At 28.9% G+C, this 72,089-nt stretch overlaps 3 protein-coding genes across 4 annotated transcripts in view; 2 read left to right on the top strand and 1 right to left on the bottom strand.

The window, feature by feature from the left end:
* Nucleotides 1-10,521, top strand: part of Cul4 (cullin 4) — a 10,957-nt gene extending 436 nt beyond the window's left edge. The window contains exon 2 of the mRNA XM_016060972.4: nucleotides 5,111-10,521. Within this exon, the coding sequence (XP_015916458.1) occupies nucleotides 5,158-7,404 (2,247 nt within the window). The 5' untranslated portion in view covers nucleotides 5,111-5,157 and the 3' untranslated portion in view covers nucleotides 7,405-10,521. The remainder of the gene's footprint in view (nucleotides 1-5,110) is intronic.
* Nucleotides 10,522-15,236: 4,715 nt separating this feature from the next.
* On the bottom strand, nucleotides 15,237-56,305 carry LOC107446358 (testis-expressed protein 10). Its single transcript, XM_071177856.2, has 15 exons — nucleotides 56,176-56,305; nucleotides 52,996-53,160; nucleotides 49,830-50,604; nucleotides 48,534-48,631; nucleotides 47,330-47,440; nucleotides 37,976-38,180; nucleotides 36,408-36,564; nucleotides 32,946-33,103; nucleotides 31,018-31,189; nucleotides 30,109-30,179; nucleotides 27,758-27,960; nucleotides 23,337-23,417; nucleotides 22,274-22,559; nucleotides 19,219-19,340; nucleotides 15,237-16,911 (listed from the first exon to the last, which is right to left on the bottom strand). Exons 2-15 carry the CDS (start codon nucleotides 53,152-53,154, stop codon nucleotides 16,834-16,836), a joined length of 2,676 nt encoding a protein of 891 aa, XP_071033957.1. The 5' UTR covers nucleotides 53,155-53,160; nucleotides 56,176-56,305; the 3' UTR covers nucleotides 15,237-16,833.
* Nucleotides 56,306-56,332: 27 nt separating this feature from the next.
* On the top strand, nucleotides 56,333-68,361 carry LOC107446359 (uncharacterized). Of its 2 annotated transcripts, none has more exons than XM_016060980.5 (5): nucleotides 56,333-56,656; nucleotides 60,672-60,901; nucleotides 62,552-62,781; nucleotides 63,836-64,002; nucleotides 67,240-68,361. In XM_016060980.5, the coding sequence occupies exons 2-5, from the start codon at nucleotides 60,698-60,700 to the stop codon at nucleotides 67,902-67,904; spliced, it is 1,266 nt and encodes a 421-aa protein (XP_015916466.1). In that variant the 5' UTR covers nucleotides 56,333-56,656; nucleotides 60,672-60,697; the 3' UTR covers nucleotides 67,905-68,361. The 2 variants fall into 2 exon arrangements, with proteins under 2 accessions (XP_015916466.1, XP_071033962.1); XM_071177861.2 differs by having other exon boundaries at nucleotides 56,526-56,814.
* The last annotated feature ends 3,728 nt before the right edge of the window (nucleotides 68,362-72,089 follow it).

Here is a 72,089-nt window from a genome sequence, read left to right as displayed (position 1 = left end):
TTACTTCCTGAAAAATAGTTAATACTTAAAAAACTTGCTTTTGTACTTTCAACGCAAATATAAAGAAGCAATCATATTTTTATGTTAAATGCACAACTATCAGAATTACATTACGATATTGATAAATTTTTGTCTTTAAAATTCAGCTGTTATGTACCGGTACTAAATGCATGAAAAAATTCAGTTATTTGCCAATTTAGTGATTTCATTGAATCTCGATATAAAGCATTTTTTCTGTTTCGAATTAAATGTGTAGATTGAAAAATTCAATTGTTTGCCTACTTCACGATTTCATGGAATCTTGATATTAAACTTTATTTTTTGTTTAAAATATATGTATGAATGAAGCATTTTGCCAGCTGTGCGATTTCATTAAATATTAATTACAATATAAAACTTAATTTATGTTTAAAACTAAATGTATGACAACTGTACAGGAACTGTGCAAATAATTTTTTATGTGAAATTTTAAACAGAAAAGCTATGTGTACATTTTTATCTATTAGATTAGCATTAAATTTAATAGGTTAATTTGTGGAATTTTTTGAAAAGGGATACTTCTGTGTGTATATCATGATCTATCGCGATAACTACAATTACCAAGGCGCCGAATGAATTTTGAACTTGAGAATGTTATTTATTTATTTAAAATATAAATAAATAAAACATATACAGTACAGAACCCGTTATCCGGAAATCAGAAAACCGGAAAACCAAAAAACCGGAACGAAATTCGATAAATTTTCGCGCCATTTTTGAAAAAAAAATTTTTTTTCCTCATAAGATTTTAGGATTTTTTTTTCTTTTTTGAAAGATGTTTACCTTACCATCATTTTGGAAATAATCATTAGTGTATTCCTTCATCGTTTTTTCTTCTTTTTAAGATTTTTTCCAAAAAAAAATTTTTTTTGTTGGGTTTAACAATAAACAAACGGCTTTTTGTAGCGATTCAGAAAACCGGAAAAATCAGTTATCCGGAATAGCGATGGTCCCGATCGTTCCGGATAATCGGTTCCCTACTGTACTAGTTTTCCTGTGGGTGGCCGTGAATTGAACCCTTCGAGTTGGTCCCCTTTTGGCATGTTTTTTATTTTTTCACTACCACTGTTTGGAAGTTGCTAATACTTAATGATTAATCTGCTGCAGATCACACTTTAGAAATCTTCCCTTTTAAAGTGTAAATAAGATGTATCTTATATTATTTCTATTTTATTAGATTTCATTGTCGCTACAAATAAAAAACTGAATAGAGTTAAACTAAGCTGAGTTTAAGATGTGACTGAAAGCGTTATTTGCTTAAAGCATCACTCTTATTTATTCTATCATAATGCAAGACTGATATTTAAAAATAGAAAACAACTTTAAATTACAATGTAATGAAATAATTTCTTTCTCATTATAATCACATGTTGGTGTTTTAATTTACCATATTTATGCTGCTCTATACATGGTTGTGTTTTTTATGTCAAAAACCTGTTGAAAAGTGTCAAATACGGTCTTAATGTGTTGAAATCTGATAAAAACCTTTAGAAAGTCTATTATGTCATTGGGGATATATTATTAGAAGTCAATCAATATAACTGTATAAATCATGTCCAGGCCCTCCACACCAAATTACATATGGAAAAAAAAAAATTTTTTATAACATATGCTAGGTATTTTGAACAAATTTACAATACTTTATATTATTAACTTTTAGTCTCTCAATTATATTTTAGTAATTCTTTAATAGTTTAGCTAAATTTAATTTCCTGGATGATGCACTTGGTGAATTCGTGGAAAAGGACACAAGACGCTTAACTTTTTAAAATTAATATGTGATCACTTGTCATATGTCATTTTCTTCGGAAATTTATGACTTTCTTAAATCTTAACAGATTTTTTCCAATTGACTTATTAATTCTCAGGGGTTAAGTCACTTTTACTCTTTATAATTTTACAATACTAAAAATTATTATTTTGTTACATACTGTCATTTGAATAAATTTATTTCCCATATATAATGTATAGATAAACTTTTATCTTTAGAATGTTGATTGCATTAAACTTTCATTTAAGTAATTTTGAAAACACAAAACAAGCCTATTATTTATAGTGATATAGGGAATGTCCTTCCGTTATCAAATATTACCTATACATCCCAACTATTTCACCTATTAGGTTTAGAAATTAATGTTCTTGCTTTCAAAGTCGAATTACTTATAAATTCACTAATTAATAAGAAACGGTTACAATTTTATTTCATTTTTATTTCAGTACCTTTTTAATGGTAATGGAAAGACAGAAAATATGGTAATGGAAAGACATTTATTTATAAACTGATTTAGATCTTAACTTTTAGAATCTTTAAAGTGAAACAAATTAATTTTAAGTTAGTATTCAAATTCATGAAACTTATAACTATTTAATCGGAAGTTTTTTAAAAAAAATTCTTCCAATCAAAATAATGAGATTTGTATAGTTAGAAATTGGGATGTTTGTGAAAATCATTTTGATACAAAATATCTAGATGTTGATGAAAAAAATTTAACATGCTTAAAATAGGAGCAGTAGGTCGCAGAAAATCAAAAATCTGTAACAAAAGGATATAAAGGCTTAATTAAAGAACGTCTTTATTTTCATAAAATGAAAATCTGCACATTTTTATACTAGACTTACATCAAAAGAAAATACAAATTCTTTGAAGAAAGTGAAGAAAAAGCAAATGAAAAATCTGTCGTTGTACAAGTGGAAAATTTTGCAATTAAAATGCTAAATAAGGTCCAAGCTAATTGGCATCATCAGCAAATGCCACTTTTCAAAGGCTACATTTGGTAGGAACAAAAAAAAAAAAAGCGACTGTGTATACGTTTATAAGTGATGAAATGGCTCACGGAAATGTAGCTGTTTTTGCATTCCTTGATGCATTAATTTGTGACTTGTTGATTGCATTTCCTCAATTAAAAAACATATATCCTTTTTAAGTGATGGGGCTGCACGCCAATTTAAAGAAAAATATCTGTTTACTAATTTAACATTCATGTTAGAACAATATGGTGCTATGACAACTTGGAACTTCTTTGCCATAAGCCATGGGAAAAGAGATGTTGGTGGAATTATTTTTTTAAAATAATTATTAAAGGGTATTGTGTAAGAAATCATCTTGGCTGAAAGGTTGGTCACAACTGCAGAGGAATTTTCAAAAGTTGTTACAGAAAATCCCAAAATGTGAGAGTGGCATTTCTTTCAAAAGAAGTGATAAATTAATTCAAAGATCTTACAGAAAGGTGGAATAATATCCATTCTCATCCTGATATGCACTATATGAAACCTGAATTATGTTATTGAATATATTTTTTTTCTTCTGAGTTGAAGAGATTTCATTACAAAAAAGAACAGGCAAAGTTTAATGAATGATGCTACTGGTGATGGTATAGAAGAATCAAATACACCAAGCCATTAGAATAAGCCAAAGGATATATTAACAGTTGGACAATTTCTGATAGTACAGGGTGCATAGCATTTTTAAAAGGTGCTGATTTTCGATTTTTGTTTTTTAAAAAGCCCTTAAAGGTGCTTTTTTCATTGGGTGTTTTTAAAAAGTGCTTCATTTTTCCTTTACCATGTTGATTATTGCTATGAATTATGGAAAAAGATACAGTTCACATTGTTCTAATCAATGTTTTCACATTCAACCCCAATCTATTTCGGCGTGTTGTCAGCCTGTAGCGCCTGGAAACGCCATTTGTTTTACATGATACAAAACTTCACAATTTTTGACGATTGTCAAAAACAATGCCAAAAGTTTTTTTCTTCTTTTTTGACATGACAGTTAAAACAAGATAAAACCGTAAATTGTCAAAAACTTTCGTACTCTGCCTGATTATGATATTTTTTGAAAGTGCTTAAAAATATTCTTTGAGTGCTTGAAAAGTGCTTTTTTTGTTGTTGAATAATTTGGCTACGCACCCTGTAGTAGAGTAGAAAGGAAAAAGATAAAATTTAAAAAAAATGATAAATAACTATGTTGAACAGATACTTTGTATAGAAAATGAATGTATAGAAATATCCTGTTTGAGAAAGCATGATTTTGAAAAAAAGATATATATGTTTCCTGAAAAAGGAGATAAATACTGGTTTGTCTCTGATCAAATTATGCAGAAATTAGAGAATCCTGAAAGTGCAACAAATGACTCTGGTACAAGACTTTGCTGTAGATTTTAATTTCATAATGCCTTAGTAACTGAATGAATTATTGTAAATTGTAGGTTTAAATTTCAGAATGCCTTTTTAGCTAAATAAATTATTGCAAATTGAAGTTTATCATTTTGAACATTTTGTCCTCCTGTTACCATCTTTCTATTACCATTAAAGAGTACCTCATTTCTATAGTTAATATAATTATTTTTCAGAAATACTGTTCCAATTATGATAATAAAACCCTCCTTTATATATTCTTATTTTGTTCGAAATTTTTCTTTTTATGGCTTACCTGAATTTTTATGAAAAATATGTGATAATCATGTCGAAAAATGTCCTTCTGTTACCATTTTTTAAATTAGAATTTTTTAAAAAAAGTTATGAACTGAAAATTCCTAGGTTTGAAATTTTTACTAATTAGTCATAAAGAGTATAAAAGTCTAAATATTTAATTATTGAAAAAATGTTAAGCATTTTTGGTTACAGTCAAAAACACATAGGTTTTGTTGTGCAAACTGTCCTTCCATTACTGCTGGAATTCACTTCTAAACAAGGTTTCAATTAATTTAAAATTTGCTGTTTTCTAAAAAATTATTATTTGATGTAGTAATTAAAAACCATGTAACTGATATTTAGACTCACTTTGAGGGCCCCCAAGTGGCTTTGCACCCAGGGCCTTATAATTTGTAAATCAGGCCCTGATTGGAGGGCCATCCCCAAATTATATGAAAGGTAATAGTTAACTTTTCTATTATTTCCAACATGTTGCACATATATTCAGAATTTGTAACTATTAGTCCTAGGTTTTTGTTTAGTTTATGATGCTTGTCATATCACAAGTTCATCCCTGTACTTCTATTTTTTATATTTTAATCTATATGAATCAACACTAATTTTTCAGTCTTTTAACAGTATTCTCTTTCTTTTTTAGAAAAATCAAGTTCTTTAGTAAAAGACCATCACCTTTCTTCAGCTATCATGGCTCATGTTGCTAGCCCAAAAAGATTTGGTCTAACTTCTGTTACTTATCCATATGCTTCACCTCAGCTTCACAGACCTGGCTCGGCTAAAAAATTAATTATAAAAAATTTCGAAAAACCAAAGCTTCCCGACAATTATAAGCAACAAACATGGGAAAAACTGAAAGCTGCAGTAGTGGCTATTCAAACATCCAAGTCTATAAGCACCTCACAAGAAGAATTATATCAAGCTGTTGAAAATTTATGTTCTAATCGAATGGCAGCTTTTTTATATGAAAATTTACGTGACCTCTGTGAATCCTACATTAAGGAAAATGTTCACCAATTTCTCCCTGAATCCATGGATAGCATATATTTCTTAAAGTTGATGAATGAATTTTGGCAAGATCATTGTAGACAAATGATTATGATCAGAAGCATATTTCTCTTCCTTGATCGTACCTACATCTTGCAAACTCCTGGAATAATTTCACTTTGGGACATGGGTTTGGACATGTTTCGAGTCAACATCCTCTCCAATTCTATCATCCAAACTAGAACAGTGGAAGGGCTTCTGTTGATTATTGGGCAAGAAAGAAATGGACAGACTGTTGACCGAAGTTTACTAAAGAATCTGTTGCGTATGCTTTTAGATTTGCAAATATACCAAGAGGTATTTGAGATTCATTTTCTTAAAACCACCGAAGAACTATATGCAGCAGAAGGGCAACGTTTGATGCAAGAATTAGAGGTTCCCCTTTATTTGAAGCACGTAGATCGAAGGTTGAATGAGGAGTGGGAAAGACTGTTACAATATTTAGATCAGGCAACTAAAAAGCCACTCATTCAATGCGTTGAAAAGCAACTTATTGGTGAACATTTAACAGCCATTTTACAAAAAGGACTAGATCAACTTTTAACAGAACGCAGAATACCCGATTTAAAGCTTATGTACGACTTATTTTCTAGAGTTAAAAATGGCCTGCCCCAGCTTTGCTCCCACTTTAACCAGTATATTAAAAAACAGGGAAAAGTTATTGTCAGCAATCCTGAAAAAGATAAAACTATGGTACAAGAACTATTAGAGTTTAAAGATGAAATGGATGTCATTGTGAATCAATGCTTTCAAAAGAATGAAAAGTTCCTGAATACATTGAAGGAAGCTTTTGAAAACTTTGTGAATCAAAGACCCAATAAGCCAGCTGAGCTTATTGCCAAATTCTTAGACGTGAAACTACGGGCTGGAAATAAGGAATCTACCGAAGAAGAGTTGGAAATGCTTTTAGATAAAATAATGGTATTGTTCAGATATATTCATGGAAAAGATGTTTTTGAAGCTTTTTACAAAAAGGATTTAGCAAAAAGATTGCTGGTCGGAAAGAGTGCTTCGGTGGATGCAGAGAAATCGATGCTCTCCAAGCTTAAACAGGAGTGTGGTGCTGCTTTTACTAGCAAGTTGGAAGGCATGTTTAAAGACATGGAAATTTCAAAAGAACTTATGATTGCCTTCAAGCAACATTTGGTAAATGTAAAAATGCCCGCAAGCATAGACATGACTGTTAATGTACTTACAATGGGATATTGGCCTTCTTACCCACCTATTGAAGTACAAATGCCAACTTACATGATAAAATATCAAGAAGTGTTCAAGAAGTTTTATTTGAACAAGCACAGTGGTCGCAAGTTGTCTTGGCAACCTAGTTTAGGCTACTGTGTTTTAAGAGCTACTTTTCCAAATGGTAATAAGGAGCTACAAGTATCCTTATTTCAAGCATTGGTTTTATTGTTATTCAACAAAAAGGATTCTTATTCTTTTGAAGAAATCAAACAGTCCACTGCCATCGAAGATGGTGAACTGAAGAGGACTTTGCAGTCTCTAGCATGTGGAAAGGCTAGGGTTTTGCATAAAAATCCTCGCGGTAAGGATGTTGAAGACGACGATAAATTTCTGTATAATTCTGATTTCAAAAATAAGCTGTATAGAATAAAGATTAACCAAATTCAAATGAAGGAAACACAGGAAGAACAATCCATAACGCAAGAACGAGTTTTCCAAGATCGTCAATATCAAATCGACGCCGCAATTGTCCGCATCATGAAAACAAGAAAAACTTCGTCACATAATATGCTCATTACGGAGTTGTATGAGCAGCTTAAATTCCCCGTAAAACCTTCTGAATTAAAGAAACGCGTAGAAAGCTTGATAGACCGTGATTATTTGCAACGTGATCAAGAGAACACCAATCAATATCATTATGTTGCTTAAATCTTTTTTTTTCTAACCAATTATAGTTTGAATGCTATTAAAATGAATTTTAAATCACACAAGTTTTATTACATTGACTGTAAAAAAAAAATATTTTCGTTGTAGCTGTTACAAGGTTTTGTATGTAAAGTGTAAATAAACTCTTCTCTAGAACTGATCCTTAGCTTATTTTAAAATGTACTCAAAATTTGTTGTAACATCTATTTTAAGTTCTAATATTACTCAATATTGTGCTGTTTGACTTTTGCTATTTGATTAATTTTAGAAATTTTTTTTATACTTACATTAAATCTTAGTATGGTTTTTCAAAATGTAGTGCTTTGATAAATGTACATTAAAAAAAAGACATGCCACTCTTACTAGTGAAAAATTTTAGAATGTTATTTATGTTAAAAAATTATATATTTGCATTTAATAGGCTTTTTTCTTTCTTTTTTTAGCGCATTATTTTTAACTGAAAATTGGCTGTAGATTTTGCGCAATAAGAGTTTCAAGTTTGATAATTTTAATACATGCGAAATAAAAATGACATTTTGATTTCTATTCTTTTTTTTTTTCAAAAGAAACAGCTTCAAAAATTTAATTTTATTAATGGAAATTTTTTTTATTTTATAATTTCCCTTGTTTCAAATATATAAAAGTTATCTTGAATCAGCAAATTTTATTGCAATATTTTTACTACAAATTTTATTGCAATATTATTACATACTAGCCAAGTAGCAGCTTTATTTAAATGTTAACAAGATCAATTAAGAAATACTCATTGCAACACTCTATATATTTTTTTCAAAATTCCTTGAAGTTACTTTTGCCGACTGATAGTGTGTGATGTCGAAAGACTATAATTCCTTTCGGCTGAGAAAGCCGTTTTCTAGAAAGAAGACAATAATTCTGTATTAACTTGTCTAAAACTACGTTTAGTTGATTCAAAGTATTGAGAGTTCTATTCCCCTACAATATTGAATACTATGATGAAAATTGGTTTTTTATTAAATATTTTATGCATATATAAAATCTATATTTATATTGCTGTTCCTTATTTACTTTGTTTCAATTATATGTACTGTTTTGTGCATTTCTAAAGTCATTTAAGAAAGAGACTAAATTCATTAAAATTTTGTGAATTTTTCTAGTTTATATTCTTGTTGAATAAAACTGAAGTGATAAAAAATATTGATTCAAGTCTAATAAAACTGAATAGAAAAAAATCCTTTGTATACTAGTCTAAAAAAAATTGTCAACTGCAAAGAAACAATTTTTATTTTTGTTTAAAAATTAATTTTAATTCTTGTCTTGATAAAAATATATTGATGCGAAAAAATAATTATATCACTCAACAGTTATTTCCATTTTGCTTTAAACTCTAAAAAATAATATTGTAAAATGAAAATAAGTTGAGACATCAAAAATTCAACTACTAGAATACAGAGTTATTGGATATTACAAAGTAACTTAAGAAAAGTTGTGATAACAGTAGAAAAATTAATGAAATTTCATATAAGAGTTTTGTTTAAAAAAATTTTTTTTTTAAGATGTCAGCTAACATCGTTTTGGTATTACCAAATAAATATTTTAATTAAGTTGTAAATTTTCCTTTTTAAAAAAATCTAGATTTTATGAAAACTGAAAGCTATTACTAGATAATAGAATTATGAGTAATAGCAAAAATAAATAAATTCTAGAAATATCGACAAATGAATTGGAGTTGTTTCGATTGTATGTTATAATTTTTTTTGAATTGTAACTGAAAAAAGTGATGCTAAAAATGTTAAGTCTAATTAAACGACTGATAGGAAACAATATATATTTATAAATGAGTATTTTCATTGACTTGTCCATTTTAAGCTTTTAAAAATTCTATTTTCTCTGTTAATTTCTCGGATTTTTTTAGTTCTCAGGATGTAAATCTAAGAGTTTATTTTAGAAACTGGGGTAAAACTTATTACATACATTTACATTACATTTTAAAGAAACAGAGCCAGTCAACACAGTCTTTTTCTTTTTTACATAAAATGCATATTTTTCTCTCTTTTGAGGCAAAATTATGAACTGAATTCCAATTCAAGAATAATTTTCTTTTAATACAAACAATTTTTATTTAATTTTTTTTAATACAAATACAAAATTAATACAAACTATAATTATAAATGTAACATGATTTACGAAAAATGAAATTTAATTCTGACATAACTTAAAAAATATTTTCTTTTAATTGTAAATCCTGATTGAAAATAATTGTTAGAACACTAGACTTTCTAATTTTAACCATCTATTAAAAATGCTTTGTATGTACAGATACTATAATTAATACAGTTTTATAAAAAGTAAATAAATCTTTCAATATTTTCAAAAATATTTCAGGAAAATTTCTGTGTTTTTCAATCTTGAATAGAGATTAGTATTAGTAATGTGCTAGAAATGATGATGGTGGAAATTTTTTAAAAATTTTTACTTTCTCAACAATATAATTAATTCTTTACAGCTTATAGGCGTGCTTTAATTTTTTTTAAAATTGCTAAAATTAGGCAAAATTATGTTTGTAATTTTTGAAAAAATCCACGAGTATCGACACAGCCAAGCCAGTAACTTGTTATATAAACCCATTGACATATCTGAAAACAAAAAGATTGTTAAGAGGATTAATTGTCAATATGCCCTTTTCATTAAAGATTGTAAAAAATATTTTGTTGCTAACTTACTTCAAATAATTGCTTATTTTTTCTGATTGTCTGTGCTGGTTTATGTTTGATTCCCTGTTGCAAAAAACAAATTTGTTCTGCAAAAAAGCAACTAGCTCACAAAAATTGCTCATTCATTTGTCATATTTTTAAATGTATTCATTAATTTTCTTTCTTTTGTTGGAGTTATCAATTTAGTCAATAAAACTGAAAATTTCATTCTTTTGTAAGATATGTAAAGATGCATTTCTAATCAATTTAATAAAATGAATTCTTTCTCAAATTAAATGAAATGCAAGTGTATCTAAAATTGCAATGTGCTTAGTTGTTATAATAGAGAAGTGTTACATAAAAGAGGATGCGTGTGTTGGTTTTATATATACGTGTTGCATTACTGCACATTTCTGAAACTCGGTTAATAAAAAGTTGTTTAAAAGAGTTTTATTGTAGTGCTATTTCATTTATCTTAATAACAATTTCTTTGACAACACTTTCACAAACATACACCCTCGATAAGTTTTTTTTTTAAAAATAAGTTGTAAGCTTTCCTTTTTAAGTATTATGATTAGATTTCTGTTATCTACGATGCAGTTTTAATGGTTTGATTGCCAAGCCTTAAATATTCTAATTTTTGTAGATTAGGGATGGGCACATAGCGACTTGAAGGCTACATGCAGACCACTAGCAGTTTTTTGTGGCCTGCTAAGGTAGTCCGAAAATTTCCCCTTGAACAGAGGTGTGGTGGCCGATATTTTTGATGAAATTCTATTTTCGCCAAATTTGCAGGTTTTTTATTCCTTATAATTTTTGTTTATTTCTGAAAATTGGTTAAAAAAAACTAAGTTTTGTCTACCTTATCATTTCATACTCCATATACTAAAGCTTATTGTGAAAGGTCTACTTAAAAACAACAAGAGTAAAATTAGACACTTTTCGACAGACATTTGCAAAATCTGATAAGAAATTTCAATCTTAAATGCAATAAATAATATGATAGAGTACATTATATAGTATCATTTAACTGATTTAAATTTATTTGTAGCTATAAGTGCACTATTAGCACTTGAAAAATAAAACTTCCACTAATATTTTTTATTTGTATTAGTTTTTTTATATAGTTTAACCTCTTTATCTCGAAAACCTCTATATTTCGAAATTTCTAAAATTCCATACATTTACTGTCTATAATCCATGTTTATGTCTACTTTTTTTCTTCTCAAAACCTCCGTTTCTCGAATTTCTAATACATAATAGAGTACAAACGTCAAAACTTTCTTTATCAGTACATCTTGCAACAGATATGAATTATGTGAACCCACAGGAAGTAGGGACTTTCTTTAACTAGAAAAGAATACAATGATTCTTGCAGTAAGTGAGGAGTTAATGAGTAGTGACCAGACCACCAGGGTTAGCTTTTCAACATAGATAAGAAAGCTAAGAATAGAAATTCATTTTCACCTCAAAATTGCAGCCAAAGGATAATTAGGAGTTTTAAAGTGAACTATAGAAAACAGTTGGTATGCAAACTTGTAGATGCCATTGATGAAAAAAAGTTCTTCCAAAAACAAATGCTATCAGAATTACTGTTTTGCATGGAGAAATGTGTCTCTAAAAACTATCCAAAATAGTTTTAAAAAACTGGTTTTAAGAATAGCTGTAAAGAATGAACAAGAGGTTGAAGGCATTAATTAGTAAAGAAGAAACTGATGGCACTGAAAATACAGTGCCAGAATGGAATGAAATAAAATCTGGATTTAGTGTTGACATTAATTTTCAAGAATTTTACAAGTGGACAACTGCCTGGCACGAAACATTGACAGATGTGGAAATCATAGATAATGTCAAAGGAATATCAGATGATGAGGAAGAAGCTGAAGATCATATTGATGAGCTAAAAGTGAATGCAATAAAGGTAGAAAAAGCTGTAGAATTCTAATAAACTATTCTTGAATCCCAGGAAAACGATGGCTATGAGGGATTTGCGCTCTTCCTAACCTTTAAAAGAATAATCGAAACAATGTTAAAAATATTTAAAAAATTACTCTCAGTATAAAATGTATGCTAAAAAAATGGTTATGTAAATAGATGTATGTAATATAATTAATTTGAAGAAATGTCTATATTTTTCTTCTAAAAACAATTAAAGCACTTACAATAGAATTTCTTAATTAAATTTTTTTAAAGTATTTGTATAGCTCGAAACCTCTTTATCTCGAATTTTTTTACCTTTCCCGTGAGATTCGAGATAAACAGGTTCAACTGCAGTAGAATTCATACCTTTTCTGAAGAGTAATGTTAACTATTGATTGCGATATGCAATTATTTTAAAAAGTGCAGCACTCCACTAACCTGCTTCCACAAAGTGGTTCTGACCCGAAAGGTGAATTAAATCTGGCAATGATTACAGATTGTTGTTTGTTAAAAACTAGCTACAATAATTTAGTATGTAATAGTATTAACGAGATTTAGTAATCAAAGTTTCATACAATAGTTTGTGAAGGTAGCAACTATATTCTTAAGAAGTATTGGCATTACATAGAAGTGGGAACTTTTTTTTTTAATATAAAGGCACAGTTTGAAATCTTTAAAAATCTTCCTAACATTTGTTAAAAGCATCAGTTGAACTGAAATAATACAGTGTAAGCAAAAAAGAGAAATTTTGTAGTTCACATGAATAACTTAGTTACAAGACTAATATTGCTGTTACAGAGTTGGAAATATTTTCTGAGATTTTGCATTTTTTAATTAACACTTAGAAGTCCTCCTTGAGTAATGGCTTTTTTAAACCTTTTTCTGTTGGTTAGCCGAATCCAAAATGGGCTTATATCTTTATAGAATAGAAAACATTTTAGTCTGGAAATCTGACTATTAATAAACTGAAAAGAATACAATAGAAACTATATCTCGCTTCAACAATGTAATGTATCAAAAAACTGAAATTATTTGATTTCTAGTATGTTGTATGTTAAAGTTTTAAAAAATTTATGACACTAAAACGATTCAGGCCGATTCTTAAGTAAAATGATTTCTTGAATATATTTTCTCTCTCTTCACCTACCATTTTCTGAAAATACCTTCACTTTAAGATAGTTTTAAAACTGCGAATTTAACTTGGAAGGAAGGAAGAAATATATTGTTCTAAGTACAGTACAGAACCCGTTATCCGAAAACCAGAACAAAATTCGATAAATTTCCCCGCCATTTTTAAAAAAAAAATTTTTTTTTTTCCTCATAAGATTTTAGGATTTTTCTTTCTTTTTTGAAAGATGTTCACCTTACCATCATTTTGGAAATAATCATTAGTGTATTACTTCATCGTTTTTTCTTTTTTTAGTTGGGTTTAACAATAAAAAAACGGCTTTTTGTAGCGATTCAGAAAATCGGAAAAATCAGTTATCCGGAATAGCGATGGTCCCGATTGTTCCGGATAAATCGGTTCCCTACTGTATTAAATTCCTTTTAAGAATCAAGGATGTGAAAAGTGGTAAACAAGAAGTGAATTTGTTTCCCATAAGAGGATGCTTACCGTGGGAGAAACGTCATGGCAAATTCACATCCATCAAGAATTTTAAGAAAAGAGAGTTCAGGTGAACTTAAAGAGAACGCCATACTCTTTCACCTCCATTATTAACATAAAATAGAGAAAAAATTAGTTCAGGTAAACCTAGAGTAAGCCATGAAGCTGAAAAAAAAAAAAATGCTAACAAATTATCGGAAGAGAACTTATCCATTGCGTAATCCTTATTGTCTTATAATTTATTTTTATTTAGATATTTTAAAAATTTCTCTTCAGTAATTGAAATTTCATGGCTTACTCTACATTTGTCGGTACTCACTTTTTTTATACATACTTTAAATTTGTCATGGAGGTACGAGAGAATTTGCGACGAAATATTTCTCCCATGGTACGCTCTTAAAGCAGGGCTCCCAACATGTTTCGGTCAAAGAAAATGGGGAGGGGGCATTTAAGAAGAGGACTGCAGACGACCATTTATAAATAAAATAAATTATATTCAGATATCACAACAAATAATTTAGTTAGTGTTTTTAAGATTAACATCAAAAATCAGTTAACGTAATTCATTTAGGCACAGGATTCTGCTAACAAGATAGAAATTTTACAATGAGTTTCTTAACTTATGAATTTTTTTACAAAGAACACTGATTTTTGAACTGCTCTCTTGGTTGGCGATTTACAAAAAAAAAAAAAAAAAAAAAATCTTACAAAAAATAAGAAATTTACTCAATAAAAATTTTATGAATTCTGATCCTTGTGTAAGTTCTCAATACTTAGTTAATATTGCAGATATTTAAGACTTGCAACAGATATTGTGTAATAATTATGAAATAAGTTTCTTAACTTAGTAGTTATTTTTAAAGAACACTAATTTTTGTAACTGCTCACCTGGTTGGCGTTTTACAAATACAAGTATGAAATTTTACAAAAAAATAAGAAACTTAGTTAATAGAATGAATTCCGATCCTTGTGTAAGTTCTCAAAACTTATTAAATATTGCACATATTTAAGACTTGTTACAGATATTGTGTAATAATTATTTTAAAAAAAGAGAAGTTATTATAAGAGTATTTTTTAAAGCTTTTTTTTTTTCAAGAGAATTTACACTTGCAATTTCTATCTTTTATTGATTTCATCACATCTGTACAATTATTGCCTCTCCCAAACACCCATTATGAACAGCTTTTTTTCATTAGATATATTATTTATTGAATTTAACTAAATTGATAGTTGAAATATGTTGTCAATTAAGCAGTTAATAAACACTTAAATAAAATATTACTTATGTAAATTAATGAATGGCCTCAATAAATTTTGGCTAATTGTTGCGAATATTTAATTGGATATAATCATAAAGATTAAAAAGGTAAAAGTTATGAAGCAGTGAAATTTCTTAAAACCTGATTAAAAAATGATATCTCAATTTGTAATATTTTGAATTTTTGATTTATTTTGTAATTTTATTTTTTAAAGCATGTTAAGAAACAATCAAAATTTTTGTGAATTCTCTTGAAAAAAAAAATTAAATTATTGTTGAACCAATATAATATTGCTTATTTGTAGCAAAAAAACGAAAAAAAAGAAAAGCTGAAACTTGTAGAAATTAGAGAAAAACTGCAAAATGAGAAAAAGAACAGATATTACAATCATTTTTAATCATTTTTTCCTACAATTTAAGGGAGCAAATTTTCATGGGCACAAAAATGTCCATATTTATAATTTTTAAGTTAATTAAATTACTCATTTCAAACATCAAGTAATAAATAAAAAACTTTTTTTGAAAATAAAAATTATCAGAATTTCTTTATTTACACATCATTTATAGAAAAAAAGGGACGAAATGGAAGTCAATCAAATGATTTTATACATTGATTTATCAATCTGTAATTTGTGACACAAAAGTCAACTAGCACTATTATTACTTATAGTTGATGAGAATTGAAAATCTCTTTAAGCTTATCATGTTATAGATTAAAATCCATTGAGTTTTCAAAAGTTATCTTTAAACACAATACCAAAATATTTTAAAAAAAAAAAAACAGCAAAACAAACCTTTTCACTAACTCAATATGCATAAGATAAGTTGGAATTAACATCATATTAAATGAATTCAAAAGAAAGATTTTTATAAAGTCAATGCTAATCAAAAGAGAAGTTACCAATAACAGGGTATCTGCTACATTTTAGATTTTCAAATTCATGGCTTTCCATAACTAATTCCAAGAACTTTTCATGACCTAACGAAGTTACTATTTTCTCCAACAAAAACACAACAATAAATTTAAAAAAGCATTATAAGAACATTAATTGAAATGATAGGTATAACCAAAACTGTTATACTGCGCATCTTCATATTTATAGATTTTAAACTTAAAAAACAGAGCCAAGAAAGAGTTGAAGCAATAAAATAACTGAAAAAAAATGCAAAAGCAAATAATTTTTTCTTCTTTTTTTCTGCAGAATTCTATTCTAAAGATACTTTTCTTGTACATCAAAACGAAAGAAATACTCCTGATTTTTCTGTTCTCATTAGGGAATAAAAAAATTCGCCAATGACTGGCTTGCTTCAGCTAGAATTTTAAGTTGCTAAAATAAAAAAAAATAAATAATAGCAAAAATTCTGAAATCACAGAAGTTTAAAAGATAATTCGCTCCAGAAATGTTTTTTCTTTCAGGGACACCATAATTTTTAAAGAACATGATAAAAACATTTTATATATTAATAAATTATGACTGAGTGGGGATTTTGTTACAAATTCAGTCATTCAGAACACCATGAAATAGGAGGAAAGGGTAAATTCCATTTTAAAAATTAGACTAATCCATTATCCTAAATCCATGACTTTCCATGATTTTTCTTAAAAAATAGTTAATCATGACAAATTTTGTTCAATACCGAAATTTATGACTTTCCAGGTACGCAGATACCCTGCAATAATGAAACATAAAATTATTTTTACGATAAACTGGAATTTAGTATTTCAGCAATTATTCTCTTTTTCAAAACAATAATTTAATTTTAATAAAATAATAAAAGCATTTCTTTTTTTCTAAAAATTGAATGACAATTTAAAAAGAAATTTTTTGAAAACTTAAAAACATCAGTATCAAATAAATTTTTTTTCTCAAATTTTATTTCTATAAATAACTATAAAAACGATGATACCATATATACACATAATGAAAAGATGAATGATAATGTTTATAACCAATTGTAGATGGAATACTTTCCAATTACGCACTAGGTACTTGGAGAAGCTCATAAATTTGAGCTAAAACAGCACGCTGTTCACTATCTTCAGCACAATACATCTGAAATAGTAATAAAATTTTCATTTTAACAGATTTTATAAAAAAAATTGAGAGTTTGTTCATGCTAATATTTTGGTTTATTATAAATTATGCATACAAAGAAAAACAAATAAATTATTCGTAACTGATAAGTTCTTGGACTACGAATGAATTGTTATTATTTCATATACAGGGTATCTGACACATTTTAAATTTTCAAATTCATGAGTTTTCATGACTTTCCATGACTAATTCCAAGAATTTTTCATGACTTTACGAAGTTACTATTTTCTCTGACAAAAACACAATAGTATATTTAAAAAAGAATCATAACAACATTAATTGAAATTATAGGTGTAACCAAAACTGTTATACTCTGCATCTTCATAATTATAGATTTTTAATTTAAAAAACAGAGAAAATAAAGATTTGAAGTAATAAAATAGCTCAAAAGTAATTTTTTTCTCTTTTTTCCGCAGAATTAAATTCTAAAGATACTTTTCTTGCTCAAGGGAAAGGAAAGAAATACTTCTGATTTTTCTGTTCTCATTTCGGAATAAAAATAATTTGCCAATCACTGGCTTGCTTCAGCTAGAATTTTAAACTGATAAAATAAAATAATAAAAATTCTGAAATCACAGAAGTTTAAATAATAATTTGCTCTAGAAATGACGTTTTTTTTTTTTTCATTTTTTGAAAGAACACAATTTTTAAAGAACATGATAAAAATATTTTATATTATAATAAAATATGACTGTGAGTGGGGAGTTTGTTACAAATTCAGATATTCGGAACACCAACATATTGGGGGAGGGGTAAATTCCAGTTTAATAATTAGAATTTTTGGCGACCTAAATTCATGACTTTCCATGCCTTTTTTTAAAAAAATAGTCAAAATCATGACAAATTTTGTTCAATACCAAAATTCATGACTTTCCATGATTTTTCATGACTTTCCAGGTGCACGGATACCCTGCATATAATTTTTGTAGGATTAGACCAGCAACTCCAAACAGTTTTTATTTTCATATACTATTAACAAATCCAGATTCAAAAAATTTAATAAACAAACATATTTTTTTCAGATACAAAGAACTAAAAACATTACCTTACATACATTACAAAAAGTATGAGTAAGGCAACCTTACCTTACATACAAGATGTACAGAAAGTATGGGTAAGGCAAAATATCACTAGAAATATGTAATAGTTTAGAAAAATAAGAATACACAAGTGAAATAATTTCTAAGGATGCATTCACTGATACTAAAGTTGGCCTCCCACTTCATCCCCTCAAAGAGGGACAGGGGGCGGTATTGAAATTTTAAATAAAAACCCCAATTTAGAAGACTAGTTTTTGCACTTTGTTTAGCGGATGATGCGATAATTGGAAAAACCAAAATGGGGTACAAATGAGTTAAAATCTGTGGTGAAGTGTATGTCATTATATAATTAGGGTTCGTTGATTTAAATCAACTTGATTGTAATTTATGATGTTTTTGAAAAGAAATCACTGTTTTTAAAACGCAAACTTTTAAACTTATCTTCTAAAGAGAAAATATGTTTTTAAAGAGAAATCATTGATTTAAATCTCTGGAGAAAGACATATCATAATATAATCAGGGTTTGTTGATTGAAATCAACTTGATTGTAATTCATGATGCTTTTGGAAAGAAATCGCTGTTTTAAAGAACTTACAAGGCATTGTAATGTGAGATTATTCAATTTCTTTTTTTCATTTTAATAATTTTTAAACTTATTGTAAATATAATGCTGTTTAATATAAATAATTGCTCTGTCAATCAGCAAAGATATTGATATTTTAAAAAACATACAATTTAAAGAAAAAATTATTTTATATGGAATAAAAAAACCTATTTCAGAAATCTAAAATGATCAATTCCGAGTCCCTTTTCTTAAAGTTTTTTTTTAATTGGTAAGTCATTCTGTTATGAAATATTTCATCAACCCACTATTGAGGCACAAGTCATAATTTATCAATTATCATTTTAAAAAAATCTGCGAAAATGATTTTGTGATTTGTTTATTTTAGCCTGTTTTTCAGTTGTTAACTGTACATTTCCATTATTTTGAGTTTTGCATTTGCATAGTAATACTAATAAACAATTTTAAATGCAGTAGTATAGTTCAAATAAATTGTCATGATTTTACTAATAAATATTTCAATAATAATAATATTTATAAAATTCAACTAACTGTAAAATAAAATTTTTTAAAGTATTTCTTAAAAAAAAATCTGGTTTAAAAAATCACGAATTCTGAATATAATGTGATGTAGAAAACATATAGAATTTTAAATTTACTCACCTCAACAGCTCTAAAAAGTTCATGAAAATCTGGAAGAATCAAAACATTGGAACTGATCTTATTTTTGGTCCTAAGAAACTTGATAATCCTCAGTACATGCAATAATGTTACTTCATCCAAAGCTATCAAATAAAATTAAAGTACCAGCATAAAATTAAATAAGGAAAGATAACAACACGAAATACAATTATTAACACAAGACATAGGCATGAAACAAACACCATAAGAAAAAGAAATCTCACTTAGCTATCTTTGCCCCATACTCTCCAGTTTTAGCCATTTATCTACACATACTATTTTATTATTCAGATTCTATAATTCTATTCAGGCCACTCACTCATTTCACTAAACTCCTTCTCCCATTTCACTAAACTCCTCCTCATTTCACTAAACTCCTTTTAATCTTTCTTTTATATGCTGTTTTAAATGTGTTAAAGGGATCTGCCACATGCTTGGTGTTCCCAGCCTGCCCTCGGATCTGCATGTGCAGTTCTGTTTAGATCACTTCACTCTACTGGTAAAGAAATAATTCTACAATGTAATCTTAGCTATAGTGGGGAAATGAAAATGCAGAGAATTTTGCACAAAAAGCATCTTTCTTAGATGCCCCCCCCCCACAAGTCTAACTGAGAAACATCAAATTGTTAGTAAAACAAAAAAATTGAGTTCAACGAGCAACTTCTTACAGGAAACAAGCTCTTGGTGCTTCTAGGGAGAACCTCTTAGAACAGGGGTGGCGAACCTTTATACACCAACGTACCAATGTTTCTAAAAAATTGTTTAATGAGGTCATAGACGTGCCGTCAAATAATTTTGACTTCGTGATTATTGGGAAAATAATAATACTAAATACTATCAACTCAAAACTCTTTATTTGCATTGAAAAAAAATGCGTTTTGCCATGTCTACATAACAACATAAAGTAACATCAGTGTGGCTTCTGTTGTTGCAGATTAGATGACAAATAACTTATATTAGGTTGTAAGGTGTTAGTTTAAGCAGGACTGTTATTTTTTTTGCTAGTTATTTATTGTTAGCTTGTTTTTTATGGTTATTAATTGTTTTTTTTAGCATTAATAGTTAATTTTTTTATTAATAATTGTTTATTATTTTGCTTATTTTTTTAAATTTTAATTTAGCTGTTACATATGCTTCATAGTGTAATAACATTTGTGATCGGTGGCGTGCCCAAAATATTGTGTTTCGTGCCATAAATGGCACGCGTGCCATTGGTTCGCCATCCCTGTCTTAGAACATCCTGTGTTCCTAGGGCCAATGGCATGAAGACTTTCTACAGGCATATTTACACCATATTGGGCTTTCTGACTCTCCTGGCGGCATTTTGTGTGGAAAATTTATTAGCATAAATAGCAAACATTTCTGGAACTGTTCTACCCACCAAGAAGCCCACACTTTTTAGTATTTAAAGAGGCTCTCCAACCCTGGATATATTTCCTTTTTTGTAATGGATGGCAAAACTTAATAAAGCAAATATACAAAGGCAAGAAAAAAAAACTCACTCATTTCACATCTCTAACCTGCAATAGGATAGATTACAAATGTGAAAAATGCCCTTTAGACGATAATGTGTGTTTCTTGTATATATATGACTGGAAATAACAAAAGTTTGTTCCTTCAGGGTGCATAGTCAAATTTTTCGACAAAAAATAAGCAACCTTTAAAAACACAATGCACCCTGTTCTTTTATTTAGAAACACATCATTTTCTCAAAACCCCATTTTTTTTTAGCCTTTCTGCACTTAACCCCTTAACTGCCGTGGGCGAATATATACGTCTCGGCCAGACTATGCGTTAACTGCCGCAGGCGTATATATACATTTTCCCGAAGTACGATGCTTTGCATTGCGCTGCTATAACTAGAACTACACCCCGACTTCTAAATGCAGTAAAATGACCTTGAAAGTGGTTGACAATGAAAGTGTTTGCAATGAATGTATTACCAATTTCGGATCATATTTATTGCTTGTTTTTTTTCTACTTGAGTAAGGTCTGGTTTATTTTTCTTTCGTTTCCCGTGTATATTCGTCGTGAATCCCGCTATCAGTGCAATGAATGTGATGTTGGTTTATGTGTCCAACCATGTTTCAGGATTTATCATGTAACAGCTAAGTTTCAACATCTTTTATATTGTATTTTTACTCTTTAATTTAAAATTTTGCATTTTCTATTTTTCCTTTTTCTTCTCTTGTGAAAGTAAACTGTTTTTAAATTGCAAAGTGCACATCTCCCCCCCCCCACCATAACATTGCGTAACAAAGCGCACCTGAGCGAAAAACGGTGGCACTGGGGAGTGAATCACGTAAATTTTACTCGTCAGGTAAGGGATTAACAGCGACAAAAAGGCAAAAGAAAGGCGCTCTCATTAACAACCATCAACTTTCTCTGTGACCAAAGCCTTATCTACCACATCAAAGTTTCAAGATATCAGGAAGCAAGACATCATTGAAATCAATAGAAGCTGTGCAGATTTCCTGATTAGGTCATAGGTATGCCAAATGGTTACATGAACGGTTCAGAAAATAGGTATATGATAGGTCATTGGGCTTTTGATACATGAATTAAGTCTTTACTACAGTAGGGAACCGATTATCCGGAATGATCGGGACCATTGCTATTCCGGATAACTGATTTTTACGGTTTTCTGCATCGCTACAAAAAGCTGTTTTTTTAATTGTTAAACCAAACTGAAAAAAAAAACAAATTTTGGATATAATCTTAAAAAGAAGAAAAAACGATGAAATACACTAATGATTATTTCCAAAATGATGGTAAGGTAAACAACTTTCAAAAAAGAAAGGAAAATCCTAAAATCTAAATTTTTTTTTTTTTTTTTTAAATGGCGGGAAAATTTATCGAATTTCGTTCCGGTTCTTTGGTTTTCCGGTTTTCTGGATAACGGGTTCTGTACTGTACTATAGAATCACAGTTTAATTTAAGGAACAAAAGAAAAAAATTAAATCTGTTATACAGTGTTACAAATAGAGCAGTAAAAAAAATCAAGGTATTGGAGTGGATTGAAACTTTGAAAACTTACTTCCTTGATCAAAAAGCCTGTTAATCAACATATGAGATAAAGTATAGGCATTTTCATTACTCAAGCCAAGCGCGTTTTGCAATTCACTCACACACAGAGACTTAAAATTTTCATGAGGCTCTTTTTGCGTCACAATGCTTATGTAGAATAAACTACTACACATCAAATCTTCAGTGAACATTGATGCCTTTTCTTGGGGAATGCAGTAGTCTTCAAACAAATAAACATATGTAGACAGTTTCAACAGGGCTATGGCAGAATGTACAGGAAATGTCCATTTAGAATTCTGGAAAAAAGATTTCATCAAAAACATGTGTCAGAAAGTTTTTAAGTAAAAAACATTTCAGCTTATTACCATCTTATTTTTTAGTATTTTAGGGTGTTTCAAAGTGTGGAAATTTTAATTCTAAATAAATAAAAGGTTATAGTTTTATTTATCAGAAGTACTCGTTTATTTATTGACACATTAACTATTTAGCCCATGTTTGTGGCAGCTGTAGTCATGCTCTGATTAGACATGACTGCAATTCTAAACATACGGGGACTTCTGCTCCCCTGTAAATTAAATCAATTGTGAAAAAATATTGGAAAGTCTGTCAATAGCCTGGCATTTATTAAAGGATTAAATAAATGAATTTATAGAGGAAAATAATAAATCACTTTTTTGTATAGCAATGTTATAAAAGCAAAATGTTTATTGATTTAAAACTTTGAAACCAACTTTTTTCAACATTGGTTGTTCTAAGATTAAGTCAAGCAGACATAAAAAAAAAAACTTATATAAGCATTATCAATGTATTTTTTTAATCAGCACCATGACAGAATTCACAATTTATAACAGAAATACAATTACCTGATTTTTCCCACCAAAATATCAATAAATCTTGAACCTTATTTTTACTTAATAATTCATTAGAAATATAGCATTTTTCATAGAATAAGCAATAATTTATGCATTCTTACGATTAAAAAATGTTAAAGTACTCCTTTAAAATATTATTTTAAATTCAATGATTATTTCTAAGATTTTATAGTTTTTAGTACAAAGTAAAAAAGTTCATACCAATAGCTCAGCAAAAAAGTCTGTTGCTACTTCCATTGCTATGCCACGGTCTTGCGGTATAACTAAACATTCAAGGCAGACCTTTAAAAATAAAAGAGTTAATCAAAACACAAAGTATATTAACAATAAAGATTTAAAGCAACATTACATCCTTATTTAAGAAAATATAAAAAATATAAGTTTTCAAGACCAGAATTTTTGTAAATCAGAATTAAGGGGAAACAACAGTAATATAAAATCAATTATCTAGGTTTGCACAAATCTACAGTGAAAAGCAAGGATAACAAAGCTTTTTATTACTCACAGTATCTAAGGCAGTAATTCTCAACCACTGTGCCGTGGCATTTTTGTGTGCCGCCAAATATTAAGAAATGATACAATAAAAATTAGAACGCTTTTTTTTTTTATTATGAGTAAAGTTTACATTAAAGAAAAGTGTATATATATATCTATATATATATACTTTTTATAATTTTTCCACGCTTTAACAGCGTGAACATCTTTGTCGGCGATTGTATTGTCTCTGACAATCTTAAAATAAGATGAAAGTGTTTAAATTGTATATGCCACACAATTTTAAAAAATGTAGTAAGAGCTAATCATTAAAGTAAGCTATGTAATTAATAAACAAATTAACAAAGGATAACTAACAAAAATTAAGCTAACAATTAATAATTAGTAAAAAAACTAGTTAACAAGAAATCACAAAAAAATAACAGTTAATAATTATAGAAAACAAGTTAACAATTAATAACTAGCAAAAAAATAAATAACTGTTACTAACTAATAAAAAATTGGTCGAAAGAAATAATTAATCCCTTAATAAATGCGCTTTTATAGTGCATATTATTTTATTTCACATTCAAAATTATCACAAACTATTTAACACTGTGTAAAATAAGTAATTCAACAACTTTTAATCTAATTTTTTTCATTGTGTGCCATCAAATTTCGAAATCGTTAAAAGTTTGCCGCAACAAAAAAAGGTTGAGAATCACTGATCTAAGGTAACAGAGGCAAATTTAAATAAAATGGCATATTTAATTATTAACTATATGTTCGTCAACTTAAGATTTTTTTTCAAGTGACAAAATTAAATTAGCTTCAATAAGCTTAATAGTGTAAATGTTATAACATTCCATCAATTGCTGAATTCAAAAGCATCAATTAAATGACATTACTTATTGAAATTTGAGGTTTTGTTTATTTTGAAGGATTTTGTTTTTATCTTTCCCAGTTAATGCGCTTTAATTCATTAGGGCATTGCACATGAAAAGTAAGTAATTAGCATAATTACATTAAGTTATTGGCATGGTTGATATGTGAATTATTATGTAGGCTAAATACATTTAAGTGTTCCTTTCTCTCTCTCTCCCGTCTCTTGGATAACAGGTTTCATCATATTGTTCTTTGGCCGGCATCCTGTGAGCGGATAACTTGTTGAAATAATAGAGACTTTTCTGTCATGCCTTCCCACCTGCAAGGACTGAAACTAACGGATTCTAATGAAGCTGTTGATATTAGCTGAGTTACCGTTTTGCTTTTTTTTTCTACAGTGTATCATGATGATGGGAATAATGGCCGAAATGTAAATTTCACATTAACTGGAAAATATTGTACTTTTGGTGTTCTCAAATAATCATTTAGCATTTTAGATTAGTTCACAGCAAAAGCTGTTTAACCTTTTTCACAGCTTCTATTCATATTTTCTTTAAAGAAAAAAAATGTTTTTTCAAAATAATAGACATAGTAAGTGTTAGCAGCTGTATTCTTTAAAATTCAAAAAAATATCATAACATATCTAAGTGTATTTCAAAATGTAGCACTTTATTTTTACGTGGGGTACTTTGTGACTTGCTTAAATTTTTTTTTATTATTTTGTTTTTTATCTCATCTATATAATATTTTCTTTCTTACTGCTATGTATAGTAATATTTCTTGGAATAATAAAAAATATAGTTACTAAAACATTTTGTAGTGGAAAAAAGGAAATATTGGATCATCTTTCAAAAAAATCAGAAATTTTTTTTTTGGAAAGTATACATAAACCATAATACTTTTTAAAAAGGGCAAAAAAGACAAACTAAATAAAAATATAATTCTCTCAATTTAAGTATAGATGTTAAAGATAAATATATATATTAATTTTAGAACTACTTTGTTTAGATATAAATTTTTCTTTTTAATAATTCTATTAATGAAGCACTGCACAACTCATAATAGAGATCAATATAAAGAAAATTTTTATGGGACTGTGTTGTATTAAAAAGTAACTATTACCATTTAATTAATATTCCGTTATACCAATATTTAAAACAAAAACACAGCTAATATGCTGCGTAACATTTATGAACAAAAGTAATTTAGTGAATAATCCCTCAATTTACTATTTAAAAACTTTATGAATACTGTATTTGGTACGTTGCTGCCATGTGCACGTGTCGTATGAGTGGGGCCACAGGAACACTGGTCCAAGTAAAAAAATAAAGAGTCCTGGATTCTTCACAGCTAGTCATTTATTCGTCACCATTCAACAAAAACATCTTCATTGGAAAAAGGAGCACTGGATTACCTCGTGTATTTCCTATCCGAGAACACGTGTCTCCTTCTCTGCATGCTCGGCTGGTTATATCTCAAAAATAAATATATATATAAAATTTGTTATATCCTAATTACCAGATTCGCATAAGATGCGCAACCTTAGTAATTTGCAGACAATCATAAAATTCAGAAAAACGATCACGCAGAGAAGGAAAGAGAATCTTACAAAATTTCTCGATCACCAACACAGAGCGTAAACACACTTCGAATGCTTGAATGATAGCGTCCATCCGGGGAACCGGCTTGGCGTAACTCCCGGTTGTAGTTAAGATAAACTAGGTGCAAGGCACCGTTAAAATTAATGCTTTTAAATTTAGAGGAGAGCCAAACTGTATCAAATTTGGGTGGATTGCGATAGCATCATCACAGTATTGTTGATTGGTATAAAATTCAATAAAAGAAAGGAATTTTAAAGATTTAAATTTTATTTCCGCTTTCAGCACAAAATTTTATAAAGTGGTAGCAAGTTAAAAACTAAAACTTACTTGTGTTTAATTTTGCCTATACTTCAAAAATTCAAGGTGGGGATAGTTCAAATAAAGTGGCCGTCATATGAGTATATGAATTATTTAAATGTAGTGGAGGGCAACAAAACTTTAAATGAAATTTAATGAAGTTTAAATGAAAATCCAAGAATGAACATAAATTTTTTCTAACACTAGAAAAACTATTTTAACAAAGCAGAGCAAGTTGGCCGACAAAACTTCTACCTATAGGATTTGTTACTGCATTTACTAAAAATTATAAACAAGTGTGTGAACCCTTAATTTATATTTATAAAAACTTAATAATGAAAAATTATTGAGTTTCTTTTCTATAAAATACAAAATTGCCAAAAAGTTTGGAACAATAAATCCTGAGGGTAAGGCTATAATGACTGAATTATGTATATAATTAGTGTGTGGTACCTAAGTTTGATCTAAAGAACTTTACAATTTTTACTAACATTATTAATTAAAATAAAAAATTGAATGAAAAAAATAAATCTTTTGGTTCTACAAATTGATTATTTTAAAATTTGTATTAACGTTCATTGAAAATGGGATGTTCTGTAAACACAAAAATCAAGATATTAGGATAAAAGGCTAAAAATTAGGACAAAGGAAGTCGTTCTATTTTTCATCAGGACAGCTACGAACCCTGCATATTAAGTAGGTCAAATATTAAAAATGATTTTTTTTTAGTATTTTTTATAAATTGAAAACTGCAGTAGGTTACACATTGATAATAAATATTTATATTTACTTTAAGTGAAAAATTATAATTATTAAATTAAAAATAATTATTATGCTTAGTTAAATTATTTTGGGACAAATATTGATTTATTGCAACATTATGATTACTATGTAGCATAAAAATATAAGTGTAATACAGTACGGAACGATCGGGACCATCGATATTCCGGATAACTGATTTCTCCGGTTTTCTGAATCGCTACAAAAAGCCGTTTTTTTATTGTTAAACCCAACTAAAAAATAAATAAAAAATGGAAATAATCTTAAAAAAAAGAAAAAACGATGGAGTAATACACTAATGATTATTTCCAAAATGATGGTAAAGTAAACGTCTTTTTTAAAAAAGAACGGAAAATCCTAAAATCTTACGAGGGAAAATTTATTATTTTTTTTTAAGTGGCGGGAAAATGTATAGAATTTCGTTCCGGTTTTTTGGTTTTCTGATTTCCGGGTAACGGGTTCCGTACTGTATTTTAATAAAAACATGTGCAATCTATAATGAACTCCACTTTGCCATATGTGATGATAAAAGTTTCAATGTAAGAGATAATTAAAAACAATCAAAGAAAGCATGAAAAAAATTACTTCGAAAATCCTGGAATGCCTCTCCCACTGTTGAGATGGTACCACAGTGAAAATACATCCCCCTTGTTGAACATAAAAAAGAAGATGTATTAATTCATCTGAATATTCTTCTTTTTGATCAGAACTTTCTTCATCACCGTACTTATTCCCATGAAAGTAATCAGGAGTGTATTTATCCATTGCTTTTTCAACAGCAACCACATCTGTAAATAAAGAAAATTATTTGTCAAGCATAAGGTATGAAATGCATATTTTTTACAATACATGAAAAATTTTTAATGGATTGTGCAAAACATAAAAAAAAACATATATATCACAAAAAGCTCTCAAGTGACAGAGTAAAAGAATGAAGATTTTAATAACTTGCAATATTTTGAAACATCAGTTTTAAAAATTAGCATTGCAAGTACAGTACACAAAAAGAATATCCTAAATAACTTTTGATCTAATGATCAGGCTTTCACATACTAAGAGTCGAACCTAATAGTTCGAAAGCTCTAACTGGAATCTGTTAATCAGTAAGTGATGATGATATTTTAAGTTATGCAATCAGAGACAAAAATGTACTTTTTCAGAATTAGCACACTTTTTTCATCAGATTCAGATTCCTAACTTTCAAAATATGGGGACAGGTGTAATCTGGGAAATAGGGTTCTAATAATTTGGCCAGGAGAATGGTTTAAATCCTGTAATAATAATTTAACTTTGTGTGCATATTTAGCTAAATTTCAAAATTTTTTTCTCCAGGAATTGAAATATTTTTTTAATACAATTATAAAAATTTTTTTTATCCAAAGATGATTCTGAGCAAAAAAATAATTTTTAATGATTATTTATTATTTCATATTATAACAGTAGAAAAAAATTTAAGTGAAAAGTACGAAGATTGAGCAAAATCAGTAGATAGTTACTGTGTTATCAAGTCTTATATTCAATGGAGTTTTTTGATTCATGAAGTTTTTCAATAGAATTTCAATTTGATTCACTATTATATTCAATAAAGTTTTTGGATTCATTTAAAAAGTTTTCAAGATATGGTGAAATGCACATAAAATAAAATTAACACTAACGGGTCCAAACATTCAACTGCTCTCCTGACTAAACTATTGAGACTTATTTACTATATTGTAAGTTACCCCTCCAATATTTTGAGGACAGAATGCAAATGAATGAAAAAAAAAAGGTATGCTTATTCAGAGAAAGCTAGTTTTTTTGCGTCTGATTTCAAAATATCTTTACTTACTAATTGGTAGATTTAAGGTTAGGCACTTGAACCATTAAGATTGAGTCACTGTGAATGAAAATCCGATCATTCGATCAAAAGTCAGTCAGGGTGTTCCCTTTTTTTAAACACACCTGCTTTGTGTTTTAATAAGAATATCTAGATCTCTTTAAAAAATATATACATATTCAAAACCTTTTAATTATTTTAAGAGACGATAAAATGTTTTCAGTTGTACTACTTCTAAGGTTCATGCCAGTGTGTGGAAACAGCTACAAATGTTGATAAGTCATTTAAAACCACTGGTATGGGCAATAAATTCTTTGATTGAAATATTTTAGTATTCCATCATTTATTTTATTGTATTTTTTTTAAAAAAAGCGAGAAAATAAAATCATGTGGAAACTCACAGCAACATGTTTATAAAAGCAATCAACAAAACCATTGTGATTTTTGATAATACAGATTTGCCATTTTCACACAATAGATCTCAGTAGTCAGAAATACAACAAAAATATACAGTTGGCATTTACGCAATTCAAAACAGTGCAAATTTAAAGTGTATATACTTCTTAGTTCTATATAGGCGCATGTATATAGACATACATTTTAGTTCAAAAGCACTTGATTTAATATTATTGGTCTCCATGCATTGCAGAAGTACAAGATTAGAGTTGTGGAGAAAAAAAAATTATAAAAAAAATAATAATAATAATAACAAACTTCATAACAATAACAGTATATATATTAAAACAAGAACAACAAAAGATTACAAACAAAAGAAAATCAGTCTCTGGAAGTCAACAGCATCATCTCTCTTGCCTCGCAATATAAATTATAAAGGTTTTCTCCTTTTAAAAAAGAACACTTTGCTAACTGGTTTCTGACTATTTTTAATTTTTGATTTCATTGAAATTTTAATTTAATAAAAATTCAATTAACATGCCTAATTAAATTTTGATTTAATATCTAATTTGTAGACATTCACTAGGAATATTCTTGGCGACCTTCTAAAGTGCATTTAATAAACCAAACATAATGATATTTACATTAAAATAAATAATAAATAAAAAAATAGGTGTCAAATGACAATTATTCAGCTCTTAAAAGTAAAGAGAAAATCACTTACCGAAAGAAACATTTAGTAAGAATCTAAGGAATTCTTTGAATTCTTCCTGGCTTACTCGTTCATCAACAAATCTAGAAGGAAAAAAATATAATTCTCAGGCCATAAAAATGATAAAAAGTTATTATTACACAAAAATTATAAACCGAAAGTAAACAGAAAAATATTTAACCTAAGAGACATAACAGCAGACTTCTCCATCAAAACATTTTCTATAATGCTTTTAACAGCTTACAACAGACATCTTATTCATTGACACACAATTTTGACAAAATTTATTCAAAAACCAAGTATTTTAGCATTTTTGTTCTTTTATTAGTATATTGGCATCTTTTTTCTGATCATTTAATTCCTATATTAAGCCAAAAAACTTTTTGGCAAACATTTATTTGTTTAATTTTCTTTTATAATGAGCAACTCTTTGTAAAATATTTTCTCCAAAAGATTTTTCACAAACGGCAATTGCACATTTATGCATGCCACTTTGACAATAAAATAGGTAAAATCTCCAACAGCGCACAACAATTGTAAATTATAGATATAACATAAGTTAAAATTTTTGTTCTGGACAATGCTCAAAAAATATGTCTAAGAAAAGAAACACAGCTCAAAACGCATGTTTAAGAAAAAGAGGACACAGCTATTTAGAAAAACTGACTAAGCATTTCATCCATTATAGTATTTTAAAAAAAAAAAATCTGAAAAGAAGAAAAATACAATCCTTTTTTTATATATATATATATATTTATACATATTTTATGGATTCTGTGTACTTGCAGCTTAGGCACAGTAAATAAAACTTATTATTATTTTGATTAATTTTTTTTTGTTAATCTCTCATTTCTTTTTTGTCTCTTTATTATTATTACTGTAAATTTATTTTTGAATGTTTAACCAAATTTATTCACATACCTGTTGTAAAGTGATCTGATCAGTTTAGAAATTATGTCTAAAGATAAAGACTGGTCACTCAAAATCAAGTCAGCCACAGTTTGTAAGAAGTCTGGTGGTAAGCTAGTCATCTGAGTTATTAAATTTATTATTGTTAATTGATAATCTTCATCGTCATTCAGTTTCAGAAAACCTAGAGAATAAAATAAAATTATTATTTGATGAGACTCATCATTCAGTTTTAGAGTTTATATTTATGAAAAAAAGTTTAGATTTATGAATCATGGTTGGTAATTTCCAGAGCAAAAAGATATATTTGTAGGTAGTGGAAAAATCTAATAAAAACTAGCTTACTGAAATATATTCCCAAAAAAATGTTTGCTTAATATTGTTTTTATTACATAATTCAAATTCCATTTTAAATTAAAAAATTCGCCAAATTACAGCTAAAAGTAAGATGAAAAATCCACGTAGATTTATGAGGATGACAATGAGCATTTTCTTTAAATAATTTTTTGACTGAATATCTAAAATTCAGAATTTTTCAAACTCTGGACGTTTTGAACTGCCAAGTAGTTTGCATTTTAAAGGTTATACAGTTCAGTCATTTTATGAGTCAGTTTCAATAATGTCATGATCATCCATTGGGGAGAAACAAAACCAGCCCATTTATCAGAGTTATGTTAGCCTTATACATCTATACATAATGAAAGGAAGAGTTTGTCTCGTATTATAACTCCAGTACCGTTAATGCTGGGGTCTTTTAATTTGGACAGCGAGTGCAGTTGTGCTAGGTAGTACCATTTGTGCTTTGGACAGCAAGTACAAGGGAGAATTTTACCCCTTTATCTCAAAAGGTGAAATTTTTGAAAAATGATTTTTTTTTTATTAATACGAACTTTGGAATATTCTGTTTTTCTTCTTCTATCAAATATTTAAAAGATAACATCAGTAATGTTTGCTACCTTCTTCCTTTTCGACCAGTAATGGGCTTTGACACAAAAATTTTCCTCATTGGATTTTTTTTCTTATCTGTTATCGAAAAATATGAGCATCCCAATTCATTTTTTTAATTTTACTACTTTTGATAACATTGGGCTCTTTAATAGTTCTATAAATTTCTGAGTAAAAGCATCTACATAAAATTTTCTTTGAAACCGCAAAAGATACCTCTGAGAACGTTTCTTTCAAAAGCTGTTATTCGTCATTTTTAGTTAGAGAACAAGAAACAAAATTTCACATCAGCATATTTTTCTTTGTTGCTTCCTTTTATTACAAAGCTTCCACAGGGTTCCCATTTAATTCCAGAAATAAATAATTCCCGGATTTCCAGAGAAATTTGAATAAAATTACGCATTTTAACTATACACAGCAATTTTAAATTTAAAAAAAATTAAAAAAACTTTTGATTGTCAGTATGCATACATGAAAAATGATGAGTTTTCACGTGACTAACACTATGAATTTAGTTAGTATTATTTTATTATTAACTTATAAAAATAATTTTCCTTTGTATGATTCTTTACAATTTTATTACATAAATGGCAATGTGTTTTAAACGGATCATCGCAAACTGCTTTAATCCAGTTCGAACAGCGAGGATTTAAAAGTTCATTTGTCCATTTCAAATTAAATATAGTTTTTTTGCTCAGTTTCCTAATGAACAATTAAAATGAATCAATAATAAAAAAAATCTTAACCATCATAAAAGTATATTGAATCCCAGCGATGGCTGGTCGTTAACAATCCTGCAAATGTCTCCCAATACTTGATCCAGGAGTTCCCTTGTCTTCTGGATTGGGTTCAAAATTACAAGGGTACGGAGTCCAACATTGCTGGTCGTAAACTCAAAATTTGGTCGGCTGTTCAATGACGGTTATAAAATAAAAAACAGTTGCCTACACTGCCATATCAAAATTGAAAAGTTTATTCATATTTAGATCAATTACCAATAACTTCAGATGGTTTGGATGACTGTAGTGTTTCAATGAAAGGAGGATATTCTCTACAACACATTAAGTTTACACATTTGAGTAATTCTTTATCAGCTTTCATCTGCATCACCTCAGTGAAAGCATGTTTGGCCCAATTATCAAGAATCTTTCGGCTGAAAAGAAAACGGAAGAACTTGAAATAAAATATGCTTTTGCAAAAAAAAAAATATGAAATCAAGTAACTATATATGAAAGGTTTAAAAATTAATTAAATATACATTTACGTATGTAATGTAAGAAATAATTAAGTATTAAAAACCATACAGAACTGCAATGCTTAAAAATCAGCAGCCAATTGGGGTCAAATGACCTTGTACTGGAAACCATAATACGTAATTCAAGGAGACAATCAACATGGCAAAAGATAAAAAAATCTCTTCTTAGAAAAGAAGTACTGAGATTGACATACAATGGATAATTCACAGAAAAAACAATTAAATGTTAAACAAAGTACAATTTATTTACAAAATTATCCCCATTCAAAATCAAATATTACATTGTTTGCACTCTGCAGTAATCTATAACAAAAGACAAGTTTTGATGCAGTTTCTAAACCTAAACAATTTCTCAATTTGCTATGCACAAACGAGAAATTTGAGAAGATTCTCTCAAGTCCAGCAGAACTAGCAGGCATTGCCATCAAGGAACAAGCAAGATTTGTGAAACTTTCATCTATTGCATATTTTTTAAAACTGAACCACCATGTAGCAGCCGGGGTAGCTGTCAAAACCTGACTGGAAAAATAAATTTCAGGAAATGGGGCCAATTTGTTTTGCAAAGGTATGACATAAGGTACAAAATCTGGGTTAATATTGGCGAGTAAAATTCTGGCACTTTTTTCTTGAGCACATGGTAATTTCAATCCCAAATACTTTGGATGCAGCATATAAGCTAGCAAATGATAATCAGTAACTGTCTGTTTAAATCTGCATGTCACTTATTTTTTATAAACAGCCATAAGATTCTCTTTACTTAATTCATTCTTTAGTTTACTTAAACAAAATGCCATTAAGCATTTACCAGAACTAATATAGACATTTTTTAGTTTCTGCCAGTTTTTGGCTGTTATAACCAGTTTCTGCCACTGGCATGGCAAAAAACTAGTTTCTGCCGGTAAAAAGCCAACCCTGGAGAAAACTCGGGTCTATCAGAATTTGTCATTAACTTTAGTTTTATCATGTTTTTACTCAGTCAGAAGCAAAATAATAATAATAATAATCTGCTGTGATTGGAAGTTTGCAAAGTTTTGTTTGGGAGTTATGCTGTTGGATTATGGGACGGCACACTTGTTTCCAGTGACTGTATATACGATGATTGCTAAATTTACACAGGGTGTGTAGCCAAATAATTCAACAAAAAATAAGCACCTTTTAAGCACTTTTCAAGCACTTAAAAATATTTTAAAGCACTTTAAAAAAATATCAAAATTAGGCAGGGTTGGAAAGATTTTGACAATCGAAGGTTTTTATCTTGTTTTAACCGTCATGTCAAAAAAAAAAAACTTTTGGCATTGTTTTTGACAATTGTCAAAAATCATGAAATTTTGAATTATGTAAAACAAATGGCGTTTTCAAACGCTACGGACTAACTATAAACCGAAATAGATTGGGGTTGAATTAATTATGAAAACGTTGAATAGAAAGAACAATGTTGACTGCGTCTTTTTGCATAATTCGAAGCGAAAATCAACATAGTAAAGGAAAAATCTCATTTTGAAAAAGGGATAATTAAGCACTTTTTAAAAACACCCAATGAAAAAAGCACCTTTAAGGGCTTTTAAAAAACGAAAATTGAAAATAAGCACTTTCTAAAAACGCTATGCATCCTGTTACATAGAAGAAAAATAGTAAAAAAATGGGGAATTAATTCACTGGTGTTAAGAAAGTATCACTTCGCGTCATACCTTGTTTTAAAAACTATCATACAAAGACTAATATTTAACTTTTTTTATTTGTTCTAGATAACTACTCGGGATAATAAACTGATTGCAAATTAAATGTTTTTTATACATAAAAAAATTAAAATTTCAATTTTTTTTTCTTGTATTTATTAATGAAATAAAAAAATATGCTGATATTTTTGCATTTTTTCCTCAAAAAAATTCTTAAGGTAAGTGGTTAATGAGATATTTATATGTTTTGTTTGGTATCTCAGTGTTTAGAAAAAATTCAAATAAATGAAGTAACAAAAAGGTAAAACTTTAATTTTTGGGGTTCCTTGTATTTTTTACTAAATTATCATCATCCCAGCATAGGTATTTGCCTTCTCTACAACATTTCTCCATGTCACTGTTCACCTTGTTGCCAGTTAAGTACTCCGATTAATTAAAAATCCATGTTAATGGGGCCCAACTATCAAAGTTTTGGATACAGGCTATCTGCACCATTTTAGATTTTCAAATTCATGACTAATTCCAAGAATTTTTCATGACTTAACAAAGTAACTATTTTTTTCGACAAACACAATAATTTTTTCTTCTTTTTTCGACAAAAACAATAATTTTTTCTTTCAACAATAAATTTAAAAAACATTCATTGAAATAATAGGTATAACCAAAACTGTTATACTCTACATCTTCATATTTATAGATTTTAAATTTAAAAAACAAGAGTAAAGAAGGAGTTAAAGCAATAAAATAGCTGAAAAAAATACAAAAGCAAATAATTTTTTCCCCTTTTTTTCTGCAGAATTACATTCCCAAGATACTTTTCTTGTTCATCAGAAAGGAAAAAATACTCCTGATTTTTCTGTTCTCATTTCGGAATAAAAAAAATTCACCAATGACTGGCTTGCCCTCAGCTAAAATTTTAAATTGATAAAATAAAAATAACAAATAATAACAAAAATTCTGAAATCACAAAACAAAATTCTGAATCTAATTCGTTCTAGAAATGATGTTTTTTCCTTCATTCTTTTAAAGAACACCATAATTTTTAAAGAACAGGATAAAAACACTATATTTTAATCAAATATGATGGTGAGTGGGTTACAAATTGACCAACAAATTGTGAGATTTTGTTACAAATTTAGATATTTGGAACACTATGAAATTGGGGGGAGGGGAGTAAATTCCATTTTAAAAATTAGATTTTTCGGCGACCTAAATCCATGACTTTTCATGATTTTTTATTTAAAAAAATAGTTCAAATCATGACATTTCATGACAAATTTTGTTCAATACCAAAATTCATGACTTTCCAGGTGCGCGGATACCCTGTGGATACCATTTAGATCTCCTGCCAATTGGTTTGTATTTAAATATCTTATGTGTTGGGTTAGCCGTAAGATATAAATGGCAAGTGAGCCCTGAAAATCGAATTCAGTTTAATTTTATAATTTTTATTACATCAATGTTCCTATAAAAAATTTTAATTTACTTTTCACTAAATATCAGAATAAATATCAGGTAATTCTTACTCCAACAGAAACTTGTAATCATAATCCAAGGAAACTTCAATGAAGAACGAGTGTATTACTTTAGTCATAGTCTCATCTTTTAAACGCTCGGCCATATTACACAAATGGGTAAAAACCTCAGAAAACATATCAATAAACCGAACATCCATTTTTTCACCTAAATGTAAGAAACATTCATAAGAATAAAAAACAGTCAAAATAACAAGTCCAACAAAAATAAAATACAAGATTAAAAATAATAAACATGATGGGAAATGTAACGATTTTTAACAATCAATAGAAGATTATATATAAAAAAAAACTATATTTTACTAAAAACTACAAATTTTTATAAAAACTTTTCACAGCGATTGATGTTACATAAAATTTAAAACAATTTCAAAAATAAAATTCTTAAAAAAGGGAAAATGAAATAAAATACTTTTTGTATTTACTTTCAACTTAAACTCCACTCGATTATTTTCTGTCTATTTAATTTTAAATTATTTCAAACAAACAATAAAGTCTGAAAAAATAAAGAAAGATATTTTTCACAGGAAATTTACAGTGGAAATTTTTTAAGTTATATAATTTTAAACTCTGCAAAAACTAGGAAACCATCGGTGAGTTTTACCTATGTAATCGTGAAGCAACGGTTCTCCATCACACGTTGCCGCACAAGCTCATCATTGATGAGGGACTGTCGCCCACTGCGCTCTTCATAATGGACACTTTGACAACTTTCAGAAAACTGCCTACACCAGCGACACACCATCTGCTTACTCATGATGTTCGGCTCATAGACCTGACATTAAGCTGACGATGAATTTCAATTAGTGCAATGTTTTGTGCATCCAAGAGCTTTACCACCAACCGAACCTCGAAGGTGGCAGGACAAGGAATAAGAGATCCATTTCGAACCACTGGTACTGGCACGAGGCAGGATCTCTCCGATTGGTTACGTTTACTTTAAAGGGGAAAACATCGGTAAACTTACTTTATGGATACGCCTCGTAGATTTATTATAAAATGGATTTTTTTTAAATACATAATTGTTTTGCCGTTATTTTACATATTGAAAATTGGTAAATTATATTTTTAAAAAAATATGACTTTTTTAGACATCCTATTCTTTTTTTTAATTCATAGAGAAAAATAATAATTCTTTTTAATTCTTATAATACATACAGAGCTTAATATGGGTGGATTTTACAACTGTTTATTGATACTTCCACAAAAAAAAAAACTTGACAAAAACGGTACCTTTACAAATACCATCAGAGTAAAATTATTCACAAAAATGAGTATTAAGTTACAAATCCTGGATTAGTCCCTGCTAAATAAAATATCCCTTAATGATATGTATTTTTGGAAATCTTAGTAACAAACATCTTAGCCTACAAGCTACTAAATTCCATAATATAAAGAATATTTTTTTGCCAGACATCAAAAACGCCTCACATTTTAAATCACACAATTACATATTTGAACAACCAGACTTGTAATAGTGCAAAAATATATTTTAGAAAATCTAACACTAAAATTTAATAAGGTTCAATCTACTTCATATGTGAAATAAGAAAACTTACCATAATTGAGAGAAAACACTTTAAGGAAGCGACGAATGATTTTTAAAGTAAGAGAAACAATCTTTTCAACTTGAAATGGTTTTTCATTTAAGGTGTTCAATATGAAAAAAAGACGTTCATTCAACACAGAATTTTCGAATTCTGTTCCGACAATGAAGGAACAATAAAGGTAACCTATTCCAAAATTCAATTCCGCACAAGACAGCTAAAGGAGAGGAAGAAAATATTTATTTAAGGAGAGTCCTAATTTCAAGAAGAAATATTCAAATGTTTTCAGAATTGCAATATAAATCAGAGGGCACACTTAAAAAACTTAATTTAAACATGCTGCTTCACTAGTAGGACAAAAATATTAAATAATGCTATTTCCAAAAAATCAACTGCTTTTTGTAAAAGATTCTATAGTGTGGTAGAACATTAAAATTTAAAACTATTACTCAAACCAAATGTTTTAGATAAGCCAAGGTTCTCTTTTTTCCATATTTTTATACAGAATTTTATTTATTTCAGATTAACCCCTTAACTTGTGCGCTCGAGTTAATTCGAGAGGGAAACAGGCCAAACTGTGCACACTCGAGATAATTCGAGAGGCGTTGTATTTTATGCTGCTATAATTTTTCACACTCGAATATAATCGAGAAGTGAAAATAACAATGTGAAAGCTAAGAGAAAAAAAAATCTTTTCATTGATATTTATCATTTACATAGGATTGTAAGCTATAACAACTATTTATTCAAGAGTAAAATATAGCCTTTTTCCATGGAACAAAAGCGCAGTTTATCAAAATTTTCCACCAAAAGAAAAGTTGAACCAGGAGTAGAATCAATTTTTTTACATTAAAAAAAAAAAAATTGATTTTTTTGGCCAGTTTTTTTCAAAAAATCTATGTGTTAAGGGGTTAAAAGTAAAATATATCACAAACATTGCTTAGCATTATTATGTTTAAATTTAATAAACAATGTGGCATTTTTCATATAATTTACAGAAACTAAAATTGCTGAAAAAGTAAAAATCAGACTTCAGAATCATAAAAATCAGACTGGATTTTCTGATTAACAGTAATGAAGAATTAAAAAAAATATACAAATTTCACTTACTACAGTCAATTCGCTATAACTCGAAGTACGATAACTCGAATATTATTATAACTCGATTTTTTTATGAGGTCCCGACCCTTTTATCTTCAACTTCATGTTAATTATTCTCGATTACTCGAATTTTACTCCCTTTAACTCGATTTTTTTTTTTTTTTGATCTTTTGAAGCAAGAAAAAAAAACCTAGGAGCTGATATCTTGTCCCTTCCTTTGCAACACACACACACAATGTCTTTCGCTTCTTCATGGAGAAGCTAAAGCTGTCCCTCTGAAAGTATGTGAACAGTGGTTAAATGAAACGTTACCAAATTTACTTCAAGGATACAGTTAAAATGTTTTCAATATTGATGAAATTGGTTTATTTTTTAAATGTCTTCCAAATAAGACTATGATGTTTAAGGATGAAAACTGCTCAGGGGGTAAAATGAGCAAGGAACCTTTGTCCCAGTTGGAGGAAATGCGTCTGGGACAGAGAAATTGCCCTTACTTGCTATCGGAAAATACTGAAATCCCCGATGTTTCAAGAATGTAAAAACGTATCCTTTAGATTACAAGTCTAACAAAAGTGACATCAGTATTGTGGGAAGCGTATTCCATACGTCATGCACACATACATGTATCATTGCGCACCTTCCCCACGCACATCATGGCGCATCTCCCCACACATCGTATGTGATGGTAGCCGACGAGGCAGACGGCCTCTTCTAATAAGTTAAGTGTCTTGTATTTTGTATATTGTCCTGTGTTATGTCCTTTATGTGAATAAATGTTACTTAACGTAGTTCTGATGCTCCTTGCCTTCCCCCATATTTTGGGGGCACGGCCTTCCCTCCTGCAATCCTAAGACAACAATACCCCTAGATACCTGAAGCTGTCGAAAAATAAAATGCACCAAAGACGTTCTACATTTTATTTTGATGAATTGCATTAAGACGTTAACAAACAGACGTGTTGTTTGAGTTGAATTGAAGTTCTTCTTCTGGACGATATTAAAAGACGATATGTTACAATATTTTTTTTTGACGGACGGACTGCACCCAATACCAAGGTAGGCGAAATTTTATTAATTTTGTATTCAGAATTTTTATGTTAAATAGAATTGAATTCAAAAGATTAGTAATTTTGAACAGTTCCAATTTCCGCGTTAATTTGTTTAGAATTGTTTAACTCTTAATCTTTGTTTATCTAATTTCGATTTGTTTAAATTTTCATTGTAAACTAATCATGGCAATGAAATTAGGAGACATCCCCCTAATCGCCAATTCCTTAAAGAACGGAACTACTCAGGCTGTTAAAGCTTTGAATTCAATACTAGCACTCCCTGTTTTCGATAGAACATCGAGAAAAAGGATAAGAAACTTTTCAGCATTTCCTGATGATTTTGATTTCGAAAAACATAAGGAAAATTTGTTAGCTATTCTCTCTTTAAAAGAATTTATTTCAGTTGCTAATTTGTTGCATTTAGAAGTTGAAGGTGATGAGCAAATTTTATGTCAAAATATTTTAAATGCTTTATCAAACATTATTGAATTTCAAAAAACTTTAAGCACAGATTTTTTATCGGAAGACGAAAATGAAACTAATAATCCGATATTCCCGCCGAATCCAATAGATCAGAATACTAATGCTTGTGATTTTTCAGTAGGCGCCAATCAAGGTCAGCCAACTACTCCCGTTAGTGAAGAGCTTGTATCAAATATTCAAGGTCTTTCTTTTTCTTCAAAACAAAACAACATAAATCCTTTTTCTTTTTCGAATGAGTTAGCGAATTCGGAAATGAATTCACAGTTCTGGTTACTTTTAAGAGACATTTCTTCTAATTGTAGAAAATTTTCGGGTGAAGATTTTTATTCTATTAAAAGTTTTTTTCGAGATGTTGAGGAAAATTTTGATTTATTCCCAGCTATAAGTTCCTCTCAGAAATTAATTTTTGCCAAGCGTTTGATTTGCGGAACTGCCAAATCATTTTTGTTTTCAAAAAGAAATTTAAATACGTATGACGCGTTCAAAGAAGAATTGATTAAAGAATTTTCAGATACTGTTACTTCAATAGAAATTCATCGAGAACTTGAAAAACGTAAAATGTTGAAATCCGAAACTTACATACAATATTTTAATTCAATGCGTGAATTGGCTAATAGATGTGATTCTACAATTGACGAATCATCCATAATTCAGTATGTTATAAATGGAATTAACGGAACACATTCTGAAAAAATTATTCTTTATGGAGCGAATTCTTTTTCGGAATTTAAGCAAAAAATTACGTACGTATGAAACTGTAGTAAACAATAGGATCAATATTCCAAATTCTTCAAATTTTCTCCATACACATGATAGCCTAAAACAAAACAACTATAGAAAGCCTTCAAAACTGAATGTTTTAGAATCAGCTAGAGTTTCTCAACGTTGCTTTAACTGTAATGATATCGGTCATTTATCTAAATCGTGTCCTAATCGTTTACGTGGTCCCAAATGTATATCATGCAATCTGTTTGGTCATAAATCCACAGAGTCGAAATAATCGAAATGATAATTCTGCACCACATGCCAATGTAAATACCGTTCACGAATCTCCTTCTCATATTAATATGTGTAAAGAAGTAATAATATCTGATCAAAAACTTAATGGTTTAGTAGACACAGGTAGCAATTTGACATTGCTAAGAAAAGCGGCATATACAAACTTAGGCGCGCCACCATTAAAAAGAAACAATAAATTGTTAACTGGTTTTGGTTTTTCACAAACAAACATCATCGGTTCTTTTGATTCCGAAATTATTATTGATGATCAAAATTTCCCTGTAACTATTTCTGTTGTGCCGAATAATTGTACAAATTATGATCTAATAATAGGTTGCGACATTATTCAACAAGCAAACCTCTCTATTTCACCTGCCGGAGTTCAATTTTCAAAAATTTCTAAACCCTCTGATAATGTAATTGAAAATTTCGTTATGACAATTTCTGACGATTCTCCCTCTTATGATATCGGTCCTAACGTTTCGAAACAAACTCGTATAGAAGTTGAGCAACTTCTAATGACTTATTCGCCAGAGAAAAAGAAAACTGCTAATATTGAACTTGATATCGTACTAACTGACGACGAGCCAATTTTTCATAAACCCCGACGTTTGCCATTTGTTGAGCGTGGCATTGTAGACGAACAAATTGACAAATGGGTTAAAAATGGAATTATTGAACCATGTTCATCCCCGTACGCTAGTCAAGTTGTGGTAGTTCGTAAAAAAGATGGTAAATCTCGAGTTTGTATTGACTATAGACGTTTAAATCGAAAATTAATTAAAGATAACTATCCTCTTCCTTTAATTGATGATATTTTAGATTGTCTTCAAAATTCTAAAATTTTTATTACACTTGATCTGAAAAATGGGTTCCTACACGTTCCGGTTAATGAAAAAAGTCGTAAGTTCACTAGTTTTGTTACACATAATGGTCAATATCAATTCAGACGTATGCCCTTCGGTCTTAGTAACGGTCCATCAACTTTTATGCGTTACATAAATGCTATTTTTCGAGACCTAATTGCTAAAGGCATTGTTTTGCCATATATGGATGATATTGTTATCCCTGCTGCTAATGAATCTGAAGCTCTTGAATACTTAAAAATTGTTCTTGAGGTAGCTCGTGATTATGGACTTGAAATAAATTTTCAAAAATGCAAATTTTTACATAATAAGATTGAATTTCTTGGATATGTAATAGAAAACGGAAAATTATCACCTTCTCCGTCTAAAACTAAAGCCGTTCTTAAATATCCAGATCTCAAAAATGTTAAAGACGTACGACGATTTCTCGGACTTACTGGTTATTTTAGAAAGTTTATACCCTCGTATTCCACTATAGCAAAACCTTTAAGTGACCTCTTGCGTAAGGACAGCCCCTTTCAGTTTAAAATTGATCAGAAAGCCGCATTTCAGAAATTAAAATACTTACTTTCCCAGAAACCTGTTTTGAGTATTTATAATCAAAATTCTCCTACTGAGATTCATACTGACGCATCAATAGATGGTTTGGGGGCAGTCCTACTTCAAAAATCTATACATGACAACCAACTCCATCCAGTATTTTTTATGTCAAAGAAAACATCGGACAATGAAAGAAAATATACAAGTTTTGAACTAGAAGTACTTGCAGTTGTAGAAGCACTAAAAAAATTTCGTATTTATGTGCTTGGTACCAAATTTAAAATAGTAACTGATTGCGACGCCTTAGTGAAAACTTTGAACAAAAAAGAACTTAATTCCCGTATTGCTAGATGGGCACTATATCTTCAAGAATTTGATTATACTGTAGAACACAGAACTGGTACAAAGATGTGTCACGTAGATGCTCTTAGTCGCTCTCCACAGTGCATGGTCATTCAAGATAGTTTACATTTTCTTCAGCTACTAAAAGCGCAACAAACTGATGACCAAATAACTGCCATAAAAACTCTTCTTCAAAGTACACCTCACGATGATTACATACTAAAGAACAAATTATTATACAAAACTGTTAATGGAATCGATTTAATTGTAGTACCTGACGAAATGCAGACCAACATCATCAAAACTGCTCACGAACGTGGTCATTTTGCCGTATTACGTACACAAGAATTGGTCAGCAAAGACTTTTAGATACCACATCTTAAAGACAAAGTTGAGAAATGCATTAAAAATTGTGTTACATGTATCCTAGCAAATCGAAAACGTGGCAAACAAGACGGTATGCTACATCCAATCGAAAAAGATGACTCACCTCTTCACACTTTTCATTTAGATCATCTAGGTCCGCTGGCAACCACCTCGAAGAAATATAATCACATTTTCACAGTTATAGATGCTTTTACTAAATTCAGTTGGCTCTATCCCACTAAATCCACAGACGCTGCAGAAGTCATAGATAGACTAGAAAAGCAAAGTCATATCTTTGGAAATCCAGCCAGAATAATAATTGACAGAGGATCTGCATTTACCTCTGCTGCATTTCAAGATTACTGCAATAAAGAAAAAATTGCTCATGTTGCCATAGCAGCAGGCTTACCAAGATCTAATGGCCAAGTTGAGAAACAAAATTCCACCATTATTGCCGTCCTTTCTAAACTCTCAGCAGACAATCCAGAGAAATGGTATACCCATGTTCCCAAACTGCAACAGATACTGAACTCAACGTTTCAGCGAAGTATTACGATGACGCCCTTCGAACTCCTCTTTGGTACGAAAATGAAGTTGAGAAATGATATCAAGATCATAAAACTGCTAAACGATGAGACAACAGCTAATTTTCAACAGCAACGAGATGAACTACGCAAAAACGAAAGGAACCAAATTTGCAAAGTTCAAAATGAAAATCGCCGTTATTATAATCTCCGCCGTAAGCAAGCACAAAAATTCAAACTTCATGATTTAGTTGCAATTAAGCGAACACAGTTTGGTCCAGGTTTAAAGATAAAGCAAAAATTTCTAGGACCCTATAAAGTGACAAAAATCAAAAATAATGACACCTATGACGTAGAGAAATGTGACTTCGTCGATGGACCTTTCAAAACCTCTACTTGTGCAGAGTATATGAAACCATGGCCTCACGATAATGAGAAAACTTAATTTTTTATTTGAAAATAATTACTTTTATTTTCATGAAAGACTCATTGACTTTATCAAGAAACTAAACTTTTTTTTCCTTCCTTTAATATCATTGACTCTAAATTTTATATTTAATGATTTATTTTTATCTTGTTTTAGAGAATATTTACAGTTGCAGATTAATGTTTCATTGAAATGTGAAAAATCTGTTACTGATATTTGTTTAGCTATCGGTAATGTATGAAATTTTCTTATATTCTAGTATTTCAGAAGATTGTAATGTAAACAGAAAATTGTTTTGCTAAAATTTTTCACATTAATTTTCAAATTATTTGATTGTATTGTAAAATATTAGTCAGCTTAATTTGCAGATTTTTTTTTTTAATTGTATTGGTAGATAGTTTTCAGATTTAATTTTATTGCTTGTAACACCAGGCGAGGTCGCCTTCCTGGTCATGATGGCCGATGTGGGAAGCGTATTCCATACGTCATGCACACATACATGTATCATTGCGCACCTTCCCCACGCATATCATGGCGCATCTCCCCACACATCGTATGTGATGGTAGCCGACGAGGCAGACGGCCTCTTCTAATAAGTTAAGTGTCTTGTATTTTGTATATTGTCCTGTGTTATGTCCTTTATGTGAATAAATGTTACTTAACGTAGTTCTGATGCTCCTTGCCTTCCCCCATAGTATTATTTGAAGACTATGTAAGAAAATTGGATCGGAAATTCTTCGCTAAGAAAAGAAAACGCCAAACACATCAGCAAAGTTGCAGCCGATGGACCAGGGTATCATAAAGTGCTGCAAACAGTCTTATCGTAAATGGCTTGTCAGAAAAATTATCTTAAATATTGTAAGCATTTAGAAGATTTGTAATTAATAAGCATTAATTAAGTAATCCGACAATATTTTGAAAGTCCAAAACCGAAACTAACGGTAAGTCGAACTTCCGATATGTCGAAGTTTTTCGTCAGTCCTATCAGATTCGAGTTATCGCAAATTCACTGTATTATGTTTACCCAAAAACACTTCACAGTTTCTTTCTTACTGAGTATCCCAGTTAAATCTTAAACAAAGAAACCTTGACTTTGTGCCATAACTGGATGCAAAGAAAACAATGAGTAATATATATATATATATATATATATATATATATATATATATATATATATGTGGCTAAAAATCTGTCCAAAACAGGTAAATCATGCTTTATTTTTTTAAATTTTCATTTTTTTAAATAATTAAATATCAATTTTATTAATTATAAATTTTAAATTACCCAGTATAATATTATTACCTCACACTCTTCCATTTTTGGGGCAATCCAAGGTAACTAACAAATCAAATGCACTTCAGTTAGAATTGGCCATGAAAGATCCCTCGATTTACACTTCTAACTTTATTTGCGCTACTGTTTTCATATTTTGCAATCTGGCAATCTTATTACGAAAATATCTTAAATTATTCTTGAAAGATTCTGTTACGCGTAAGTTCACTTGAATCCGCTACTCGCTTTTGTTCTGCATTTTTTTTTTTGCTTGACATGTTTTATTTTGTATTTATTATTTTATTTAATGTGTTCAATGTTAGTTTAAAATTTTTTCAGTGCTCCCACTCTAATTGATATATTTTGCTTTCGTTATATTGATACAATATTAGACAGCAATCTTTTTTGCCAATAAAATCGTGTGAGCTGTTCAAGAGATTATATCTTTTCATTATTCTGTTTTCCGGCTTTTTACTTTAAAAAAAATAAAAATAAAAATTTTAAATATTTTATTTCAATTACTTTTCTTTTTCATTAATCTTTATTATGTATTTTTAATAAATTTTTTTATGTTCTATATATTTGCAACTTATGCTCAGTAAATAATACTTATTGATTTTAATTTTTTTCTTCTTTTTCTTTTAATCCTTTTTTGTCCTTATTGTGCTATATATATATATGTATTAAGAAAGTCTATATCTGCATCTAAACACACTTTGCAAGGAGTAACTTATTTCCTGCTCTAGATGAACAGGAAAAAATACAGAAAAGGTAAAAAAGGAGGAGAAAAGGACTCTCCTCGAAATAAAGCTACTTCTGATTATAGCCAAAATATCCCCACTATTTTTGCATGACTTAAAATATGTGATGTTGCATACCACTTATCAATTTCTGAAGTAAAATAGCATCAATATTATGTCAAGCTTCAATGATAGCACTAAAACCACACTAACCTAAAAACTAATCATCAGAATGTCATGAAATATTGACATGTATCATAGATTTCTTATGAGTTGGTCAACAAGATTGTCATCTATGTATCAGACTGGAGATTTATTGAGTTATGAGTTATATAAATGTGTATTTATATATAGTCTAACTCTAGTATAATGTAGTTTAATTAGATTATAAAGTTATTCTGGGTAGTCCATTTCCTTTTCACACTGTACATCATTTAACAAGTAAACCAGTTAAAGAAAATTTTCAAACTCTTTATGTAATTCATGAAAAATATACATAAAAATTATGTGTATTATACTCAGAAATGTAATTCAAACTCCTTCACAAAATGCACAAAAATACTTCATGCACAAGCTTCATGAAAATTATTTGATTAGTTATGTCATATGTATTGCTAATTGAATAACATAACCTTCTTATCTTTCCATTTTTTCTTACCTGTCCACTCTTTACTTTTGCACCTTTTTTATTTTCATGTATTCTGTAGGGAAAACCTTTCAACAATTTCTGACGCAATATGCTATTCATCAATGGTGTAAAATTTTCATCCTATAAATACAGATTAAGATTTTTTTTAAAAAATACATGGTTTTAATTTTTAAAATTTTAATCACACTTAAAAATTTTGTTCATAATTTAATCGATGTTAAACAAGTTCGGTTTAAAACAGCAAAAAATTTAAAATTAGATCTGTTTTAAAGCAGACAGACTCCAAATAACACTTTACTAGTCAAGAAAAAGGATCATCCATATTGGCATTTTTAGATAAGTCTGTTTTACTATGTAAACTCTCATGTGTTCTTTTGTTTTTAAACTAGTCTTTATTGGTTATTACAGTTATAAAAATTGTTTTTTTTTTTGTCCAGTTTATTAAGTGTTTATTTAAGATTTGCAAACTATAACAAACAATAAAGACTTAGTGACATTGTTCTGTTTGGTTCTAATAATCTGTGCTCTCGGGTTAAGATCGGGTACTATCAACACGTCCTAGAAGAGAGAAGGGCTGAGCATGGATCAAATTAGTAGTTCGATGTAATGAACATAAACTGTATAGTGGAGGAAAAATAAGAAAAATGTCCTTACATTCGGGTTACTAAGCTGTGCAGTGGGGGAAAATAAAAAAGATATCATTACATTTAGACTACAGGATAAAAATGATTGTTCATGGTAACCCGTGTTGAGGCCTTCTTCCTTCTAGGAGGTATTAGTGCCATCCTGTCTTGTCCCCCTCCTTTGGCATACGTTTATGCTTGGTCAACAAAAGTTGCAGTGCAGCAGAGGAAATTCGAGGCTAACAATGGTTTTATAGGGCCAAGGACAAAGTAAATTATGGGCCTCTTCCTCAAAGCACAAAGGACCTATTTTCATATTTTGTCGAATTTTTGAGGAGCCATAATACAAAATTTTTTACATTATTTTGGAGGTCAACATACGAGTTAGCGCAGGTTACATAGGCTTTGTTGAAAATTCTCAATAATAAAGGTCACTTTAGACAGGTAGTCAACTTGACAGGTTTTGCTGTATAATCAACTATTAAAACAATGTATAATCAATTATTAAAACAATTGATAAATAACCATAGAATAAAATGAGCATTTACACAAATAAACATTAAAAATGATAATCTAAATATTGTTTTCACCTCGATTTTAGAGTCCATATTGTGCCAGTCTGCAATGTTACACAATACTTGAGTAACAGTATTCAGATGTTCAACACTATCAGGACGCAAGGTGTCATCTAAAAATTAATAAATGAAAACCAAGAACCAAATAAATATCAATTTAAAACATGAATTTAAGTTTACTGTCAAAATATAAGAACGAAGTTTAAGATAAATCAGGGATGTCATTAAAGAAGATCAGAAATAGCTGACTTTAGCAGCCTGAAACATTTAAATAGTTGGTATTTAATAGCAACCTATAAACAGTTGGTAGTTAAAAGCAACCCAAAAATATAAAAATAGTTGCCTAAAACTATCAAAATAGTAGTCAAATAACTGTATTTGTAGTATAAATGGCATATATACTGAATAAAAATATGGGGAGAGGATATACGCATTTACTTACCATTCATTTTAAATATTTTATAGGTAATATTTGTATGTCTATAATTACGAAAAAAGAATCCACATATAAAACAGAAAATACATAACTAGATGCGTGTAGAAAAACAACATATAATCTGAATCTACTGCTGTTAACAGAAAAAAATGGCAAAAAAAAAAATATGAACTTCAGGGAGAAAAAATTAAAAACATTTCATTAATCGGATTGAAAACTAAATTTTTGGCTTTTTGGTGACAGTGACATATGGTAAGCACATGCTGGTGAAGGAAAAAAGGGAAATATTTTTCCTAGACACATTTTTTAAATATTATTCAAGTAACTTTACAAAAGGGGGAAAAAAATGGATAAGAGTGAAAAAAAATTGGATAATAAACCTCTTTAGGCAAAAAAAAAAAAGTCTCCATTGGCTCAAAAGTCAAAACAGTCATATTTAAGTTGCCTGCTGCAACCTCGGGTATTTTTATTAGAAGCTAATAGAATAAAAGTAGGTTCCTAACTCAATGTCCAAAAGAGTTGGCCAGATATCACAAAGTACCACTTTCAGTCTTATATAATTAATTTATTAATAAACTACACAAATGACGAGGATGGCTGCTTTAGCATTCCTCCTTTTTCACCAGGCAGAATAGTCACAAGTCACTACAGCTTTCATTTTCTTATTAGATTATTATTTTTAATAGCGTCAGATTTTAAAAAAAAGAGACTTATTAGAGATTAAAATTTTGAAAAAAAGTAAAAAGATATAAGTATTTCCTAAAATTTTTCATACCTACAATCAAATTAATTATTACAATTAAGATATATATTAAAATATATTTCTTCAAAAAAAAAAATAAGAAGGAACAAGAATTTAAAATGAAAATACTCACTGTCAGGTGACACTTTTAAACCTGCAATTGCCTCAGTGACAACATCGGATACAACGCTCACGACATTGCTGAAGAATGCATTTAGTTCCTTTGTCACATCACTCTTTGACCTCAACAGATCAGAAGGAGCCTCCATCTTTGCAGGAGTCAGTCCCCCGCCAGCATACAACTGAATAAAAAGTGGCCTTTTCCTATCATAGTAAACTTTCTGTTCATCTTCACAGGGTTCTTCCTGTTTAGCATAAGTGCCAACCAGCTTTTCTAAAAACTCTGCAATTATTTTCAAAACCTGGTCCCTCCACTCCACAGATGTCATGGTAGTGCTTATATTGTCATCTAACTTCCTCTTTTTATTCACAGAATCCCCTCTCTGAAACTTCTCACTCGATATCATGTTCAGAAGGTTGTTTAGTAACTGCGTTGAATGACAAATTAAATTGGGATGAGACTTCAATAAAAAACTGAGTAAATTTATAGAGTCTTTCTTAATTGATAAATTGATGTGGGTCATCATGCAGTTCATGTGTGAGATCAAAATAGTCTTAAAAGAACACATCTGCACGCCTGTTAAAAGATCGGCAGAAGTCTTGATGATATTCAGAGCTTCTTCTCTCACTTTGGGATTAAAATCGAGAAATAGTTTGCCTATTGTATTTAATATTTCTGTAAAATATGTCGGCAACAATGAATCATGCATTTCAATGTATTTTACAATTCTCTTAAGTGCATCAGTTTTCGTTGCCACATTGTTATGGCGGGTAAGACGAATCAGGTCCTGTAATGAAAAAATAGTGTGTCAAAATATCATGAATTTAACATATTACCTTAAACAGTTTGAAATTGAAATTTCATTTTTAAATATTTTCTTATTAAAAAAAAGAAGAAAAAAACAGTGAAGAAATTTGTTTTGTGAGAAGTTCGTAGAGTACATACAAAGTGCATTGGAAATTTTGGTTAATAACCAAAATCAGAGTAGTTTAAGCTTTCAGAAATTTTTGAAAGCATATAATCGTGATTTGTGTTGATTATAGTTCAAAAAGTAACATAATTGTGTTGATTGTAGTTCAAAAAGTAACCTTTAATTTACCTGAATAGATTTACGATCAAAAATATAACAGCTACAGAAAAAAATATTTCTAAAAATTATAACAGTTGAAATTGAACAGTTTGAAATTGAAATTTCATTTTTAAATATTTTCTTATTAAAAAAAAGAAGAAGAAAAAAACAGTGAAGAAATTTGTTTTGTGAGAAGTTCGTAGAGTACATACAAAGTGCATTGGAAATTTTGGTTAATAACCAAAATCAGAGTAGTTTAAGCTTTCAGAAATTTTTGAAAGCATATAATCGTGATTTGTGTTGATTATAGTTCAAAAAGTAACATAATTGTGTTGATTGTAGTTCAAAAAGTAACCTTTAATTTACCTGAATAGATTTACGATCAAAAATATAACAGCTACAGAAAAAAATATTTCTAAAAATTATAACGACCCAGTAACTACATTTTTAGGGGGAGTTGTAGCACTAAAAAAATTTAAAGGCTTACTATATAGATGGATAGATATTTAATTAAAGTCATTTAAATTCAAACTTGGATGAACTTACATAAAAAACTTATTTCTACCAAAACAGGGGATGTGATGGCCACAGAGATCTGGTTAATTAAAGAAATTTCCCCCCATTAAGCATTAGGAATTAAATTAATTCTAAATTAACTGCATTACATTAATTTATATTACATCTCTGTGTTCTGAACTGTTAAATAAGAAAACTTTTTATAACATTAATAATTTTAATCGTCAACCTTAGCTTATTTCGCTTCAGTGATATTGTATTGGGTTGTTCGATAATTAATGTCGTTTTTTTCATGTTTTTCAAAGTGAATTTTTTTATATTAACAACAAGCATTAATCAATGATATATTGACCATTCTGTTGGATTACCTTTAGAAAAATTCCACGTTCGAAGAATCTTTGGTTTTTAGAAGCGAAGAACTGGTCCAACTCATTTTTAATAGCCTGATCGGAATCGAAAGTTTTACCATTCAAATGGTTTTGAAGGGATCGAAACAAACGGTAATCCGATGGTGCTAAGTCAGGGATTTAGGGTGGATGTGGCATCAGTTCCCAATTCAGCTCCATTAATTTTTGACGGGTTATCAAATGTGTGTGGGGCTGGCGTTATCATGATGAAACATAACTCTTTTGCGATTGGCCAGTTCAGGGCGTTTTTTCTTGATTTCTTCGTTCAATTTTGATAGTTGACGACAGTAGACATTTGAATCAATAGTTTGATTCCTTGGAAGCAGCTCAAAGTAGACTATACCCTTGCAATCCCACCACGCAGAAAGCATAATCTTCTTTTGGTGTATATTGGCTCTGGATGTCGATTGTGGGGGTTCATCTTGCTTGGGCCATGATCGTTTTCAGACTACGTTATCGTAAACAATCCATTTTTCTTCACCCGTTATGATTCTTTTCAGAAATGGGTCGTTTCTGTAACGATTCAGCAAAGATTCGCATATGTTAATGCGTTTGGTGAGGTGGATTTCCTTTAATTCGTGAAGAACCCAAACATCCAGTTTGTTTACGTAACCAAGTTGTTGTAAATGCAAGTAAACGGTTGAATTCGATGTGTCAAGCTTCCCTGCTATCTCTCGAATTGTCATACACCGGTTAGCTTCAATTAACACCTTTATTTTGTCTTCATCAGTAGTGGTTGGACAACCAGTATGTGGTGTATCTTGCACATTAAAATTTCCAGCACGAAAGCGAGCAAACCAGCGCTGACACTGGCGTTCAGTAAGGCAGTCCTCACCATAAACTTCACACAATTTCTTCCGAGCTTGCACCGCATTTTTGCCCTTTCGGAAGTAAAACAATAAAATATGACGATAATGCTCTCTTTGAGTGTCCATTTTTAACTTAATTTTTAACCAACTTGTTGTTTACTAATGACGCTCTGGTTTTGACTAAAGAAAGTCTAAAGTCTAGTCTTTAAAATAGTATACAATATTATAAGCTATGCAATCACTACTACAGTAAATATGCAATTCAAGTCATCTATGAGAAAAAAAACGACATTAATTATCGAAAAACCTGATATATTTGAATTTTAGATAGTTTTGGTAGTTTCTCGAGTATAATTAAATGTACACATAATACTTACAGTTAAGGAAGCCGTATTTATAGGAGTTTTCAGTTTCTGATCTTTGGTAACTATCTTTTTAGACTTGAAAGATGTATTCGTAACATTTCTACCCTTCGGAAGATGTTTTCCTACTCTCAATTTTGTTGGCTGAAAATCAGGCTGCTTCTTCTTGGCCATTTTTTTCTGGAAACACGAAATAAACACTTGAAATAATTTTTAAACTATAAAACTAGGCACATTTTAGGGACCTATAAACACACACACAAATATTTGTAATAAATAAAACAACATTTTGGTTAATAAAAATTTTTTTCTTTCTTCTTTTTTTTAAAATTTTTTTTCATTTATTTTGAAAAAATATTAGCAGAATTTTTTAAGGAATAACCTAATTTAAACTTTTAAAAAATTTGTATCTTTCTTCTTTTATTTACAACATCAGAAGTTCTGAGCTTTATACTTCTAGTTTCTTATTAATTGTTATGCCAGCAGTTATCATATTTTGTGCAACTCTAGCTTCAGTTATACAGTACAGAACCCGTTATCCGGAATTCAGAAAACCGGAAAACCAAAAAACCGGAACGAAATTTGATAAATTTTCTCCCCATTTTTTAAAAAAAAAATTTTTTTTCCTCATAAGATTTTAGGATTTTTCTTTCTTTTATGAAAGATGTTTACTTTACCATCATTTTGGAAATAATCATTAGTGCATTACTCCATTGTTTTTTCTTCTTTTTAAGATTTCCAATTTTTTTTTTTTTTTTTTAGTTGGGTTTAACAATAAAAAAATGGCTTTTTGTAGCGATTCAGAAAACCGGAAAAATCAGTTATCCTGAATAGCGATGGTCCCGGATAATCGGTTCCCTACTGTATTAGTGTTTTGTAGAGCAGTTTGATATTTTTTGTTGCCTTCAGTGATTGTTTAATAGTACTACACTAGCTCTCCCATATTTTTTAAAAATCTTTTGAATTTTTTTTTCCATTTTGGCTGAATACATACAGGTTTCAAAAATCATTACAGGTTAAGAAAAGAAAGATAAAAGGTCCTATTTCATGATAACCTGTGTGAATAATAGCTGATGAACTATCAACTAACAACGTAAAAATATGATGGAATCATCGAAGTCAAATGCTTCAAATTCGAATTTCTTATACCGTAGCAACGTGTAAAATAAATAGGAATCGATTTTAAAACAGCATAATGAAGCGGCTGAAAAACGATCGGAAAAAAACATTGATTTAAAAAAATCGATATGAAATAGTTATCGATAAAACTAAATGTTTTTCATCAGTTAAGAAATTTTCAACAAAAAATAACAATAATTTCAATTTTTCACAAAAATAAGCCCTTATATTAAAACCTGGCTCGACCCCAGAATATTATAGTATAGTGTTATAATTTCCAAATGGAACAGCAATCCCCATGCTTTTCATGAATTCTTAATAACGAGTTTAATTGCATTAATTTATCAAACCTTGACAAACTAGAGAATTAAGAACAATAAAAAACAAAGATAACAATAAAACATTAAGAACAAAAATAACAATAAAAAACATTAACAATTTATAAGAGATAATAAAATACCATCTATCTTACTAAATTTCTTAATACAAAATAAGAATAGACAATCTGAAGTACATTCATGCTTCTATTTGTTATGGATTCTAGCAACCATAAACCCTTTTGAAATTGAAAGTTTTATAAGTCACAAAACCAGAACATGCTATGGTTCTGTGAAATTTGGCTCCATACGAAATGGGGCAAAAACAAAACTCTTAAGCAGAAAATGTGTTTTACGGTAAATGCAAAGGTCGCAAGTTTGGCAGTCACCAAACCAAATTCCATGATTATTTTAGACAATTTCCGAATTCCCCGACTTTTCTGAGCTTTTCTCTTACCTTGGAATTTGACATGAGAGGGTTTACAGCATTCCTTATGATGATTTGAACAAGCATCATGTTTGTTCACACATGGTTCCAAAAATGTTATGACCTGAACAAAAGGAAGTGAGGGCAGGGATTTGATTGACATGGCTGATGAAGATGACAGCTTCTTGAAGAAAATCTTAACAGGTGGTGAGACATGGTGCTTTCTCTACGACCCTCAAACAAAATGTCAGTCAAGTGAATGGAAAGCAAACGCATCACAGAGGAAGAAAAAAATTTGTTTGGACAAAATCCGAGGGAAACATTTGAGGCGTTTTTCGATTACGAGGGCGTTATTCACTACAAATTTACTCATAAAGGCCAAATTATCAATAAAGAACTTTATTTAGAGATCCTTAAATGATTACAGGATGCAATCAGACAAAAAACTGATAAATGGGTTACAAACGATTAGTTTCTTTTACATGACAATAGTTTTCCTCATCGCGCACAATGTAATCAATCAGGAACACCCACTTTATTCTCCCAACCTAGCACCAGCAGAGTTTTACCTGTATCTACGGCTGTAAATGAAATTCAATGGGCACCGTTTTGTAGATTCAGATGAGGTGATCAAAAAATGCGACGAAGCAGCTCAAGGACCTCTCAAAAAATGGATTCCAGGATTATACAGTTATACCAACGAAGGAAGAAATATGTGTATGCAGGAGGAAAGTACTTTAAGGGTAAATAAAAAAAAATTATATATTTAATTTTTAATAATTTGTACTTGACCTATTCTCATAATTTTTTGACTCTACTACGTATTAGTCCTATTGCCTCGAAAGTAAAATGTTCCAAAACTATCATATTGTCGCCAAGTATTGCCAAACAGAGTCTTCCACAAGAAATGCTTTAGCTGCTATTTCTTCTCTAAATTACACTAAAACTTACTTGCAAATTTTATTATTAAACTGCTTATTTAGGGTCCGTCTGAAACATTTACCTTCATTACAAAAGAATATTCACAGAATTACACACATATTTTAAAAGACTTAAGAATATTAAGAGCTTTAAATTATATGGAAATATGATTTATATTTCAATGCAGATGAAATTGAAATTAAAAAGAAAGGTCATTGGAAAAAACACTTTAATATTAAATTTAAGAAGCCTGAAAACCAATATATGTCTTTAAATAATATTAAATTATGACATGAAAATTGAAGAACAATTTGTATAACCCTGATACTTTTGTTTTAGAAGAAGAGTTTTAGAATACAAATACAATTATCATAATTATGTAATAAAGAATTCTTAAGTAGATATATTCACCTTTTTTGAAGGGAGTATTAATATATCGTTCTTTATCTGAAGAAAATAGTTAGAAATGTATATTCACGGAATATGCACAAATCTAACACACCGAAATTCTGCTGAAACTTGAAAACAAACAAACCTGCGAGATGAAGAAAGTTATAGTTAAGATTTCAAACATAAATTAATTTTTTTCCTCTTTAAAAATGATATAGACATATATTTCAGCGATTTATATATATTACAGAAAGTTTTAAAGTTATTTTAAAACTATCCATCATTAATTAAATATCATTTTAAAATGTTCGCGTTATTGGCGTGGCATCAATTAATGTTTGGAGGTCGTCCGGTGTATTTCCGTATTTCTTGTTCTTGTTATGTCAAGTCAATCAATAATATTAGCTTTGTATCGAGCTTAAAGAATTACGAATAATCTGTTACTTCTATGTAATTTAGACAGAGTATGAATTTCAAAATAATATGTGATATAAAACCAATAGTAAGCGCCTGATCTTTATTTTAATTTGTATTACTTAATCATTTAGGAATCCTTTGCGGGTGGGAAGAAGCTAATATTAGAAACTGTTGTGTTTCTTACCAACATTGCTTGTAGTATTTATTTAGTATTATTTTTAAGCAACTGTTCATCTTTAATCAGTAAGCTGTTTAATCCGTCTGTACATTTTTTAACTATAAATTGTAAAAAAAGATATTTAAGAAATAGTAATTTAAATGAAGCCATCTTTAGTCTGTCAAATGTAGTATTAATTTTTTTCACAACAATGAGTTTACTTTAAGCATGTAGACCTGTTATTATTGCATAATAATTGGGAGATTTAATTTCTTATCTTATAATAAAATCTGATTTCCTGAAGAAATGTTTTTATAATTACGTAAATGTACGATTGTATTTTAAAGTAATTTTTACCAATTCATAACTAAATTTTACATATAGGTTATATACATTTTACCTAAATTGAAAGCATGAGTTTCCAGAACAGGAAAATCTCGTCAACCAATGTAAAATATTTTTTACAAAAATCATGACATGGAAATAACCTCACCAGTTATAATTAATTATATATATATATTATATTAATTATATATATATATATTATATTATATATATATATTATATATATATTATATATTATATATATATATATATAAATTATATTATATATATATATTATATATTATATATATATATATATAAATTATATTATATATATATATATATATTAATTATATATATATATTAATTATAATAGTAAACTGATAGGGGCTTAATTATAAAAGAAAAAAAAACACTTGTAATAAATTTGCCATTTATTATTATTAATTAGTTTAGTTACTGTCCTTTAAATTTTGACTCATAAAAGTCAACAGAGCTTAAAATGTATAAAAATAATAATCACTAAACTATGTGTGTCTGAAAAATATAAATTACAATGAATCTGGACTATTTAGAAAGTTGTGCTTCTATGAATATCCATATAATGAGTGCTGCAATTAAATTTTTTTATTTTAAATTCCCGTGTAACTAACTTTGAAAAGGGATATTTCTGTTATGGTATCTGTTTGTCCCTTACCCTTGTTTAGATGCCAAAGGACTATTAAGCTTTCAAAAAATTTTAAAAAAAGGCATAGTGGTTTTTCCGGAATAAGCGCTATATAGTTAATTTATTATTGTTTGTGCCCCATGGAAAAAATTCACTTATTAGATTAATTCCAGGGGTCTGTCCAGGTCAAATTTACTACCGTTTAGCTGTACCTTCACAAATTCAACTTCAGGAAAAACAGTTTCACGAAATACTTTTTCTTAAAATTTTATTATTGTATCCCGTAAGAAACGATAAATCCATATTTTTGTGTTGATGTTTTAATAAAATGTTTACATTTTCACAAATTATGTCTAAATTTTCACAAAATCCTCTGAAAAAAAACCTAGATAGAGCCTTGAATTTGCAAAATAAATGCTTAATGCTGAAATAATATCAATGTTTAAATTATAAGCAGGATTTTAAATTTTTTTTATTCTCTTAAGATTCATAATTTATTTAAAAAAGTTATTTTAAAAAGCTCAATTCTTCCATTGGTCAGTGAAGATCCGTTTGAAGAAAAGAGAGAGACATTTCTTAGAGAGTCAAACTGAAATAAGTGTTAATCCTAAAATATTTGTTCCAATCTAGGGTTTGTTTCACCATACAAAAGACTTAGCAATATATTTACAGGAGTACAAATTAAGATTTAAATTCCATTTTAAGATTTAATGCAATTTAAATGTCTATTAATTTTTATTTTCTCAATGAAATTATATAAATTTTTATGCTAAATTACAACACCGAGAATGTCTCCCATTAATTTTTTTTTTTTTTTTTTTTTTTAAAGTTAGTAAATAGGATTTAATAAAAAAAATTATTACACAAAAAATGGCTCTGTTTGACTTTTTTTTTCAAAAAAAAAAAATTAATAAAATGAATTTAAATAAATGATTACAATAGATAAAATCAGGGTTTAGTTTTTCACCGTGAAAACCAGTTTATACTGGTAAAAATCTTGTAAATAATATTTATCCAAGTTTCTGGACTGGTAGTGATTTGTTAGTTACAATTATTGTTAGGAATTATTATTTCGATGCTATAGCTAACATTAACAATTACTAAAAACTTTATATGTAGCTAGTGATGTAATGAATATGATAATATTCAGCCAAAAAAATCGACTGAGTATCAACAGGTTTATTTTTAAAAAAATCATAGCAATTTTTTATATAGAAATAAGTTTAGTCATTATTGAAAAAAAATCAAAACTTAGCTGTGTTGTTTTTACAGGGTAAGGAGTAAAAAACTTTAATAGAAATGTTTAGGATAATAAACATAGTTAGATATTTCGATAATTCGAAATATTTAAGATAAAAAATATCTTTCTTACTTCTATTAAAAAGAAGAAAAATTAAAGTTGTAAAAACAAGCAACTTTAATGTTAAAAAAACATTAAAAGAGATATTGTCTATCTTAAAATCATAAATGCTTTTAAAAATGTGAAGCTATCATAAGAACGCCTATAAAAAATAAAGATTATATGCAAAAGCCAAACAAAGAATTAAAAATGGATTTTAATTTTTGAAAGAAAAGTTTAAAGCTAAATATTTAAATTTTAGCAGAATAATTTTAATCCTAAATACTCTTTAAAAAATGCTGTCTAAATTAAAACTTTGATAAAAAGAAAAGTCAATAATAAAAAAATCATAATTTTTTTTTTTTTTTTTAGTTCTGAAATATAACTTTAATGTTAAGACTCAAAGTTGTCTATGTTCTTAGTTATCTGTCTTACTATTGTGCTGAAATATGTATAACATATTGCCTAACATTTAAAAGCCAAATCTTTTATCTTATTTAGTCATTTTCTCAGTAAAATCACTAATATAATCAGTAATCTTTTAATATCACAACCTAGAATTGAGTACAGAATGAAATCTATTTTTAGAGATTCCCCCTACATCTGCCTAACACAACACAAAACAGTTATATGATTGCTAATGTTTTAAATTCATTAAAATATGATATTATTTCTCACACTTTCTTTACTCTCAACACATTTTAATCCATAAAACCAAGATTGTTTTTCTAACATGCAAATGACACTTGCATTTTTTTTTTTTTTTTTTTTTTGTACACAGAGTTCTCTTGTGGGGCTTATCCCTTCAACTACTCTCTCCAAGCCATTCTCTAAATTTATTTATTTATCTGAACACAAAAATGAATCATTTTTTACTTTAGAGCTCCATTTTTCTGTAATATGATGAAGAATCATTGAGGAAGGTTGATATGGTCAATAATATTCTACCCACACACTTATCCATCAGCCAACTTCTTTTAATATGAACGTATATGCTGTAATGTAAATTTATATCTAGTGTAAATCAGCCAACAATGCTGCTTTTGAGAAGCTATGGTGTACTTTTTAGTTTTCTCTCTCTTGTTTACTTTTGGTTGTAATTTTATAAGCCTCACTATAGTATATTTAGAATGAAAAAAGCTTAAAAGAAAATTAAAAAAAAAAAAAAAAACAAGTGTCCACTGCTGAATAAAGAGGAAAATGAAGCAGAGAAATTTTAAAACATTTTATGAATTATATTGTAGTAAATACTTAACATTTACGAAATTTTTATTTTCTTCTGCAACTTTAAAAATTCAGGGATTTTATATAATTTTGTACTTTTTGTAAAATTTATAATATTTACAGCTATCCCAAGGAGTGAAAATATTGCTGACATATTCTGAAAAAATTCAAAGTAATATTTCATTCAATACATAACTTTTGAGTGATGATTTGTTTTTATATGACAAGTTTTGAAAAATTAATGATTTTTTTTTTTTTTTTGAAAAATTTTGATGTTTTTGTGGGAAATGAATATGGTGCATAAAAATTCTAAAAAAAATTCAATACTGATATACCAGTCCATATAGTTCTATATTTCTTGATTAAGCAATGATTTTTTTCCTTTATAGATACATTTTTTATGCTGTAGTCCATTATGAACACTGAACAAGTTGATTCAAATCCTAAAGAATCTCGTCCGGAATCTGTAACTTTAAAAAAGGGGACTTTATGGCAGCAACGTGATAAGTTCTTCAGCAGGTGGAAAGAGAGGTTCTTCATCCTAACTAGCGACTACCTGGCATGTTTCAAGAAAGCTTCCAAGATTGGAATCTCAGAAATGGGAGGTTTTTTATATAAGGTATGCCTATTCTCTTGTTTTGTTGAAAGTTGTTATTTAATTTCAACCTTAATCTCCAAGCTACTATAAAACTCATAATTGTTTCAAAAACTTTTCTGTTTTTAATGTATTTAATTCTGTTAAGGAGTAAATAATTATTTTTTTTTTTTTTCAAATCTTAGTAAATGTAACCTAAATATTTTGAGAAAGGTATTTTTAACTATTAACTAGTTATATAATTAAAACTATTATTATAATTAATTTACATTAATGAAACTGGTACAATTTTTAATTAAAAAAATTTCTTCCTTGATCTGATGAGTGGGAAAATGTTTTAGCTCTTCAAAAAATAATTCGCTACAAATACCTGACACTTTCAAATTTCATAACTTCCTAGCTGAAAAAAAAATTTTTTTTCTTCCCTTACATGAAAACAGGGACCTGGAAAAAGACTTGTCAAATTTACACCATTCCTGAAGTTAAGAACAGTGCTTTGCAATGATAGGCAAAAAATGACTACATAAGGCAGAGCCAATTATCGATTTCACGACTAACAATGCTTGCCTGAAAGCTGGTTAAAATAATCAGTAGTAAAAAATCTGGTTTCCATTCCTCTTATATTGTCACGCAACTGATGTCAGCAAGACTCGTGTAAATAAGAAGTTACATTTGCCGCAAAATTTCTTTCCATTTTCCATGGCTACATTGAAATTTAGTCAATTAATGCAAACTATTTCAGACAGAATTGGTTTTTTCCACAAGTATTTCTTGATTTCTTCTCATTATCATAAAAATGATATTTGTTCTTGATCATTATTTTTCATCTGAGGCAAGTATTTTATTATTTTACTCTTACAGTTAGTTTCAGCTCTTTTGTGACCACATAATTCTGATGAAATTTGTTCGAAAATCACTAATTTTTACATTGATCATTGTACAGTGAAACATCCAGGAAAGACCACATCTTTTTATGACCACTTTTAGGAGGCACAGAATTTTTGCCATGGACTTTCTTGAAGAAAACTTTAGGAGAGACTATTAAGAGAATAAGAAAAATTTTAAATTACAATAAAGAAAGCTCATAAATTGAGCTTGGGCTGAGCCATGTTTTGCAATGTGCATTAATTACTAAAAGAATAAATAGATTTTTTCTATTATATTAAATGTATAACTGGAAAAATTAGTTATTCTCCTTAGCAAAAAAATTTTTTTTCTTCAAGTATTTAGTCATAATTTTATTTTAAGAATTGAAAAAAAAACTTAAATCTGGACAGAGCTCAGATTAATTAGGTTACATTTAATTTGCAATATTAAGGAGAAATTTAATCTTTCTTATGTTGTACTGATAAAAGGTTAGATTCTTAAAGTGAGATGATTTGTTATAATTTTCTTTCACAAACAATGATCAGTTTAATAATTTATATTTTTACCTGGCCTTGTTTGTCAATTTCCTTAAAAAAAAAATTTTTTTTTCATTTTCTGTGTATAAAGATTCACATTTATTTACTTGGTATTCTTTCCCTTTTCATTTAAAAAAATATTAATTGTGAGGCCCCTGACCTTTTTATCCCTGAACATATTCTTATTCGTCCATCATTACTTGCCCTGTCGATGACTAACTACAGACATTTTTTGATAAGCAATTGTGTTAAGGATAAAAATATCTTTTAGGTGAACCTTGCTGATGTTGATGATCTGCAATGGATAGACAAGAAACAAGACGGTGTAATAGCAGTTCGTGTTGGTACAGAAGATCAGTTATTGCTGTGGTCTTCTAAAGGATTGGACAATTGGATGTTTGCTCTTAGAGATGCTGTGAATCTCAGCAAAGGACGTCGTGAAGCGCTACGTAGATCTCAGACCTTGATGCCTCAACTTCCGGATGGAGGACTTATTGGAAGGTAGCAATTATTATCCTAACGAAATTAAATTGCATCCTGTTTTAAATCAGGAAATTTTTATTTAATTCATTACCAACTCTGTGGTAGAATTTTTAAGGGCTTTCTGCAACAGACCTTTCATCTAGCATTAATATCTTTCTACAAGATACTTCTAATAATTATAATAAATTTTCATGTTATTAATTTAAAGCAATAGAAGCAATAGAAAGAATATTTTTCTATTAATAGAAGCAATAGAAGAAATTATTACACAATTTTTTTTCTTCGCATTTTGTAAGTCATCATCACATAAAAAAAATTATTTAAAAATCTTGAAGTCCGTAACAGTAACTAACATAAAAAAGATCGATAGTGAAATAACTCAAATTGAACTTTTCATAAAAAGATTACTAAATGTGTGTTTCAAGATTCCGTTGTTATAATAAATAATATCAGATTTTAAAAACAATGTAGAAATTGATAGAATTATTGCGTTAAAAATTAAATATTCAAATGAGCAATTTGAATTTCCTATATTGGCCGAAATGTATAGGGATATTTAAAAACTATGTGATTTCTTTCCCCTCTGATGGCGCAAGAAAAGCATTGGCCGATGGGGAGTAAATTCAGATATGCTACTTTTCTGTAGATCCACCGAATTCCACTTTTTTACTTGATTTCCATGACAAATTTAACAATTCTGTGTTTGCAAAAATTGTAAATATTGAACTGAGAAATCATATTATACAATTTGTGAAAGTTTTTAAAGTCAATATGGCGATTCGTATTCACTCGTTTTTAAAATCCAAAATAACGATTCATATTTTTAAAATCCGATATTGCAATTCTTGTAAGAATTAAGTTTTTTCTTACGTTTGTTACTATAAAGGTGTGATATTCTTCATTAGTAGCTAATTTAATCATAAATCTTGGTTCAAAAAATTATATTAAGCATGTATAGCATATAAATTGATATCATAAAATTTTCAAGATTTTTCACTTTGTCACAATTACCCCTGATTATATCAATTGTGCATGTTCACCTAAAGAAATTAATGCATTGTTTATTTTTTAGGCATCGTGTCAATTCTCATCATTCATTATCAGCTAGTCCAGGTCCACCTGGCATTGTTCATTCTGGTTCTAATTTGGAACTTTGTAGTAATGCTGGGCCATTCATGCGATCTCTTGTAGATAAGCATTTTATGCCTTCTATCAATGAATATTCTAATAGAATGTCAGGTAATATTTTTCAAATCTTTTTTCTTGACTTTTGATATGCTGAAATAATCATCTAAAATAATATTCATTGAATCAAAAATCTAAAAATATATGCGTAAAATAGTTTTTAAAGATGCATTCAATGGTACAATACTCTTTTGAATCTCACCACCAGAGGATGGGAATGGAATTATTTTCATTAGTTAATAATTAGTTAGTAGTTATGTCATCATTAGTTAGGTTTTTCAAAAATGTGTGTTTCTATTTTTTCAATCTGTCATGCATTTCCTGAGATTTCATTTTTAACCTTTTTTTACCCCATTTTCTTTTTGTAATAACAGCACCAAAATTCATAGACTTGTTAAAGTGCTTTTTTGTAGAGAATCTAAATCTGCAATAAAGAATTGATATTTTGAAGTTGCCCTCACGCAATTCACAATAATTGATTTCATGCAGTTCAGGGATGAGATTTTTCCGCTTTTTAGCGGATTTCCGCTTTTTTCACTTTTATCACTTGAATTTCAGCTTTTTTGTCAAAAATTCAGATTTTTCTAAAAATTTCATTTTTTTATAAGTATTCCGCTTTTTCAGAAAATTTACCGATTTTCCAAGAGAAACAGAAAATTCAAACTGCATAGCTACCAAACCTTTCTCATTTTTACTCTTTTTAGCTGTTTTCTCTCTGTTTACTCACAGCAAATAAGATTTTCGGAATTTTTTACCCGCCCTCCAGATAGATCCGATTTTTGTAGTTCAGGCGACGCTGCTTCTGGCAAGCCTTTCAGAGGTCCCAAGCCTGGAATCTGCTAATATCTCGATCTCATGCACACGATTTTAATATCAAACATAGCTTATCATATTTGCGTGTTGCGATTCTGATTCACGTGATTTGAGTATTGTATGTTGCGATTCTTATTTACGAGATTTAAAAATCCGATATTGTGATTCGTATTTACGCCTTTTTAAAAACCTATGTAGCGATTCATATTCACGCAAGTTTAAAATTCAATGTCTTGATTTGCTCATGCGGTTTATAATATCAAACATTGATTTTCGTATTTATTCGTTATTTTAAAATAAGGCATTGGCATTCGCATTCACGCACTCTAAAAATTCATAATTCTTATTTATGCAATCTAAAAATTCCGCATCATGATTCGTATTTACGCGATCTAAAAATTATGAATCGTGATTTGTATTTACGCGTTTTAAAAATTCTATATCCCAGTTTGTATTTTCTCATTTTCAAAATCGTATATCTAGTTTCATATTCATGTGATTTCAAAATCCATAATTGTTATTCATATTCACGCAATTTTAAGATCAACTATCGGGATTCTTGTAAGAAGTAAAAATTTTTAAATTAGTTACTATAAAGATGACTGTTTTTCTAACTACGATTATTAGTATATGTAAGTGTTACAATAGCAGGAAACTGGAAGGGAATATATTCAAAACTTACATTCTGTGCTTGCAAAGAAGAAAAAATAGGATTTGTCACAAGATGTTTGAAGATGGACTAACGACTAAATATAGCAAACATAAAAGATATAGCAAACAAAAGCAATCACTTAAAAAGTGATTTAATTAAAATTTTTTTTTGGAAAAAGAGTTAACTCATCATCAAAATTTTATTTATAATTGCTGTTATTTATGCTATAAAATGCAAAATTCTTATCAAATAAAAGACAATTATCTAAACAGTTGCTGATTGTCATGTAATTTTTCAAACTAAAATAGCAATTTTTGTATGTTAAGGAGTTACTATATATTTCTACTTCACTGTTATTGATGTGTTTCAAAGGGCTCTAGTTAGATTAGACTATAATATGAACATAATGATTCAGTCCATTGTTAAAGTTTTTTTTCCCAATATAATTTAAAAAGTAATATTACTAATATATTTGCTATAAATCATATAACAGTATTTATTAAAAGAAATGAAATATTAATGTATATTCTCAGTAGTTTTAATTTGCTGAACCAGGTAGTTTTTCAAGTAATAATTGTCTCTTATGTGAACTAAGGAAAAATATAATTTCCAGCTTTTTTTTTTCAATCGGTAATTTTTATTTTCACTAAATGTTAAGTATCAATGTAATCATTTATATAATAATAGATTAGTACCAATTGTATGTCAACACATTATTTATCACCTTAAACTGTCTGAAATTTATTATTAAAGGGTTGCGCTTGCGTAAAATTTACTATTGTGGAAATTCAGCTTTTTTGCCTTTTGGCTAATCTCATCCCTGGCAGTTGAATTTGGTATTGTGGTATGTGTGGATTAAAAATATTTTTGATTTGTATTTTTAGATTTTTGATGTAAGCAACTTCTCACTTTATTTTGCTGTATACTTGTTTTATAGTTACCATATATCTCAGTGTGTAAGTCATTCCATTGTGTAGGTTGACCCCCTTATTTTGATTACAATGAAACGTCAAGTGTATAAGTCGAACCCTGAAAGAAAAGAAAAGAAATATAAAAATTTCTAAAATTAAAAAATATAAACAAAATTTAAGTGTACAAAATTTTTTCAAATAAATATTGTTTCACATCAAAGCATTCTACTTCATCTATAAAATTCCATGCTGCTCTCGTGGACATCAGGGGTCAAATGATGTTAGACATGTGGCAAAGTATGAATTCAAATGGTATTGTAAAATCCTTTAAAAAGTGTAGAATTCAAATTTTTTGAACGGGCTATTTTTTGTGGGACTGAGCAGATAAGGGTGAAGTAGAATCCCTTGCTGAATGGCGACACTGCTGACCTTATTGAATCAAACACGGATGATGCTCTTTAAATTTGTATCTTTATGAGACATTTTAAAAGCTTTCCTTCAAAAGCTTTTTGAGGTAAATTATCTTGTCTTTTATTATACTTAATTTTTTTCTGAACAGTATTTAGATATTAAAATTAAAAAACCTTTATATGTATAGAAAATGTGAGGAAATTTTCAAAATTAATTGTATGTAATCGTCAATAATTAATTAATAATCAAAATTAATAGCATATTAAAAATAATTTTTGAAAGGAGTAGATTGATACAAAGTTATTCATATCTATCTCATTGTTTATGTTGCATCAATATTACAGAATCAACTGTTCAACTAAATTAGAGATGTATAAATTAGTGCAGTGATTTTTGTAAAATTTTAGATAATTGAAACATAGACTTATACACAGGAATGTACAGTATTTTTACCTTTGTTTTAATATCCATGTGGTCATATTTATATTCAAGTTTTATCTGAAGGGGATTCAAATGGAGATACTGACTGTGATGCTGCATCATCCTGTGAATATTATCCTGTGACTCGACATACGTTCGGTCCTAGGCTTGCACCGCAATGTTCTTCAGGATCGCATAGTTCCTTAGTCTCTCTGGGTCGTCGCTCCGAAAACGGCCAGCTGTACAAGCCATCACCCCGCTCTCTTCAAGTGTCGCCTGCTTTGACCCAAAGATCTCTGTATGCCCAACACATCTTGTCATCTCCAGAAATCTCTCAGCCTCCTGAAACTAGACGCACAAAGTCTTCGTCGGCTACCTCAGCAACTTCGGAGTTTTCCTTTGTACATCCAGACTCTCCTGTTGCTGTGTCTTCGCTGCGATTAAAACACAACCGTCCAGGTGAATCAAAGAACAAACCGCACCAACTGTTGCAGCAACAGCAATCTTTAGGGCTTCCTGGCAATGGGTTTCGACCCTCCAGCATTTATGGACAGCCGTCGGTTGGGAGCAGCAAATTGTTGTCAGGGCAGCCTCCACCTGATGTTGTTCCTTTTGGTAATTTCAAAGCTACTGAATCTCAGTCTATGCCCAAAAGATCTGCAAAGTGCTACTCTCATTCTAAGTCAGATTCAAACTATTCTAATGAAGGACACATGCAAGCTGTTAATGGCACAACTAATTACTCTTAATAATAATTCTCAGAATTTTTTTCTTTCTTTGTTTTTCCTCTACCCATCAATCAATTTTAATAGAATCTACTCTCATTTTTTAATACATAGGTGCTTAGAATCTCTATTTATTTTAGTTTGGCTTAGACCAGTGATGGCGAACCTTTTTCTTCTGGTGTGTGTTTTTAAGGAGATCAGTTTTAAAGCTTGCTAAGTTATAGTACTACCATAAGGTTATAGTGCAAATTTTTTTTTTTTTTTTGTAATTTTTTAAAATTTTAACTGTCATGAATAATTTAATATTTTATCAAAATTGTTTTACTTGAAAATTTTTAATATATTTTAAAATTAAAATTCATGTATTGATATAATGATTCCATAATATTATTGATTGAAACATTTGATTAATCAATTTTTATTTTAAAATCCATTTTAAGAAAAAGATGCTCATCTTCTTAAAATATCAACAAAAAAGAAATCTTAATATCTCTTTAAAGGATAGGTTTATCTTAAATGTAAATATGGGTTCCCTGAAGTATATGAATGACTTTTCCTTCATTAATTTTTTCTGGTGTCTGACTTAGTTCACTACACTTTAATATACCTTTGACACTTATCTATAGTAATTTATGATGCTGTTTGTGTTTGACACAGTCTAGCGAATTCTGGCTCTCGGACTATGTAACTGTATTTTCAGTTGAAGAGTTTGCAAGTCGCAGGTTCACCATTGCTGGCTTAGACATTCAAACTGAACTGCATTCCCACCACTCTATTAAATGGAGTTCTGTGTCTTAGCAATTTTCACTTTGTTTTGCTGTTTTTTCTCCTTAGCCACTGTTTAAATCATTAAGCAATGAAGTTTTTGCAAAACATTTGTTGCATGTTTCATAGTGTATTGTGAGAGCTGTTTAGTTGGCAAAGCTAAAAGTGATCTGCTTAGTATTATTTATTATGTAGTTTAAAAGTCGGAAAAATTTTGTGAATGTTTGAAAATTTTTTTTTTTTTTAGGCTGAACATTGTGATTACTATTTAATTTGAAGGACTCTGTTTTATTTTTCCTGGATGATTAGTTTAAAAAAAAAAAAAATTTATAGTGTCATTATTATTATTTCTTAAGAAAACTGTCTTATATCTGAAACTAGTCAGATAAAATGTAACCATATTAGTGAATTTTTCATTATTATTAATGTAAGTGTTTAATGCTGCGAGCAATAACTTAAGGAATCCTGACATATGTATATAAATATTTATGAATTTCAAAGTATAGTTATTTAATTACTAAAAAAACTAATTTTACTATAAGAGAATTGTAATTTTAATAACATGAAAATATTTATTTTATAAAAAATTATTTCTTTCATCAATTTTATTACTTGATCAAATAATATATAAGTGTAACTTGAAAATGTATTTATTTTAAATGGTTAAATGTAGCATTATTTATTTTTTTTAGTTTTACTTCCAAATATTAAAATGTTTAACTTGAAACAGCTCTTTTTAATATATTTATGTTAAATTTTTATTTATTCAAAATTCTATTTATTTATTTATTTTTTTACTTTTTTTTGTATACATTGTATTATTATAGTACTATTTTAAGATTAAATTTGCTAGACTAATGCCAATTTATCACTTAGTTTATGCACAAAAACAATTTATATTTAATTGAGAGTTTTAATTTCGAATAGAACTGGAAGAAGTTTTTAGCTCTACTTTATATTTTTGAACTATGTGACTCTCTAAGAGACAAAGTCTTTTTATAATTTTCATAATTATGTATTTTAAATAAAATATTTTCTGCATGCACTCTACATTAAGAAATAATTGTTAATAATAATACTCAATATTCTTATTGTGTCATTTCTCTTTATTATCTGTTATCAGTAGCTGCTAATTGTAGTTACTTTTTACTAATCAAAACTTTACTTTGTTTTTAATCTTTTTAAATTTACATATTTTCTAAAGACATTTGTATCTTGATTATCATTTGTTTTCTTCTTTTTTATCCATTTAATCCAAAATTTATTGATTTGAAATAATAAGATATGAAATAAAAAACATTTTAATGTTTGAAAAATAATATTATATTGTAAATAATTATTAGACTTTAAAGGGTGAAAACAGAAGCACAATTTATATAGAATATAGCTTACATAAACTAATAATTAATTGAATCATTTATTGTTGAAAGAGACACGTATAAATATAATTTATAAATCTAAACCTTTAATGAAAATAATTTACAAGCATTAACCAGTTGAAGTCATTGTTTTTCGTTATTTTTTGGTTGTGTTTAAATGAGAAGATATTGCTACTATCAATTAAATGGCTATTCTCAAGAGTTATAAGTTTTTAAATGTTACTGCAGTAGACTAATTACTTAAACAAATCATTTTAATTTAATTTGAAGATAATATTATATAATATTTAAATTCATACTCATTTAATGTATGTTCTTTAACTTGCTTACCATGGATACAGTGCCAAGAAGTATAATGTGAAGAGCAATCAAAACATGACTTTATTTTAAAAAATTGGCATGTGCTCTTTCAGCAGTAATTGAACCTCAATTTCAATATGTGAGATGTATATTTGTATAAAATACAATATCAATGTGTAAATAGTATTTTCACATCTTTTTTATGCTTCATAAAAAATATGTAATGAACATTTGAAAATTAAATGCTTCCACTGATTAGTTTCGCTTCTAATGTTAGACTACCATTTGTGGTATTAGGTTTCTTGATCCAAAATGGCTGAATTATCCATTAATTTTCTTTAGTGTTGTAAATTTGGATGTTTACCTAACATCCAAAGGTAGTTTTGGATGTTTTAGTTTACCCTACTAAAAATGCTTTTAGTAACTAAAAAAAGAAATGACTGAAATTTGTGTTTTGTTACTGCAAGTATTTTTTCTAGTTTCAAATTATTTTTCAAATTTTGTAGTTAATTTGATATAAAACTAGTAAAATTCCTGGAAAAGAATGCTATTTTTCTTAATACTCATTATCTATATAGTAGTGTTTCTTGTCTGCTAACGTTTGAATAAGAAATTGCAGCAACAATAAAGGCCAAAATGCTGTTGATGTTGTGAGTTTGAAATTTGTGATGATCCCATTATGAGTGAGTAATGACTGCTAGGACAAAAGACCTGTCCTTATTTGAATGAAGCTTTCCTTGAACAACTTGGTAAATTTGATTATTCAACTTTTCTTGCTTTTACTCCTGTCTTAATTTTTACTCTTCTCTGACTTTAAAAACCGTTGCTACAAATGTATACTAATGATCTCTTGATTTTAAAATTTAATTTAGTATTCTGCTGAGATTTATTCTAATCTTAACACCTATTCATAGCAAACATAATGTTTTTAAAGTTATTTAATTCGGCTCAAAATTGTACCCATCAATTAATTTAACAGTAGAAATGAGAGAGACTCTTAAGATCTAAGATGTTACTGGGTTCATTAGAATATGTCAATTGATCATCAATTTATGATCTTTTAATCAACTATATATTGAGATACTCACATACTAATATGTTTTTAAAAAATGAAATACTATGCTTTTTCTTATTTGAGTAATTAGAATTTTCTAGAGTTATGAAAGCACATATGAATAACAAATTTCATTCTACTCCTCTCCTCTCACGAGCAAAAAGGATAAAATTTCAGTTGTGGATTACATATCTTAGAGAAATCAGTTAAAATTATAAAACAGAGTGTGTAACAGAATCTAAACAAAAAATGTTTATAAATTAAAAAGAGTTATGGAATGACTATTGATCATCACTCAATCAACAAGTTAAATATGTTTTCAATATACGTCAGAAAAGAGTTTGATATTTTAAAAGGAACTAAAAGTGCTGTAATTTCAAATAAAGTTATTTCATTTCTAGAAATATTGACCACATATCTTCTAAAAATGTGCACCTTTATCTGGCATCAAAACTCGTGTTTAGAAAAATCTTATCGATGTCCAGCTAAGGTGGGCTTATATTAAAAATCTTCAAGCTCAGTTCATCGAGAGGGAACCCTGGCTTATCTCTATTCAGCAGCATGTTATTTTCGAGTTTACCCATTTGTTGCTACCATTTTTAGAATAGTGTGTGATAATTTTGTGTAGATGCATTCTCATGTCATAAAAAATAATAATGAAGATAAAGTGAGCATTGTATTTGATTTCATTCAAAGTTTGCCTTGGCTGCA

The sequence above is a fragment of the Parasteatoda tepidariorum genome, chromosome 3 (genome assembly GCF_982258835.1).
Source record: "Parasteatoda tepidariorum strain Cologne lab strain chromosome 3, Ptep-v5.0, whole genome shotgun sequence".
In the NCBI taxonomy this organism is placed as follows: domain Eukaryota; kingdom Metazoa; phylum Arthropoda; class Arachnida; order Araneae; family Theridiidae; genus Parasteatoda; species Parasteatoda tepidariorum.
The sequence above is the reverse complement of the archived record's forward strand: the minus strand, read 5'-3'. Positions and strand labels throughout refer to the sequence as shown.

What these genes read in the sequence shown, in the direction of transcription:
- LOC107446358 (XM_071177856.2), bottom strand. Translation starts at nt 53,154, where the DNA reads ATGGCCAAGAAGAAGCAGCCTGATTTTCAGCCAACAAAATTGAGAGTA. An exon ending in ATATGGACTCTAAAATCGAG is followed by an intron (nt 47,441 to 48,533) that starts GTGAAAACAATA and finishes CTGTATTTATAG; the next exon opens with GATGAAAATTTTACACCATT. An exon ending in ATCAGATCACTTTACAACAG is followed by an intron (nt 30,180 to 31,017) that starts GTATGTGAATAA and finishes TTTTCCTTCTAG; the next exon opens with ATTTGTTGATGAACGAGTAA.
- LOC107446359 (XM_016060980.5), top strand. Translation starts at nt 60,698, where the DNA reads ATGAACACTGAACAAGTTGATTCAAATCCTAAAGAATCTCGTCCGGAA. An exon ending in TGGGAGGTTTTTTATATAAG is followed by an intron (nt 60,902 to 62,551) that starts GTATGCCTATTC and finishes AATATCTTTTAG; the next exon opens with GTGAACCTTGCTGATGTTGA. An exon ending in ATATTCTAATAGAATGTCAG is followed by an intron (nt 64,003 to 67,239) that starts GTAATATTTTTC and finishes TTTTATCTGAAG; the next exon opens with GGGATTCAAATGGAGATACT.